Here is a 61474-nt window from a genome sequence, read left to right as displayed (position 1 = left end):
CGGATAACAGGTCCCATACCCGTAGTAGCAGACGAGGACCAACCCTGCAACTGATCTGGTCAGCTTTCCCTTTGATTCAGTTTTGTTGATGAAACCATCTCCGGTTATTATACTTACTCTAATTAATTATTTATCTCTGAATACATTAATTTGACCTTTGAAAGCACAGCAGGTTGGAGCTCTGATGCTCTCGTCACTTATTGTCCACCCAAAGACTGCCCAGACCTTTTATTAACCAGAGTGACTGATAAACCTACGTAAAACTAACTACCAACGTAAACCATTGGGTATAAGGAACTCTGCACAAGGAGGTGATAGGGCAACGTACAAGCCTTTTATATCTGCGCCTCTTTCTTTTCTGTCACCTGGAGGGTCTGTAACATAGACCTGAAGTCTAACTTCCTAACACCGTCCCTAACCTTCTGCTGCAGGTATGGGACCTTTTATCCAGAATGCTCAGGACCTGGGGTTTTCTGGATAATGGATCTTTCCGGAATTTGGATCTTCATACCCTAAAGGGGAAGTAAAGTCTAAGAAATGCTGTGTTTTGTATACTAAACATAAACATGAACTTACTGCACCACAAGCCTAATTTTCTGTTATTTGGAGCTTTCTGGATAACGGGTTTAACGACAACAGATAATTTTTAAAAATGTGGATTATTTGGATAACAGATCCCATACTTGTACTAGTTTATCCCTTATACTGGGTTTCTGCTCCTCCCATACAGCCTATTCCTTTTAAACATGTTATAGGCGTCTATACTTACTGCCCATGTCTCCCTGAATAAATCGTTCTCAGTTTCAGAGGTTTGTAACTGCCATCTCAGTCTTTCCATTGTGAGTTTAGATGGGAACTCCCAGGTACAGGTTTCCATCCTGATCAGACCAGTCAGTACAGGGAGCACATCAGCGTCTCAGTGTTTATGTTGCAGTTCTGCTGAGCAATTTAGCTGAGTGGAAAATTCAAAATGCCAAACAAAAGCCAATTGGTTTAAAGGGGAAATGTCCCTTATCTGTGAAGCTGGCCATACGCTGATATCTGGCTGCTGGTGAGGCCACTCTTGCCGGAGTTGGCAGTTTATTGTATGGATTTTTTTATTCTTGGGATTTAGCCAGATTGGGGTGCCCAAAATGGGCTGCAGCTAGGAGTTGCCACCTCATCCCTTTAAAACCGAACACAAATATAATCCACAGCCTGCATGGCTAATTAGCAATTCATTTAGATGCATGCTGCAGACTGAATATAATGTAAGTAAGAATGTCGGACCTACAAGCTGGATCGATCTGTGGTGCTCACTGGTATAACCCCGGGCCGGTGCAGTTTTCTGCTGACAGGAGCACAGCCCCGGGGTTTCAGGTAAGTCAGTACAATCACTTGGGGTGCCTAACATTGGGGATCACACTTGACCCTTGTGGAGGTTTGGGCTGGAAACATGGGCAGTTCACTCTGATGTCCAAGATTCCAACCATACTGGGCACGCACCAATGTAGGACACACACCTTGAAGGACAGCTGGCTGCAGAAAGGGTGCAATTTTTTTTTTCCCTAAAGAGTTTCCTTATCTAGCAGAAAGGGACCTGGTAAGAACCAGTGACTCCTGTCCCCTCACGGGCTACGATCCCCTTCCCCTCCAGCAACCTGTGATCCCAATTCTTGCCCCTGCCCCATGTTGTTACACTTATTGCTGGTGTGCGGGTCCAGAGTGATGCCACTAGGTAAAAGGTTAGTGATTGTGCTCAATTGTTCCTCTAAGTGATACTCAGTGGTACTCTGGCAGCCCCTGAGGCAGTTTAATGCCCATCCTAGTGGCTGCCCTTTGACATAAATGAAAGAGGAGCAAGAGGGGAATGGAATGCTTTTATTGGCTCTCTGAATTGTGTATATGTATAATGGCCCTTGTGGCTTCATTCCCTAACCGCATACCTTCCCACGTTTTGGAAATAAAAAGAGGGACAAAAAAGTTGTTGTGCGTAGCTTGGTGATTTTTTTTTTTACCATGCCCATTTTTTGGCCACACCCCCTAATTACCATATCCATTTTACAAAATTTGGCAGGTTATTAAAGTTTGAACATATTTATGTGATTATCTTATATTGTTACAATTACTAATTGAATTGTTACAAATGTATCTTATCTTCTGTGGTGGCTGTTCTGGGCTCTCTGCCAAGCCAATTAAATTAGAAACATTTTCCTTTTTATGGCTGTTCAGTACGAGGGACTGCAGGTTGAGCTGTCAAAAGAGGGACTGTCCCTCTAAAAACGGGACATTTGGGAAGTATGCGAACAGTGCCTTGTTGCTGGGTTAAAACCCATGTAATGTTTTGTACCTTATTTGCATAACCATTTCATTGGCCCTAGGTTGATGACCATATCCTGAGTAGGGGATCAGACAAACCCTTATGTTTTTCTGTCTGTGACATCATCCAGCCCAGTTCAGACTGGAGAGCCATCCGATTGGCTGGGCACCCCAGTGCATCCTTGGGAGAAAGGGAGCGCCTGACTTTGGAGCCTTTTGTACAGGGTCTCCAACAGAGTTTAACAGGGGTTGCATGATGAAACATTCAGCCAGAACCAGTTCTTGTGACACTGTCCAAGCTGTTGCATCTGTAGAAGTACAGAGAGAGCCCATGCTCTTCCCTGCCAAACTGCTAGAGACTCAGGAGGAGAAAGGTGCCACTGATGAGATTGATCCTGCTGCAGAGCTGCCTGTAATCTCCAGAGTGACTGCCTCTGAGAGCACCCCGGTGAGTGAGACACCCAAGGGAGGATACTGGCAAGGATACAAACTTGGGCCCCAACTTGAGGACAGGTTTTGTGCATTTACCTGCCACGTGGGAGTTGCTGCTAAGTTCCAAAGGGAAATGTAGTGCTACCTGGGGTATAAGAGCTCTGGGTAAGGGACATTCTATTTGAAATTAACTGTGTGGTTATTAACCACTTCCAGAGGATTGGGACTTTGGTAATAAAAAGGACTGTGTTGGAGAAGCGGTAAGGTACTTAATAGTGAGTTAGGTAGGTCCCACGTGTCCCCAGTGCAGGAGTGTATTGTGTATTAGATTGCCCAAGTTCTTACACTACAGTTTATATATGTTTCATTTGCAAACTGTGTGTTTTATTTTTCCTAGTGGAAATTCCCTGAGGTGAGCTCCTCAGTATTTCCTAAGTGGAGGCACTGCGCTGTAAATCACAGTACTTTTCATACGCAAAAGGGACTCAGGGCCGCTGGATTGCCAAGGGTTAATTGCAAAGAGACAGTAACCAAATTAGGGTTACACCTGCATCACTGTAAAAAAGTGCTTTGCAGGGGAGGTCCTTCCTCTTTGGCTGCAACAGTTGATCTGGGTAGAGGTGTCCATTGAGCCTGGAGTCAACCCAAGGCCCCAGAAGAGTTAGGCCCTAAAGAGACACCCGAGGTACAGGGACCCCGTGAACGAGGTGAAGCGAGTGTGTAGTGTAGCTCCTGTAATAGCGCTCTGTAGAGCGAGTGAGACAGTGAGGCTTAGTTATAAAGAGCAGCTCAAGCTCCAACTAGGAGGATAGAAGGGAGTAGCTCTCCCCCAGGCTTTGCTTTGCCTGTAGTGAAGGGACCACAGTACTGACAAGGGGATCAGGTTATTGTTCTAACCCTGTTCCACGTCTGCTGTAGGGGATCTGGGCCACATGAGGTACTGACAACCTGGTGATACTTTCAATTCCCTGTGCAATTTCTTCAGTGGTGTCTTTCCTTGAAGTGTCTGCTACACCTGCGAATGTACTTGGAGAATGTACTTTGAATACCTCATTGTGAGTATGATTAAAGCCTGTTCTACTGTTTTGCAAAGAATCCCTGGCGTCCAACTCTATTCTTTTACATCTTTGGCAGTAGTGAGTTGTAGTTCAACAACATCAGCCTTGCTCTTTCCATTTAGTAGGGATGCACCGAATCCAGGATTTGTTTCGGGATGCGGCCGAATCCTTCTGCCCGTCTGAACCTAATCTGAATCCTAATTTGTATATGCAAATTAGGGGGGGAGTAAAATCATGTGACTTTTTGTAAAAGTAAAAATGTTTTTCCCTTCCCACCCCTAATTTGCACATGCAAATTTGGCTTTGGTTCAGCCGAATCTTTCACAAAGGATTCGGCCGAATCCAAAATAGTGGATTTGGTGCAACCCTACCGTTTAGCGAAAGCCCATCCTGGCGAAAGAGGGTCGTGTGTAGCCCATTCTCTATCCCAGTAATTGGTATTTGTCTATTTCAGCCACAAAGGGGTTACACACACATATATACTGTATATAGTCAGGATTCTGTTTGAAGATTCCCAGTCAAGGCCATACCCACACGTCACAAAATACAGGCTGGAGAGTACAGTTTATCTACTCAGCCTGGGAAAAGCAGCTTCCCAATATACATTCATTGCTGTGTGTTCCTTTCCATTCTCTCTTGAAAGAAAGTAGCAGCAGTCAGCTGGCTTCAGCTACATTGCTGCAGGAGTCAGAGCCAGCAGTGCAGAGACTGATACTGCTTTTAATAGCAATTACTTTTACAAATAAGCTGCTTAGGGGCTCAGGCTGTTATAAAACTGTCAATGGTCAATGCCTCAGGTAGTTATATGGAAGACTTTATAAGGACAACGAGAATAATTTTCAGGCTCAGGAACACAATTAGTGAAGCTCAATAAAAAGGTGCAGCCGGCTGCTAATAACCATCTGTTCCTGTAATAAAACAAAGAGAAATGCCTGAATGTCACACTCGGTCAACTAAATGTCAACAGGTGGGGCAACTTTTCTGCAGTTCTGAGTATAATGGGGTTGCACTGAGTCAAGCAGTACTGTACTAGTTGTAGGCGGAGAGGGTGGAAAACTATTTTGTTTCCAAATTATTTGACTTTTTTGGCTCCAAATGCAGGATTGCTGCCCTTTAAAGGAGAACTTAAGTCTAACTAAAGAAGTAGCTAGAAATGTTGTACATGATGTTTTGTGCTTCTGTACCAGCCCAAGGCAACCACAGCCCTTTAGCAGTAAAGATCTGTGTCTCCAAAGATGCCCCAGTAGCTCCCCATCTTCTTTTCTGCTGATTCACTGCACATGCTCTGTGCTGCTGTCACTTACTGAGCTTAGGGACCCACTCACAATATACAGTACACATAGAATAGAAATGTCACAATATAAGGCTGATTAGTCATTAATACAGATAATTACTACATGGCAGCACAGAAACCAGTGCAATTAGCATCAGAATTTAATAATCAGCAAACCTGTAGCATCAGCTTATATTACAGCCAGGGAAGCTCATTTTCTGCTGGATAATTAGTGACGAGCCCTAAGCTTAGCTTCTCAACAGCCAATCAGAGCCCACTGAGCATGTGAGTGTCACAGACACTTTCCAAGATGGTGACCCCCTGTGACAAGTTTCAAGTCCTGGATCATTGCTGCTATTGACAAGCTGAAACTTTAGCCTCGTGCAATAAGTTCCCTATATAAAATAGGGCATTTTTAGCCATGTTCATTTTTAGGGTTTAGTTCTCCTTTAAAATCAAATACATAAACAGCAAGTTTAAGTCCACGCTACAGGGCTGCACAGAAGTCACCACAGTCTGCAGCATGCATCTATGATCCGGTCACAGTTCAATCCAATGTTTGCCCACTGCCTAAACACACACCTTGTTTGACTTCGGTAACAATGCTTCTCATGGTGGATGATTTAAATGGACTAGTCCGACTACTGAGTGGGGACAAACAGTGAAGAGTGCAGCCAGGAATATGTACTGTACAAATATATGGGACGATCCATTCATTAGAGGGGGGCACTGAACAGGGATGGACTGGCCAGTCGGGATACCAAGGAATCTCCCCATGGGAACCTCTGTATCCAAAATCCCCACTGGGCAGATCACTTATGATGGGGCTACCCATCTGCCTATTAATGTAGTCACTGATTTGGCTCATCTAGAGATCACCTCTGCTTACTGATACAGTCTAGTGATTGGCAAATTTATTTGCCAGGCATGGATTTGCATCGAATTTCCGCGTTTCACCACCCGCGAATGTTTGTTGCGGCAAAAAACAAAAAAAATTGTAACGCGTTAAAATTTCCACGCGCATAAAGTAGTCGAATAGGTCAGTTTTTGATCGAGGAGGTCCGTATTTGGCCGAATTAGAATAATATGAATCGAAGGAATAGCGCATTCGATTCAAAGTTTTTTCCAAAAAAAAAAAACTTTGATTTTTTTAAAGTCCACCAATTGACTCCAAATAGGTTCTAGGAGGTCCCCCATAGGCTAAACAGCAGTTCGGCAGATTTTAGATGGCGAATGGTCAAAGTCGAATTTTCAAAGAGTACATGATAAATTTAGATATTCGAATTTCTGAATTTTTTTCAAATTCAAATCGAATTTGGACTATACCCTAGTCTAAGTACCAGGGGCGATCCTGGCCCCTCTGCCGCCTGAGGCAGCAGCAGTTGCTGCTGCCCCCTCTCCCCTGGAAATTCGCTCTTAAAGTACCAGGAGCAGCATTTTTGCTGCCCCTGGTACCTAGTGGGGTGCTGCCACCTGAGGCGACAGCCTCAACTTGCCTCATTGGCGAAGCACCCCTGCTAAGTACATAAAAAATAGCTAGAAATTCAAAGCTTTGATAAATCTGCCCCTTACAGCAGCGGCCCCCAACCTTTTTTTGTCCCAGGGACCGGATTAAAGCCAACAATTTTTTGCAAGGACTGGGGGGGCGTCAACTGCACGCGCCGCGTCAAATTCAGTGTGTCCGCGTAAAATCCAGGCTCGGCTCTGCGGCCCAGTTCTCATCGGTTGGGGCCCCCTAATTTAGAGCTTTGAACTGGCTTCCAACATGGCATTAAAAGTGGCTGATGTTCATGGGCAAAACTGGGAGGCAGAGTCTGACAGAACTTTAGCTTCTTTGGCGCAAATTTACTAAAGGGTGAAGTGACTAACGATGGCGCAGGCGTAACTTCACTGGTGAAAGAGACTGACGCTGGCACTCATTCACACTCAATCGACAGGCGAAGTTATGCTCTGGCGAATGGACGTAACTACGCAAATTCACTAAGATGCAGATTTTACTGAACGTTACCTCTTGCGCCAGACTTGCCTTTGCCACCTCAGACCAGGCGAAGTGCAATAGAGTAGATAGGAGTCCCTCAAAATTTAGGAGTTTTTAAAAACGCTGGCGACTTTTTATTTTTTCAGGGTGATAGGCTGCAAAAGAGCGTAAAAATGTTTTGGAGTAACCGGCTTCCCCCCTACATTTCCTAACATATGGCACATAAACTATACACTGGGCTCATGTATAGGACAATATAACAACTCTATTTTATTTATTAAGGTTTCCTGGGCTTGTGTAGTGTAATGTATTTGCTGCAACTTATACGTCCATTGTATTTTAACATCCGCCGTATGCAAATTTGCCAACGCTAATCACCATTTATTTGTAAGCCTTACATTCATTTAGAAGAAACAAGGGCCCAAAAGAGATCAGAGGGCCCTGGCCTCAAGAGCTTACAGTCTAAAGACTTTTATTTTACAGAATTGCAGAGCCACAGTTAATAAAGATAGATGTAGGAAACTCTGGGATCCCAATCTATATGTTAGAGGAGGGGGTTGATTAGATGTAAATGTAGGGGAGTGCAAGCTGTAGGCTGTAGTTGAACTGACACTAGCAGCAGCTGGTTGTGACCCGGGAAGCTGCCAAACTGTCACAATAGGGAGAAGGAGGAGGAGCTGGGGGTGAATGAAGTATAAAAAGTAAGTGGTTTGCTAGTAATGTCACTCGCACCCCTCCCCCTGTCCTGAGGTTAGACTCCTCCCCTCGGTCCGCCCCCAGACTGAGAGGAGCAGGTATGTGATCTGTGTTTGATTTCCTCCCATCCGCATCACAAGGCTCCGACCCGGGGAACCCAAACAGCTCCGCAGCATCAGCTCCCGGTAAGTCCCCGCCCCGCGCGATTAATCGCTCTCTGACTGCTCTGTACTCGCTCCCCGCGATCCTCCCGCTCTAGTCTGAGCCCACGTGGAGCCACCGCTTCCCTCCCCTATAGGAAACTCATCACTTGACTGATACACTTCTCTCCCACCCAGTGTCTCGATATCCTGTAGCTTCCTTGCCTCACAGCTTGCACTCTAAATTCATTTTCAAGCACATTTGACTCCGCAGGGAGGAATAAAGTTAAAGAAACAGTTGTTAGACGAGGTTAAGAGATGAGCAACTTGCAGCTGTTGGACTGAAACAGATACTGACACCAGAAAATAAACTTTTTTTTTTAAATATAGCAAGTATAGTAAATCTAAATATATTAATTCTTATCTATCATAACGTTATCTTTAAATTAGAGGTTGCCACCTTTGCTGATGACTAAACCCCAACACGGGGAGGCGGGGCAGATCCCATTGGGGGTGGGGCAGTGATGTAGGAACAGGCATGATGACATCACAATGATGGAGTTATGACTCCAGGGCAAGGTTATTGCATCACTTAGATGTAACTGGCTGGATTTCTATCCAACGTTTTAAAGTGTTGATGCCCATTTCAAAGCACACAGGTGGCAACCCTATCTCTCACTCTATTCTGCTTCATGAGTAAGCCCAGTGCCGCCATTAGAAATCACCGGCCCCGCCCATCCTGGCTCCCAAGCCCCACCCCTGATCCCGCCCACTCCACACAACAGTTAAAGATCACTCAGACATCAGCGCTAAAAAAGTCACCCCCCCCCCACACACACAAGTTACATACCTCCCAACATTTTGGAAGTAAAAAGAGGGACAAAAAATATTTTTCCGCACGTAGCGCAGCAATTTTTTTGACCACACCCCTTTCTGTGGCCACACCCCCTAATTACCATGTTTGTTTTACAAAATTTGGCAGGTTATGAAAGTTTGAAAATATTTCTCCTTATCTAAACTGTGTTTTTGTGTCTCAAAATTGTTACAAAGTATCTTATTTGCACCTGTTAGCTGTACTGTGCTCTCTGCTAAAAGCCAATTAAGTGAGAAACTTTGTTTCTTTTTCTGGCTGTTCAGTGCAGAGAAAAGAGGGACCTTTCAGTACAAATGAGGGACTGCGGGTTGAGCTGTCAAAAGAGGGACTGTCCCTCCGAAAAAGGGACAGTTGGGAGGTATGAAGTTATAAAAAGCTATTGACGGTCAAGGCGCCCTTATAAGTTTAAAAAAAAAAAACATTAGCGCCAGGGCCCCCCATAAAAGTTTTTTTTTTTTAAAAAAAAGCATTGGTGCCAGGGCCCCCCTTACAAGTAAAAAAAAAATTGGAGCCCCAAAGAATATTTTTTTAAAAAAACATTGGCGCCAGGGCCCCCCTTACAAGTTAAAATAATACATTGGTGGGGTCTTTTTGCCGCTTCGGGACTTTGGCTTCGGCTGTTTTCGTGGCTTCGGGTCTTTTCGCCGCTTCAGGACTTCGGCTGTTTTCGTGGCTTCTGGTCTTTTCGTCGCTTGGGGACTTCGACTTCGGCTGTTTTCGTGACTTGGGTCTTTTCACCACTACTGTCCCCTACTGATGGCGGCCCTGAGTAAGCTCAATCCTTTAATTACAGGTATGAGATCTATTATACAGAATTCAGTTATCCAGAAAGCTCTGAAATACAGAAATGCTAATTTAGAAAAAAAAAATTCTCATTTTTGATCGATTTGCTATTTTTTGTATCTGTAATTATAAGAAATGACTGTACTTGACAGTAACGAAGCCATGTTGATGTGAGTATCTTAGTATTTAAATTCTTTTCATGTACAGTATTGGCCTGATCATTGTTGGGGTTTCATAAGACTGGAAACTGAACACAAAGTTGAGACCCGAAACAAAAACCGAACTGTTTGGGTCAAGACCAAACAGGTGGCAACCCTACTTTGAATGCTATTTATAATTTTACTATAATTGCCTGATGCTTTTACATGACCTTTCTTACCCCCATGTTCCTGTATGAGGGGGCTGCCATATTTGTGCAGCAGGAGTCCGTAAGCATTAGAAACTCTATGTTGAGAAGGGACAGTCCTTTTTAGTGTCAGTATCACTTTAAGGGCCCGGGGAAAGCTGTGATTTCCATTGTTTTGGCTATTGTCTGATTTCCAGCGCAGTGGGCGGGGCTCAAAATACTCGGAATTGCATCTGCCTTTACTAAAATGATATTCGCCTGGACCTTTTGAGTCAGATGATGATTATCAGAGTTAAACGTTCACTGGGCGATTAGTCGCTCTCGTAACAGAGACGCCTGTATTGGGTGGCAGATCTGGGGTCCAGCGTTCAGTTCCTGCAAGGAGTTTGCAAGTTCTGCCCATGTAGTCTTAAATGAGAAGCAAATCCAAAAGTTAAAAAACCCTACCCTACATAGACCCCCAGACTAAGTGTTACCCCAGGCAAATGCCCCAAGTCTTAACTTACCCCTCGGTGCAGATTCTGTCCAGCAGACTTTATGGGCACCATCTTCTTCTCTTCGGAAATCTTCGGAATGAGATCGGCGTAAGCGCAGTTGGAGCAATTTCTGTTTCGCGTCAAACGTGCATGAGCCAAAACTCACGAAAATTGCCGAAGCGCTGGTCTCATTCCGAAGATTACCGAATCGACTGAAGATGGCACCCGTGAACGCCGATGCACTGAGGGGGTAATTAAAAATTTAGAGGCATTTGCCGGGGGAAACACTTAGCTTGGGGGTAGGAGAGAGGTTGTCTATGTAGGGTAGGGTTTTTTAACTTTTGGGTTGGCTTCTCCTTTAAAAACATATAGGCAGGTTAATTTGCTCTTAAAGGGGTTGTTCACCTTTGAGTTAACTTTTAGAGTGATATTCTGAGACCATTTGCAATTGGTTTTCATGTTTCATTATTTGTGGGTTTTGGGTTATTTTTGGATTTTTGGGTTATTAGCAATTTCTGTAATCCGGTTGCTAGGGTCCAAATTCCCCTAGCAACCATGCATTGATTTGAATAAGAGCCTGGAAAATGAATAGGAGAGGGTCTGTATAGGAAGAGGAGTAATAAAAAAGTAGCCATAACAATACATTTGTAGCCTTACAGAGCATTTGTTTGAAAGCTTGACGTCAGAAGAAAAAGGCAATTAATTAAAAAAAAAAAACTATACAAAATAAAAAATGAGGACCAATTGAGAAGTTTCTTAGAACTGACCATTTTATAACATACTAAAAGTGGGCTTAAAGGTGAACCACCCCTATAATAGAAACTGAATGTGATAGGTACCATAGATTGTAATCTCCTGAGAACCAGTGGTATGTGTTAAAGCGCCAACAACAATTACTCGTATAGGACTGAGCTCAGCAGGCAGGTGTTAATCACATGACTCCCTTGCACCCTGTACATTGTTGGCTTAAAGGGCAAGTTGCACGGAGCATGTACAGAGGGAAGTGTGAATAGTAAATACTTGTGATTGTAAATGAGCCCCCACATCCCCTAGGTTTGAGCCATTGTGCTATGGTTCTTGGTAAAATAATTTCCCCACTGCTCTTGTGTAACTACAACACCAGCCTTAGAGAGATCTTGTATTCTCTGCTTTGTTTACAGCACTTTGGTTCTGCTACAGTAAAGCAAATAGTGAGCAGCAGCGTGAATGTTCTGTTCCGATTGGTTGCTCTGCCGCTGACAGATCAGAAGGAAATGGAAGGCGTTCGCTGTTTAACAAAACAAATAAACCCCCAAAAATTAAAAGGTTGGGGTTGGACGCCAGGGTTGCTCCCTTGAGGGGCCCATAGGAGTTGATTAGGGGCCTGACATAAAGTGGGAGAATTAATTTTTTTTCTTGGTGCCTTTAGGGCCCCAAAACAGATCAGTGCCATACCCTGGGCCCCAGTATATTTACCCACCCCCTGTATGTTGTAGAATGGCCAATTCTAAGATACTTTTCAATTGCTCTTCAATTGTTATTTTTTCATAGTTGTTGAATTATTTGCCTTCTTCTTCTGACTCTTTCCTGCTTTCAAATGGCGGGGTCACTGACCCCATCTAAGAAACAAATGTGTTGTTATTACTACTTTTATTACTCATCTTTCCATACAGACCCTCTTCTATTCCTATTCCAGTCTCTTATTCAAATTGTTGCATGGCTGCTAGAGAAATTTGGACCCTAGCAACCAGATTGCTGAAATGGCAAACTGGAGAGCTGCTGAATAAAAAGCTAAATAACTCAAAAACCACATATAATAATAATAATAATAAAAAAATAAATAAAAAAAATCAATTGCAAATTGTCTCAGAATATCCCTCTCTACATCAAATTAGCAGTTAATTTAAAGGCAAACAACCCCTTTAATCTGTGGAATCAGGTACGTCTGTTAGGGCAGAGACACACACTCAGCTTTGGGGAGATTAGTCGCCCGGCGACAAATGTCCTCTTCTTCGGGCGACTAATATAAGCGCTCCAAGTTCCATCCCGCCGGCTTTTTACATTAATCGCCCGAAGAAGAGGACATTTGTCGCCGCGTGACTAATCTCCCCAAAGCTGAGTGTGTGTCTCTGCCCTTATATTCACTTCTGTAGGTCCAGACTGTTCCATTTTTACATAAGTCCAACTGAATAAGCTCATGTTTAAAAGGGGGGGGATACATTTTCCCTTTACTTGTGATTCTGTGTATTTGCCCCATAGCTGATTCAGTACAGGATTAGGCAGGTTTTGTTTAATTCTAATGTGCATGTGATTTCTTTATCCCATAATGCAAATGAGCAGAATCATGTGGGTTTTAATGGGATATTATCTCTGCAGCACAGTCAGTCATGTGGTACCAGAAGCTGCTAAAGGCTCAGACTGAACTTTCAGAGGATCCTTCCAACTGCCCAGTCGCTCCATTATCATTCACTATAGGGTTATTTAGTTAAAGGGAACACTACACCCCTCCCCACATGCCTTTTTAACTATTTGGGCCCCTGTAAGGTCTTCCTTTCCTAAGCCAAAATCACTTGTGAAGATGGAGCAGCTCCCCAGTACCCCAGTATCCCTGGGTAGCAGGCATAGTAGCTGCCATATTGGACTCTTTGGACGCATATTTACTAACATTGGAGATGATTATCTGGAGATGATGCCCATGGCAACCAATCAGCAATTAGATTTTAACAGTCACCTTTAAGTTAGAAAACAAAAGCAAAGCTCTGATTCGTTGCTATGGGCAACATCTCCGGAAATTTCTCCAGATATTTTTCTCCAATGTTAGTAAACATGCCCCATATCACTATGTATAACTCAGCCTGCAGCCTTGTGTCTTTATATGATCATAGAACCCCTCAGTGACTTCTAATATCCTTATTTACAGTAGGGGGTACATTATCCTTATAATATATGAATGATACTCCGTGTTCCCTGTATAAATCAGCCTGCAGCCTTGTGCCTTTATATGGTCACAGAACAACCCCTCAGTGACTTCTAATATCCTTATCATTTACAGTAGGGGGTACATTATCCCTTAAAATACATGAGTGATACTCAGAGCTCCTTGTATATTTCAGCCTGCAGCCTTGTGTCTTTATATGGTCACAGAACAACCCCTCATTGACTTCTAATATCCTTATCATTTACAGTAGGAGGTACATTATCCCTTATAATACATGAGTGATACTCAGAGTTCCCTGTATAACTGAGTCTGCAGCCTTGTGCCTTTATATGGTCACAGAACAACCCCTCAGTGACTTCTAATATCCTTATCAATTACAGTAGGGGGTACATTATCCCTTATAATACACAAGTGATACTCAGCGTTCCCTGTATAACTCAGCCTGCAGCCTTGTGTCTTTATATGGTCACAGAACAACCCCTCAGTGACTTCTAATATCCTTATCATTTACAGTAGGGGGTACATTATCCCTTATAATACATGAGTGATACTCAGAGTTCCCTGTATAACTCAGCCTGCAGCCTTGTGTCTTTATATGGTCACACAGCTTCCTAACTGCGATCCTATTAACCCTTCTCTGTTTGCCTTGCAGGCCTATGAGTGGAGCATAGTTAGAAGACATGGCACCATTGTCTAACAACGTGATGGGTTTCACTCCACCGGATGGAGGCTGGGGGTGGATGGTTGTCTTGGGAGCTTTCATCTCAATGGGATTCTCCTATGCCTTTTCAAAAGCTATCACCGTATTCTTCAAAGAAATCCAGGATCATTTTGGAGCTTCATACAGTGAAATTGCTTGGATATCCTCAATATTACTGGCTGCCATGTATGCCGGGGGTGAGAAAAACAACATTTTATTTTCACAGTGCAAAAATTTTAATGTCCTTGTTTTAATGCAATATCTTTGGTAAACCACTGCTTTGGGTATCTGCTATTATGCATATAGATGGGAGATTCTATATTACGTTGGTTGGAGGAATTGAACCTATGGGCAGCATTGTGATAGGTCCATAACCATAAACACTATGAATAAAAGGAAGAGCTGTCACTGCTTTAGATGTATATATGCCATGTAGCATGTGGCTTTTATATGGATCTAATTGTAAAGGTTAAGCTTTTGCCCCCCTACAATAAAGCACTTTATAATGCTATTCATTTGAACTGGACCTCAACATTTATTGTGTAGTTCACCCTTGAATTAACTTTTATTATGTTATAGAATGGGTAATTCTAAGCAACTTTTCAATTGGCTTTTTTTATTTTTTATCGTTTTGGAACTATTTTCCTTCTTCTTCTGACTCTTTCCAGCTTTCAAATGGGGGTCACTGACCCCATCTAGAAAAATAAATGTCTTTCTTTCTATTCAGACCCTCTCCTAGTCATATTCCAGTCTGTTATTTAAGTCAATGCATGGTTGCTAGGGGAATTTGGATCATAGCAACCGGATTGGTGAAATTGCAAACTGGAGAGCTGCTGAATAAAAAGCGAAATAACTCCAAAACTACAAATAATTAAAAAAGATGAAAAAAGAATTTTAAATTGTCTCAGAATATCCTTCTCTGCATCATTCTAAAAGTTAACTCAAACTTGAACAACCCCTTGACTGGGTATTTTTAGCGTTGTATCAGTAGGGTAGGCCCATCTTAGGGCCCCATACATGGGTGTATATGTTGCCAAATCAGCAGCTTGAATCTGCCAGTGTATGGTCTAAGGTGAACAACCCCTTTAAAGGAGAACTAAAGTAGCAAGAAATGTTGTACAATATGTTTTGTGCTTCTGTACCAGCCCAAGGCAACCACAGTCCTTTAGCAGTAAAGATCTGTGTCTCCAAAGATGCCCCAGTAGCTCCCCATCTTCTTTTCTGCTGATTCACTGCACATGCTCTGTGCTGCTGTCCCTTACTGAGCTTAGGGAGCCACTCACAATATACAGTACACATAGAATAGAAATGTCACAATATAAGGCTGATTAGTAATTAATACAGATAATTACTACATGGCAGCACAGAAACCAGTGCAATTAGCATCAGAATTTAATAATCATCAAACCTGTAGCATCAGCTTATATTACAGCCAGGGAAGCTCATTTTCTGCTGGATAATTAGTGACGAGCCCTAAGCTTAGCTTCTCAACAGCCAATCAGAGCCCACTGAGCATGTGAGTGTCACAGACACTTTCCAAGATGGTGACCCCCTGTGACAAGTTTGAAGTCCTGGATCATTTCTGCTATTGACAAGCTCAAACTTTAGCCTCGTGCAATAAGTTCACTATATAAAATATGGCATTTTTAACTATATTAAATTTTAGGGTTTAGTTCTCCTTTAATGTGGTTGTGGGAGAGATGAAAGCGATGTCTTAGCCTTCAGCGTCAGTTGAAATAATCTGTATAACATAACATGAACTGGTAGGTTCCTTGTTAGGAAGGCTTCCCCCCCCCCTCAAGGTACAGTATTATTTTCAAGGGGTAACCCCCATGGCACTAAATGGTATAACCTTGAAATTTTGGGTGTTTTTCTTGTGAGCAATTAATTGATAGCCAGCAGCTATCATTTACTCATTGGCTGTACCACCCGGTGTAATTGATATGCAGCGCTGATAAGGGGCCGTCTGCCGAATATGCTCAGCTGGCAGTTTGCAGCCATAGCAGGTCCCTACCGAGCAGTATCAGAAGTGTCCAGCCTTAGGGTCAGGGCACACGCTCAGATTTGGGGAGATTAGGCGCCCGGCAGGATGGCACTCGGATCCCTTCGCCTGAAGTTTCCTCGTGATGCGACATTGGAAAACGAATTGTGCCAAGTACCATCCTGATGGCGATTTACATTTTAGCCATAGGGGAAGGCAGTTCAGGGAGATTAGTCGCCCAGAAGAAGAGGAGATTTGTCGCCAGGCGATCTAATTACACTTTAGCACCTTGGCATTGGTTGGGTTGGCACACGTGCGTCTACAGCAACTCCGACTTGCACAAAATATGACATGAAGTAGATGCTGTAACAAAAGCTTGAATTTACTGTATCTAATGTAAAGGCGGGATTATACAATACTGGAACCTTATCTTGTTGTCTAGCGGCCAGGCAATGATTACTATGAAGTCTCGCTCAAACACTCCAAAGAGTTCAATCCACAGTCCTTAAAATTTTCCTGCAGCTTAGAAGCCTTCATTAGAAGGTGCAACTGTCTCTACTTGAGCTCTCTGTAAGGTGCCAAGCTTAACTAAGCCTTCAGCCTATCTTGGGTGGAACATCTCTGTAGGGCAGATATCACATGGGGAAGTTTGATCAAAATAATTTTTTATTATAAAAATTATATTTTATTATGTTGCCATCCAGGTACTAGGTGTCCACAGCCAAGAACTTTCCCAAGAAGTTTATTACAGGTATGGAACCTGTTAGCCAGAATGCTCGGGACCGGGGGTTTTCCGAATTATGGATCTTTCTGTAAATTTGGATCTTCATACCTTAAAGGGATCCTGTCATCACATGACTTGGGGTAGCTGGGAAATTGACAAAATGTCTAGCCCCATGTCAGATTTCAAAATTGAATATAAAAAAATCTGTTTGCTCTTTTGAGAAATGGTTTTCAGTGCAGAATTCTGCTGGAGCAGCACTATTAACTGATTCATTTTGAAACATTTTTTTTTCCCATGACAGTATCCCTTTAAGTCTACCAGAAAATCATTTAAACATTAAATAAACCCAATAGGCTGGTTTTGCCTCCAATAAGGATTAATTATATCTTAGTTTGGATCAAGTACAAGCTACTGTTTTATTATTAGAGAAAAAGGAAATTATTTTTAAAAATTTGGATTATTAGTGGGAGACGGCCTTTCCGTAATTTCGAGCTTTCTGGATAACAGATCCTGTACCAATTTACACCTAAACTCTGGAGCCTAGTGAGGATTAGTGATGTACGGGTTGACTCATGACCTGTGGGTTGACCACCAGTTGGGTAGGTTCGGGTGAACTTTGGCCAACTATTGGGGGTTAGGGTTGAGTTTGGATCAAACTGAGGAAGAACACGCCTTCAATGCTCCCAAAGATTCCGTGTCTTGGAACCAGAGTCATGCACAGAAGTAGTGTAAAGAACGAGATGACGTGGGTAAACGTGGGGTGCGGGTCCTACAATAGCAACATTTTGTTGTTTAGGGTCGAGTGCAGGTTGTTTTTTCTGACCCACCCATCACTAGCGAAGCTATAGGTCTGCAGAGAGCCACCCCAATGTTAAGCTTAACCATGTGCTATTCACTGCACAACATAATCATTGAATAAAACACAACCATCAGGTCTGACCCTTCCTCAGTTCGTTCCTATATAGATTTTAGTTGATGCAGTGAAAGGTAAAGAAACTTATCAGTTATTGTAATGTCAGCACTTTAATGTATTTAAGTCTTGCAGCATATTGACTGTGAAATTTTGTTTGCTGATTAATGAATTCTGTTGAACTTTGTATTTAGGGATGTGCACCCCCCTCTCTTCTTACTTAATAGTAACTTCTTTTAACTTCTAGTAAAAGAAGTACAAATATGGGACCTGTTACCCAGAATGCTCGGGACCTGGTGTGTTTCGGATAAGGTCTTTCCATAATACGTATCCAAACCTTAAGTCTACTAAAAGTATAATATAAACATTTAATAAACCCAATAGGACTTGTTTTTCCTCCAAAAAGGATCAATTGTAACTAGATCCAGTGGGATAGAGGACAAGATACTGTTTTATTATTACAGAGAAAAATACATTTTAAAAATCTGAAGTAGTCTATGGGAGATAATTCAGAGCTTTCTGGGGGACAACGGATTCCATTCCTGTACAGCTTCACTAAGAATTAGCCTAGAAATGCTGTAACCAATGTTTAGCCTTCTTTTTTAACTCATGGTCTCCAGCGTTTGTTCTCCTTTGAAATCTCATCTTGTTCGTTCCAGTGTGGGCTTCAGTATAGTTCATCCTCAGTAGAACTTTTCTATTAAGTCCAGTCTTTATCCTCTGGGGAGCATGATTATTTTCTATCTATCACAGCTGCAAGATTGCACCAGCCAATGACCAGAAAGTTTAATAGGTTTAATGGAAGTTAGACAAGGCAACATCATGCCTGATTGGTTGCAATAGGTCAGGGGATCCCCAACTCTTTTTAAACATGAGCACATTCAAATGTAAAAAGAGTTGTGGAGCAACACAGGCATGAATAAGGTCCTGGGGTGCCAAATAAGGGCTGATTGTATTGACTTACCTGAAACCCCAGGCCGGTGCTCCTATCAGCAGAAAACTGCACTGGCCCGTGGTTATACCATTGAGCACCACGGAGCCATCCTCTTCTATCTTCCTCTTTCCTTTGCGTGGCTGCACATGCTCAGTAGAACAAAATAGCCAAACTTTAACTTAAAAGTCATCTATTTCATTCAACTGTGCATGTGTTTCCCCCGGGAAATTTGAAGAAAGAGAAAGACGGAAGAGGATCGCTCCGTGGTGCTCACTGGTATAAGCCCGGGACCAGGTCCGGACTGAGAATTAAAATAGGCCCTGGCATTTCAGGTACACAGAGGCCCAATCAACCCACACATAGGCCCAAACAGCTCCCACCAGCCCACTAAATACTGACTTTCTATGGGACCTTATAGCAGCCCCTCTGGCATTTGCCAGAACCCACAGATTGCCAGTCCGGGCCTGCCCGGGACGGTGCAGTTTTCTGCTGATAGGAGCACCAGCCGGGGGTTTTAGGTAAGTCAATGCAATCACTTGGGTGTGCCTAACATTTTGGCACCACCAAGTGCATCAAGTCTTTCCTTCTCCTTTAAGGTTACAGTGTTTAGGGAAGCCCTCTTCCGGTGTCCTCAACAACGTTCCTGATGAATTTAATTGACCTGCAAAGGGTCCTAACCTCAACCGCAGTAAATTGTAATAGCAAGCCAGGCCTGAGCTCCAACATCAATGTTCAGCCTCACATATACTCTTGTACCTGAAGGGAAGCAAATACCTTCAAAAACATTTCAAAATCTAGATCAAAGCCTTCCCAGAGGAACAGAGGCTCCTGTAGCTGCAGCAGGAGAAACTCTATATTAATACTCTAGTTTTGGGAATGCCTTGTTGGGCAGGCAGGTGTCCAGATACTTTTGCTCATGTCGTGTATAGTGATATTGTAAATGGATCTTACCCTTTCAGATTAAACCGTTTTTATGGTTCTGTATCAGTCCAAACAACCACAGATTAACATCCAACTGCCCCACCCACGTTATCTCATTATAACTCTAACAAAACATTTTTGTGTCTTAAGAAAACAGAAGACACTGACCTGAGTTATTTTTGTTCCAGTCGGGATGGGCAATCGTAACCCAACACCCTCGCCTTTAAAAAAAAAAAAAATACTTGAAAAGTTTATTTAGAAAATATGGCCTATATCAGCAGGTGATCATTCACCATAAACCTTGATTTTTCAAAGGTTTCTTTGTTGTTGACTTATGTCATTTTATTGAAGTTCAATTAAAATGAAAGGTTACAGTTGACACAGAGGGTAATAAAAGGGCAGTGCTCGTAACTGGTGTCATTGCCCTGTATTTTTTAATTTTATTGGAATAACGTACAGCCTTTCACGGAGTTTTAGTGCATATTAGCTCAGACACCTTGGATCTGCAGAGAAGCTTAAAATAGAGAAGCTCTGAAGGACATCCGTTATTTGTATTTAAACAAAGCGTCGAGTCTTATGGAGAAAAAAAAAACGGTTTTACTATCAGCCGACATTCCCATACTGCATCCTGATTTTGTATTTCCCACAATGCTTTAGGCTGGAGTCTCCTCCAATAAAAAAGGTAATGTGTTTCCATTAGTCCTTTTGGAAAAATCTGCAACAGAATGAAGTCAAAGCCTGTAGGGCTTATTTATGAACACAGGAGCAAGTACAGTTGTGCATAAATGGACACTAATGTACACTTTGTGCACTTCCATGTAGCTGGCACTTAAAGGAGAACTAAACCCCTGAACCAAAAAAGCCCCCCATAACTGCCTGGCATTGCCCCCCTTTCCCTCCCCGTTCTGTGCACCATCTTCCGCTACTTCTTTCGGGGTTCAACGGCAACACAAGCCTGTGGGAACATGCACAGTTGGGCCAAGTCAGGAAGCGTCTTAAACTGCGCAAATCGGTGTTGAGAGAATACGAAGCGGAGGAAGATGGTGCCCTGGAGCTATATATATATATATATATAGAACAACAAAAACTGCACACATAGGACTTGTAAAGTGCAAAAAAATAACAGATTTATTGCAACGTTTCGGCTCCTGTACTCGAGAAGGCTCGAGTAAAGGAGCCGAAACGTTGCAATAAATCTATTTTTTTGCACTTTACAAGTCCTATGTGTGCGGTTTTTGTTGTTCTATGCATTTTTCATGATAACCTGCACCTGGGCAATTACCTGAAGATTAGAGTGCTCCAGTCGCATGCATGACTATATATATATATATATATATATATATATATATATATATATATATATATATATATATATATATATATATATATATATATATATATATATATATATAGTGAATAAAGTACCATTGTAAATTATAAGGATATTATAAGTTACCGAGGAGTTTCATGACGATATAAATACACGAGGCCGAAGGCTAGGTCATGGAACTCCGAGGTGACTTCTAATATCCTCATATTTTGCAACGGTGGGTACTTTATTTATTATAATACACACGATTCAGTGAGTCATGTGACAGAAATGACATCAGAACTCACCGTTTATAACTGATGACATCAGAACTCATCATTTATAAGGAGTCTCCTCCAATAAAAGAAGTTCCGCTTCTTCAGTTGAACTGAAGAAGCTGCTCGGATGAGTAGTGAAACGTCTTCAGTGATTACTCAGCAAGTCCAGTTGTTTTTAGATTGACCTATACTAGATACATTTATAAGGATATAATTTACAAGCAAGATATTCATGGCTTTTGTGTATTTTATATATATATAGATATATATATATAGATAGCGCTATATAAATAAATGTTGATGATATATATATATATATATATATATATATATATATATATATATATATATATATATATATATATATATATATACAATATCAAAACAGGGGGGTTGTGGGAGCACTCTAAAGGCTTTAAAGTATATATATATATAAGTATAATAAATGCTATTGCATATGTACCCAAAGCAGGGGTTATTTTGTTACAAAGTTATGATCATAAAATTGATAAGCCACCATACCACGTCAAGGTAAACCCCGAATGGCGGTCCCTAACTTGTTTTATATTTTATGTGCATTTTAGCATTACCTGTAATCAATGTCCGTTGAACGCTGTTTTTTCACTGAGGGCTAAATCCTCCCCAGCCAGCAATCAGGCTTTTAAAGGAGAGATATTCCCCAAACAAACGCCCAATTTTAAAAGCATAGGATCACCACTAGTTAAAAGGGGGGGTATGGGGTGCTACAACCACTGAAGCTATGCCACAGCTTCCGGCTAAATATACAATATCAAAACAGGGGGGTTGTGGGAGCACTCTAAAGGCTTTAAAGTATATATATATAAGTATAATAAATGCTATTGCATATGTACCCAAAGCAGGGGTTATTTTGTTACAAAGTTGTGATCATAAAATTGATAAGCCACCATACCACGTCAAGGTAAACCCCGAATGGCGGTCCCTAACTTGTTTTATATTTTATGTGCATTTTAGCATTACCTGTAATCAATGTCCGTTGAACGCTGTTTTTTCACTGAGGGCTAAATATATATATATAACCCCAGCACTCCAATATATAGCCCCCTAGAAAAAACTATTTTGCATAGCTGAACTATAACTCTGGTAAAAAAAGACACTTTTAGTTACAAAGTTTGTACAACGTATGCATAAGCTGACGCACCCGTCAAGGCCGTGTCCAAGCTTCAGTCCTAACTAAGTGAAAAAAAAGTGTGTTTTCATTGTGGGGAGAAAGACCATACCTGCTTTTTTCTTTATTTAGCATGATCTCTTCCAAAGACACCATTAAGTGGGGGTTGGGAGAGCAGGCATTGAGAGGAGAGCCACCTCCCCATAATATAAAATACAAAGTGAAAGGCCGCTCGTCCCTTTTTATTGGGTGCACATGGGACAGGCTTATTAACAAAATCCAAAATGGGAAACTCCTGTGACAACTTTGAAGGCCTGAATTATTACTACTATAGAGACGTTGAACTTTAAGGCCCCGGACACACTTGCGTTTTTACTGCGCGGAAATGTGACGCGATTTAAAAAAAAAAAAGCCAACTACTGGGTTAATATTCTAAACGGTTTCAAGCTTAGGTAATGGCACACTACGATCGCATATTTACACGGCTGTCAGCTTCTTTAAAAACCGTGGCGCAGACTGTGCGGTCAAAACACAGGCGTGACTGGGGTCTTAGTCTGCTTCAATAAGTTCAGTAAATAAAATATGCCATTTCTAGTCATATTCGTATTTAAGGTTTAGTTCTCCTTTAACAGGTCAGTTGTACTATTTCATAAATAAATATACATTCAGCACTTACAGCTTTCTGCAGTTCCTCAGGGTCAACATTGATCTAGGTCAGGGTGTAACTTGTGGCCTTTGTATGGGTCCATATGATCACGTCATCCTGATTCAGCCAAACACCTTGTTGGCTTCTGTCGTGACCTTCCCAGGATGGGTGGATCTTCCTCGCGTTAGTGTTCAGTGTCTGCATCGTGGAGCTCTTTATTTACACATTTGAAAATATTTACCCTAATGAAGACAAGTCTGCCTTAAATTTGGCCTCCACTAGTAAATGATTAAAATAACTACCAATGGTTTTAGAATGAAAATCCCGCAGTTAAAGGACAAGGAAAGCCTAAAAACAATATGTAGTGCAGGAAAATATTCACCTCAATACTGGCTAATAGAGCTGTAAATTTGCAGAAGGATGCATTCATTTAGAAGATCTGCAGCCGTTGATTCCTCCAAATCGCCAAGTACAGAAATAGCTACGAAAAGCTACCAAAGCAGTTTATTGCCAATAGATTAGCCACAATAGTGCGAGCTATAACACGGTATTTATTCTGTAGAATGCTTTACCATACCTGAGTAAACAGCTCTAGAAGCGCTGCCATATTAGCTTGGTGTGACATCACTTCCTGCCTGATTCTCTCCCTGCTCACTCATAGCTCTGGGCTCAGATTACAGCTGGGAGGGGGAAAGAGGAGCAAACTGAGCATGCTCAAGCCCTAGCCCTGGAGGTTTAAGATGAAAACAGGAAGTCTGATACAGAAGCCCATGAGTACACAATAGAAGGAAAGAAATGTGGTGTTTCTTTTGTCAGAGGACTCAGAGCAACATTACTTTGAGGGTTTACTGATGTATTTATATAGAGCTTTCTGATAAAGCTTACTTAATTTTAGCCTTTCCTTTAACCCAGAATGCATCTCTTTCCTCCAAGACTGTATCACATGCGCAATAGGTAGGCTTTGGGTTCAGCGCATGTGCACGTTATTTGAGTGCTCTCTCTTTCCCGGGAGCAGTTTTTCTCTTCATAACCAGTGCAGCGACGTTTGCACATGCGCAGATCGCTGGGAATGACGCGCGTGGTGACAAAATCTTGTTTAAGATGGCGGACGCGATCGGTTACAAAAGGGCAAAATTATTCTGTTTAGTAAAGGTATTTCCACATTCAAAGTTAGTGATCTGGGAGAGCAGGAGGTGACTATTAAATGATGCAGGAAGTTAAAAATGGCTTTCCTTGTCCTTTAAGGAGCCATTAGTTAGGCTTTAAATAACATCATGAAGGGTATTTACATCTTCAAATGTTTAAAGGGACCTTTGCCATTGACTCCTTTGTGAACTTGACAGGTTTTAGATGTTGTATTTTCTTATTCAAGCTATTTCCTGGGTCGGGGTATAATAAATCTGAAGACATTCGAGTTTTGACCAAAAAAACACCTTGAAAACTCTAATTTTCATAGAAAACACAACTTGAACCTTAATGAATAATCTACTAGAAAATCTTATAAACATTAAATAAACCCAATAGGCTGGTTTTGCCTCCGATAAGGATTAATTATATCTTAGTTGGGATCAAGTACAGGGTAATGTTTTATTATTATAAAATTATTTTATATATATCTATATATATCTATATATATATATCTATATATCTATATATATCTATATATATATATATATATATATATATCTCTCTCTCTCTCTCTCTCTCTCTCTCTCTCTCTCTCTCTCTCTCTCTCTCTATATATATATATCTCTATATATATATCTATATATCTCTATATATCTATCTATATATATATATCTATATATATATATATATATCTATCTATATATATATATATCTATCTATATATATATATATCTATTTATATATATATATATATCTATTTATATATATCTATATATATCTATATATATCTATATATCTATATATATCTATATATATATATATATATATATATATATATATATACAGGTTTATCGGGAACCTGTTATCCAGAAAGCCTTCTCCCATAGACTTCATTTTATCCAAATAAATCAAATTTGTTTTTACAAATGATTTCCTTTTTCTGTGTAATAATAAAACAGTAGCTTGTACTTGATCCCAACTAAGATATAATTAATCCTTATTGGAAGCAAAACCAACCTATTGGGTTTATTTAATGTTTACATGATTTTCTAGTAGACTTAATGTATGAAGAGCCAAATTACAGAAAGATCTGTTATCTGGAAAAACACTGAGCATTCTGGATACAGGTCCTATACCATATATATATATATATATATATATATTTATATTTATATTTATCTATAACGTTTTGTAATAATAATATCACCGGCAACAACATTTTAAGATTAGGATTTGTTATTCTGTAAAATGAGAGAATTGTTCAAGGGTCTTTCCCCATAACAACATAACTGAAAATGATATCAAATTGCTTATTTTGTCATAAATAAAGAGATTTCACCTGGTCTGATCTGAAGAACAAGTCAATGTTTTCATTTTCCTGCTTCTAATCTTAATGAATACGACCAGTACAACCCTAAGGCATAGGCATGTGTGATAAATGTGTCCCTAATCGCACCCTCTCGTCACACTGCCTTTAATTCCATGAAAATGATTATGACTAGAATTGATTTTTTTGATGATTGCCATTGATTTTGATTAGCCATTAAATCAATATGAGCAGCTTCGTATCTTAGTGTGGTTACACTTTTTCTTAAGGTTATTTATGTAAAGATTTAAACTCATTAAAAGGTAAGTAATACCTTAAGCCTTGTGTTATTACAGGTATGGGACCCATTATCCAGAAAGCTCCAAATTATGGAAAGGCCGTCTCCCATAGACTCCATTTTATCCAAATAATCCAAATATTTAAAAAATGATTTCCTTTTTCTGTGTAATAATAAAACAGTAGCTTGTACTTGATCCCAACTAAGATATAATTAATCCTTATTGGAAGCAAAACCAGCCTATTGGGTTTATTTAATCTTTATATGATTTTCTAGTAGACTTAAGGTATGAAGATCCATTACCCGGAAAACCGCAGGTCCCTAGCATTCTGGATAACAGGTCTCATGGCTGTAATATTATGCAGATAATTTCTTAGTCAGCTGTGGGTCTGGGTTCTTGCAACTCCCCAGCAATGTGTTGGGTTGGAGGAAGTAACTTAGGGTTGGTATGCATTAGGTGAAGGTCATCTGATTACTATGAGTAGCCATGAGTAGTGATTGGCAAATTTATTTGCCAGGGTGCGAATTTGCGGCGAATTTCCGCTACCGGCAAAAAAAAATGTGAAATTGCAGCGAAAATTCGCCAGCAAATTTTCGCCTGCATCAAAGTTTTTTGACGCCGGCAACAATTCTGACGCTGTCGACAATTCAATGAACGCCCATTGACTTTAATGAGCGTCAAATTGTCGCCAGCGTTGGAAATTGTTGCCGGCATCAAAATTCGCAGTTCGCAAATTTTTCCACTGTTTTGCTGTAAATTCTCTAATTTTTTGGCGAAACTGGACAAATTCGCCCATCACTAATATAGAGCTCAGGGTGGCAGACAGGGACATGAGGAGCCACTATATTTGTATAATTTGTATACAGGACTTGGAAGGAGTGGTGATGGTCTGGGCACAATAGGGTGTCTGGGATTTGGACAAACCTCTCCAAGAAATATGCCTTTGGGAGGTTGACATCTCTCATATCCACATGTTATCAGTATTAATTAAGTATATACGTACAGATATGGGACCTGTAATCCAGAATGCTCAGGAACTGGATCTTTCCGTAATTTGAATCTTCATACTTTAAGGGCAGAGACACACGTTGCTATTCCGGGAGATTAGACGCCCAGCGACAAATCGCTTCATCTTCGGGCGACTAATCTCCCTGAACTGCCTTCCTGACGATTAGAATGTAAATCGCTGGCAGGTTGGCACGCGGGTCGCTTCTGTTTTCCAAAGTTTCCTCGTGAAGCGACTTTGGCGTTCCTAGTGCCATCCCGCCGGGATTTACAGTCTAACCGGCTAGAAGGCAGTTCGGGCAGATTAGTCGCCAGAAGAAGAAGTGATTTGTCGTTGGGCGACTAATCTCACAAATAGCAGCGTGTGTCTCTGCCCGAAGTCTACTAGAAAATCATATAAACGTTAAAGAAACTCAATAGGCTGGTTTTGCTTCCAATAAGGATTAATTATATCTTAGTTGGGATCAAGTACAAGCTACTGTTTTATTATTACAGAGAAAATTGAAATCATTTTTAAAAATTTGGATAAAATGGCGTCTATGGGAGATGGACTTTCCGTAATTTGGAGCTTTCTGGATTTCCGGATAACGGATCTCATACCTGTAGTTTACACTGTCCAGAAGGTCATAATATTCATTTTCATTTTTTTTTTTAACCTTTTTTCTTTTTTTTTCCTTTAAAATATGGAATCTTAACTGCTATTTGATTGCTTTGGCCACTGACTGCCCTGGTTCTATATAAAACACTAATCACCTGAATATATGCTGCTTGGCCAAGATACATTAGTAGATGCAGAAATCTATATGCAAGTTAGAGAGCCAAATGTTTGAATATTTTTCTTTTCACCTTTTAGGTCCGGTAAGCAGTATTTTGGTTAATCGCTATGGCAGCAGGCCAGTGGTTATGTTTGGAGGACTGTTAAGCGGAGCCGGTATGATTATTTCAACATTCAGTTCAAGTATAATGCAGCTGTACATCTTTATCGGAGTCATCGCAGGTAAAATCATTATTTCATCATTTTAAAGGGATTCTGTCATGATTTTTATGGTGTAGTTTTCTTCTAAATTACACTGTTTACACTGCAAATAATTCACTCTACAATATAAAATTTCATTCCTGAACCAGCAAGTGTATTTGTATTTAGTTGTAATATTGGTGTGTAGGTGCATCTCAGGTCATTTTGTCTGGTCATGTGATTTCAGAAAGAGCCAGCACTTTAGGATGGAACTGCTTTCTGGCAGGCTGTTGTTTCTCCTACTCAATGTAACTGAATGTGTCTCAGTGGGACCTAGATTTTACTATTGAGTGTTGTTCTTATATCTACCAGGCAGCTGTTATCTTGTGTTAGGCAGCTGTTATCTGGTTACCTTCCCATTGTTCTATTGTTAGGCTGCTGGTTGGGGGAAGGGAGGTGATATCACTCCAACTTGCAGTACAGCAGTAAAGAGTGACTGAAGTTTATCAGAGCACAAGTCACATGACTGGGGGCATCTAGGAAACTGACAATATATCTAGCCCCATGTCAGATTTCAAAATTAAATCTAAAATGCTCTTTTTAAAAATGGATTTCAGTGCAGAATTCTGCTGGAGCAGCACTATTAACTGATGTGTTTTGATAAAAACATGTTTTCCTATGACAGTAACCCTTAAACTAACATAGACAATAAACTATTTTTGTATTTTCTGGACTGACTCAGTGGACTCTTCCATTCCCCGCTCTCTGCTTCTGATCCCACATTACAAAACACCCTGTCCCTAAACTCTTTAAAGGGGTGGTTCACCTCTAAGTTAACGTTTCATATGTTATAGAATTGCTAATTCTAAGCAACTTTTCAGTTGGCCTTCATTTTTTCAACTTTTGACTTCTTTCAAATGGGGAACACTGACCCCATTTTAAAACAAATGTTCTCTCCGGCTGCAATTTATTTGTTATTGCTACTTTTTACTATTCATCTTTCTATCCAGGCCTCTCCTATTCATATTCCAGTCTCTTATTCAAATCAATACATGGTTGCTGGGGGAATTTGTTACCTAGCAACCAGATTGCTGAAATTGCAAACTGGAGAGCTGCTAAATAAAAAGCTAAATAACTCAAAAACCACAAATGATAAAAAAACGAAAACCAGTTGCAAATTGTCTCGGAATATCAATCTCTACATCATACTAAAAGTTAATTGCTAGGTGAACAACCCCTTTAACAAGACCCTATTTCTTAGGATGTGCGAGCAGGTGTTGTTACTAGAGCCCAGTAATAATAAATGCAGGTCAGGGTATTTCTTACATATACATTTTAAAACATTTGTCAGTGGAAAAATAGCCTGCTATAATATATATATGGCTAAAGGTATTTCCTCCCGTTGCTGCTGTAAAAGCCCCGTCTCTTCTGGTTAGGTTCCTACTAGGTGTTGGGGGGATTTGTTTCAATTCAGCCATAAAAGCATTAGGGATGCACCGAATCCACTATTTTGGATTCTGCGGAACCCCTGAATCCTTCGCAAAAGATTTGGCGGAATACCGAACCAACAGGGGCGTAACTACAGAGGAAGCAGACCCTGCGGCTGCAGGGGGGCCCAGGAGGTACAGGGGGCCCCAGGAGGCTCTTATTGATGAGCAATTTCAACATATATTGGTAAAACAGGACAAACACTGGATATGTTGGAGGCCCTAAAATTAATTTGCTGTAGGGCCCAGCAACATCTAGTTACGCCACTGCGAACTAAATCTTCATATGCGAATTAGGATTCAGTTCGGCCGGGCAGAAGGATTTGGCTGAATTAGAATCCTGCTGAAAAAAAGGCCGAATCCCGAACCAAATCCTGGATTTGGTGCATCCCTATGTAAGAAATGTCCAGTTTGGGAATGCCGTTATGTTACATATGAATTTGTGAATTTATGCAGTGTCTGCAAAGTTAGTCTTCCAGGAAGCTTACATTCCATGTCACACCCTTACACAAATTTCAATATCAAAGGGTTGTCTTGGAATTGTAGCTGGTTTCTACAGGAGCAATAAAACTGATTTCATCCTGGGCTCTCACCTGCCCCACAGAAACCCTCCCAACTGCCAAGATGCTGTGATAACCCCCCAACTTGCCTACATTCTTTTGAGCAAGTTTTTGCACAGAAAATCAGTTTTATAGCTCCTGTAGAAACCAGCTTCAATTCCAAGACAACCCTTTGATATTGAAATTTGTGTAAGGGTGTGAAGAGGAAAGTTAGTCTTCCAGGAAGCTTACATTCCACGTCACAGAGATGCTGAACTTTATTCCCCTGCCTTTTTGGTAACAACAATGTAGACTTGTGTAATGTGTAACTGTTAATATTGTAATTATTGTTTAGTCCGAGTGTAATCATTTATGTATAACAATCCATTGATTTATTTCACAATATATCACTTTAATATACGCTTATTGGTGTGGATTCATTGTCTGCTTGCTCAAAAGAACCAAAACCCTAGTAAGTGGGTTGAGGAATATTATTAACATTGATATATTATTATTAATATTGATATATACTATATAAACTTACACCTAGAAAGCATTAGTGAAGTCGGGCACTAATGTTCGGTGGTCAGGCCTTCCTTTCAGTCTCTTTCAGTCTCTATTCAGTCTCCTTTCACGTCATAGCTCTGTTCAGTTAAGGCCCCCATTCATGGGCCAATAAAAGCTGCAGATAGACCGAGTCGGCAGCTAATTGGCCTGTGTGTGGGGCCATCCGATGGGCATCCCCGATCAATATCTGGGCATAAGCCGGTCAGATGCCGATCGGACAGGGTAAAAAATCCTATTGGATCGCAGCCGCAACTGTTCGTTGATGCGGTCCCACGATCCGACCGCCGTATCGCCTCCATTCTGATTCGATCATTGGCCCTAGGGCCCACGATCAGATCACCCACCTCAATGTGGACATATTGGGGAGAGATCCCTGTGTTTGGCCAACTGCCATCTCAGCAAAACCATTCTGTATTGATCTGACTGAATACCGATTCATAGTGTCTGAAGTAGTGTGCCGATACCCGCGAGACCCGTGGGTCGGGCGGGTTCGGGCCAACTTCCCATTCCTCTTCACAGGTGGTGGGAGGGGAGAGCAGGAGAAGAGCTCAACCTGCATCCTCCACCTTTAATTGGCGACTCCCAGATTCCTCTTTTATGGACGCTGCGCCTGCTCGCCCAGCGCCTTTTGTGACGTGCTCGGCGGGTCTATAAAAGGAACCCGGAAATCGGGCTTACGCGCATGCAGGTTGGGGAAATCCCGACCCACACATCACTAGTCCGAAGGGTTCGCAGTCGTTTTCCAGGCAGATAGTAACAAGCTCAAAGTTGAAGCAGAAGGTCAAGAATCAGTAGATCAAGTCAAATTAGCATTTTAGAACATCCAGGAACTCTTAGCAAGAAGGACCTATATTCGGGTATTGAACCCGGATCCCTGTGTACTTTTATTTTGAATGTTGCGTTCTGAAATGACGCACAATGACGTCCGGCGCCATCACACCATTGCGAGATGATGTCCCATGGGTGCCACCATCTTGGATCTGGAGCGGAGCGCTCCTGACACAAATGTGGCTGTGATTGGCATTTGTATCACCCTATGTGGACTGGTAGCCTACAGGAGACTCTGTTTGGCAGTACACCTGAGCCACTGGTTGGCGACCATTGCTTTAGATGCGGTGTGTTGATACTTTTGCCCATATATTTAGTTTGTGCAGAGAGATCCCAACACAAAGCAGAAGTATAGTGGCATTCCGGGTACAAAAAAAACTCATGGAATTATTATATCCATTGGTTCCAATGCCAGTTATGTATAAAATGAAAAGCGATAGTTATTAATCATTCTTTCTTTTGTCCCAGTTTCCCACCAATATTCTCTCTCTTTGCAGTTTATTTTTGTCTGTGCCAACTATTTTTTTTTTTTTGTTTGCTCCTGTTTCTTAATTTTTTTTTTTTTTTTTTTTTTAGCATTGTTCTTACTCTACACTTTGTTCTTTGGGGATCTATTTTTGTTAAATATGCATTGCAGGCTTAAGCTTGGTGAATACATTTAGCAGGTGCCTTAATCCTCCTAATGACAAGCCAGAGAGAGAGAGAAGTGCTGAGTAAGAAGCCGTTGCATACTAATTAACGCTGTTAAATGAGATTATAATAAATTAGATTAGTGTCACCGAAAAAAATTAATGATGAGGTAATAGGGAGTTTTAATTGATTATTACCTAAATGGCTAGTTGACATTCAACCTAATTGTCTTTCTTATTAACGACTCCAGTAAAAAGTGTTGCCCGCTGCTTCTCATGAACGAGGCACAGCCAGCTTCCCAAAAATAGAAAATTATATAATAGAACTTTTTAAAATGTTTATACATAAGGGTAAAGCATTTAATCTAAGAATATTTATTTATGAAACGCTACGACTCTTGTCAACTGCCAGTTACGGTGGGTAGAACCACAACATTTTAGATATGCCTGTTTTATGGAGAACTTAACCCCCCCTAATAAGAAAAGCCCTACCTACTACCCTAGATAGCCCCCCACCATGCTTCCCCTCCTCTGCATAGGTCATTATCCCTGAAAGTGTCCTGAATACATTACTTACATGCAGAGAAAGTGGAGCTCACGGGCGCCATCTTCCGGATCTTTGGTCTTCTTCGTTCCCTTCGGCAATTCACTGCAGTTTTGACTGCTCCTACTGCACATGCACAAATACGGCGTTCCTTTCAGATGAAGACCAAAGATCCGGAAGATGGCGCCCATGAGTTCTGATGCGCTTACTCTGCAGAGATACGTGAGCAATGTATTTGGGACACTTTCAAGTGTAATGAACTGCGCAACGGAGAAGCAGGGAGGGGGACTATCTAGGGTAGTAGGTAGGGGGTTTTCTTATTGGGGGGTTTAGTTCTCCTTTTATCTTCCTATACAGGTATAGCATCTGTCATCCAGGAAAGCCATCTCATATACAGTCCATTTTAAAGGGCACCAAAAATATTTGCCCCCACTAAAGGTGCTGGCTTATTGAGCCCACACTCCAGTTGGGAGTAACAGTAGTTTTTTTCTCCCAGTTCAAAGACCATGTTGGGGCACACGCATGCGCATAATCAGCTAATGCCGCAACCTGCTCATTATGCGATTGACATCCGCCGATCATTATGCGCAGGTGCTTTGCACGACATGGCTGCTCACTCTGGGAACTCTCTCCGGGTCTGAGTGCCCTAGCACTGGCGGTTTCAATTTTAAAAAAAAAACTTCTATTACCCCCAACCAGAGTGCGCTCTCTATTAGCCCACACCTTTGGTAGGGCAAATTTATTTTTGGCCAACAGATGCCCTTTAAACAAACTCACATTTTTTCAAAAAATTATTTCCTTTTTCTTTGATAATCCTAACTACGATATACAGTAATTAATCATTATTGGAGGTAAAACAATCCTATTGGGTTTAATTAATGTTACATTATTTTTTAGCACACACATTGTGATCCAAAGAATCTTTGCGTCTATGGAGAGGTTAAGGATAGGCAAACAAGACCAGACCCTCTGGTGCAGTGTCATTAGATGCACATTCCATTTATGCACCATTATATATGAGGACTCTGCTCCCTACTCATATATAGGAAAGTACCTGTGAAGAGCCACATTCGTGCAACTTCTCCCTAGTATTGAGCTTGCCCTGCTTTTTTTCTATACTGGTATTGGTAAAAGCCAGAAGAGAATTTAATAGTTTTATTGCAGGAGAGCTTTTTTGCCATGTTGGGGGGAATAGCCAAGACAAATAACAGTAGTATAATATCCAGTAGAGAAAGAAAACAGTTTTTTTTTCCAGTTCTTCCCATATGGTAGTCTCTTCTCCTTTCCACTAACTTCGTGTTCCAGAGATTTGGATACAGAGAGAAGAGACTGGCACAAGGGCAAAGTGGGAAGAAGATTCTGTGCATAGTTGGCAGGTAGGAGCTGCCCTGTGCTTGGTATGCGTAAGGTTCCAAAACATAGGCTCTGCCTCTGTGAACCATTATGTTCACAGAAGAAACTTCTCAGAATAGTATAGCCTAAATGGACCCCTCTGTCCTAGGTCCTCCTAGTTTTAGACATAACAGTGCGTGCCATATGATCCACACTGGAGATGACTAGCAACAAATAAATTTTAACTGGTTGTGCCAGTATAGAATAGTACTGCTTCTGCCAGCCACTCTACTATGTCCATTTGGTTTAATTCATCCCCTCTATAATCCTTCAAGGTCTCTTGTTGGGTGATTTCAAAAGGAAGGGTGATGCTATGCCATTTCTTCAGCAGAGGCACTCCTTAAAAACTTCCATGAATTATATTCTAGTCAACATTCATTTAGTTATTCTCCCACTACTTTAAGAGCACCAGAAGACTTCTCTTATAAATGTAAACAATGCAATTAACAAAATCATTTAATTCACCTTCACAGTTGATTTAATGTACAAATAATACACTTTTTTTTTCTTCCAGGTTTTGGTTTTTCTTTGAATCTTCAGCCATCTGTGATCGTGGTTGGGAAGTATTTTCTTAAAAGAAGACCGATTGCCAATGGTCTTGCCATGGCTGGAAGTCCAGTTGTACTTTCCACGCTTGCACCGCTCAACCAGTTCCTGTTCGATAAATTTGGCTGGAGGGGCAGTTTCTTCATACTGGGTGCATTGTTGCTAAACTGCTGTGTAGCCGGTGCTCTCTTTCGACCGCTAGGGCCAATGACCGCTTCCGAGAAAAAAAAGAAAAATCCATCGCAAGATCTTGCTGAAAAAGGCACGGATGAAACCTTACTGTCTGCCAACAAGCTTCAGCCTTCCTATGGGACCAAAATGGAAGAGAACACGGAAGAAACCTGCATGGAAAAGTTTAACAAAGTCCTCGATCTAACACTTTTTAAGCACAGAGGTTTCATGATTTACCTAGTTGGCAATGTGGTGATGTTTTTTGCATTTTATGCCCCTATTGTATTTTTAACTCCATATGCTAAACATCTTGGAGTTGATGAGTACTCATCTGCATTCCTCTTATCAATTCTTGCCATTGTAGATATGTTTGCTCGGCCAGGCACGGGTTTGATTGCCAACACTAAGTGGGTACGCCCCAGAATCCAATATTTCTTTAGTTTTTCAATTGCCTTTAATGGGTTTTGCCATCTCATGTGCCCATTGGCCACAGACTATTTTGGTTTGGTTGTCTACTCTGTATTTTTTGGTTTGGCTTTTGGAATGGTTTGTGCTTTGCTCTTTGAAACACTTATGGATCTTGTTGGCGTCAAGAGATTTTCAAGTGCTGTGGGACTTGTTACAATTGTGGAGTGTGTTCCTCTTCTCCTAGGACCCCCAATTGGAGGTAAGAACCACGATCACTGATTTTAATATCCTGAAATCCTGAGATAGTAGCACTGGACCAGAGGTTTTCATAATTCTTGAGCCCTATTTGTAATCCAGGCCAGGCCAGGCTCCCTTTATTAAAATTCCTTTGATTAAAATTTAAAAAACAGCAAAAAAAAACCTCCAGAAATTCAAATAATTTTGAATTTGAGTTTTTTTTTCAAACTTTACATTTTTGAGATTTCCAGAATTTGAAATGAAGAAGATTCAGCAGCTAAAACCTGGAAATCTTCTTTTGAGGTTATTGAGAGTTGTATTATCAACATTCAAGTTATTTTTAACTAGTCACATTTTTTAAAATGAATGAATTAACATGTTTCGTGGCAATCAAGTTTTCGTTTCAAGGATTAACACACGTCAAATTGTTCCGTTAGAAGTTTTATCATAAATCTTCTAGCAGTTAAAACAAAAATGCGACAAAAACTCAATCATGTTGCGTAAAATACTTTAATTTAAAAATTAGTAAAATGTCCCCTTGACTTCATATTACACCAGTATCACATCAATACAATGCGCTCAACCCCTTACATGTATTTTGCCCCCCTAACCAGCATTTGCTGCTCCCTAATAAGAAAGTCATGATACATGGCTGATTAGTAATTAATTGTCTCTTAACATGGCAGCTTACAATCCAGTGCAATTCACATCAGAATTTAATAATCAGCCCTAAGGCTAAGGCCACACACAGTCTGAAATCAACTGGCTTGTCACAGACTCAAACTGCAGAGACTCGCGGTTCTCCACCGAAACTTGCCGATTCAATGTGAAAGAAAGAGGAGACTACTAGTGACGGGCGAATTTGTCCCATTTTGCTGGAAAATTCACAAATTTCCCACGAAACGCAAATTTTGATGCCCCCGTCAATTCTGACGCCGGCGTTAAAGTCAATGGGCATCCGAATAATGTTGACCCCCCCGGTTTTGACGCAAGCAACTTTTCTAACTCGCGTCAAAAAGTTTTTGAATTTTCATGACAGCTTTGCGAATATATTCGCCGGCGGCGAAACGCGTAAAAAATTTGCCCCAAATTCGCCTGGCGAATTAATTTGCCCATTACTGGAGACTACTGCCCACATAGGGCAGAAATCAGCCAGTGGTTTTTGGCCCTAGCCTAAAGCATCAGCTTCTATTATTTTCTGCTTGTTGATTAGGAACAACCCCTAAGCTTCGTTCCAGTGCACACTGGGCATGTGCAGTGTCACAGACACTCATGCAATGGCCTAACAAATCCAAAATGGCAAGCTCCTGTGCACAACGGTGAAGGCCTAAATCATTACTATTACAGAGATGCTGAAAATACAGCCATATGGGTTTTTATGGTTTAGGTTTCCTTTAAGGTGAACATTTCTTAAAGGCCCCCATACACAGGCCGATAAAAACGGCAGCTTATTGACCCTTGTGTGTGGCCATCTGACGGGCATCCCCGATTGATATTGGCCGAAAATCAGCCAGATGCCAATTAGGAATAGATTAAAATATCGCAAATAAAAAATATCTTTTCGTTGATGCGGTTCTGTGATCTGACCGCCCGTTTGGACTCCATTCTGATCCGATCGTTGGGCCCTAGGGATCAGCCCGATATCAAACTTTGGGTGGTGTTTTTACTTGAATTTGCTTTGGAAGAAAATAATATCTAATAAATCTGCCCCTTAGGCTCTTTTAGATGAAATTGAAATAAAATCACATGCCTGGGAAAAGTCAGGTCCGTGTGTACCAGGAAATATGCAAAGTGGCTTTAACTTGTTTCAAAATGAAAGTAAATACATTTTCCAGTGTCGTTCTCACAACACCACTTACCTTGTTTTTCATGTAAAACAAGGTATGACGGCTGTGTATATGACATCAGGTTATTGACATTCAGTCATGTGGCACCAGAGGGTTTGCCTAGTATAGAAACTATATGTGATCTGAGAGATAAATGCAACACAAACTGTAGGGAAGTCTTAGTTCTCTTTCATTTGCCATAAAGTAAAAAAACTTATTTACTTCAGTTATTGGATGGTGGATTTGAAAACTATGGTTAGACATTTTCAGAATGGACCACATCTGTGTTGCAGGTGAAGTGAAAGCAGTGGCATAACAAGAACTGGCCGGGCCCCCCTGCAAACAAATCTTTGGAGGGGCCCATTGTGTGCTGTTCCCTATCCACCACCCACCACTTTTTTCGTTAGGAAACGGCGGCTATGGAGGATGTGGACCTGATGGCCAGGGACCTCTGTGACTGCTTCTTCTATAGTTTTGCCACTGGGGGAAAGTGTGCTCTTACATTTACAAAAAAAACTTGAGTTTATTGTGTCTTTAGCATTGAGCCAGCCTATGGGAATTTAAAAATATGACATACCTTAAAGGAGAACTGAACCCTAAGAATGAACATGGCCAAAAATACCATGTTTTATATACTGCACTTATTACACCAGTCTAAAGTTTCAGCTTGTCAATAGCAGCAATGATCCAGGACTTCAAACTTGTCACAGGGGGTCACCATCTTGGAAAGTGTCTGTGACACTCACATGCTCAGTGGGCTCTGATTGGCTGTTGAGAAGCTAAGCTTAGGGCTCGTCACTAATTATCCAGCAGAAAATGAGCTTCCCCTGTAATATAAGCTGATGCTACAGGTTTGCTGATTATTAAATTCTGATGCTAATTGCACTGTTTTCTGTGCTGCCATGTAGTAATTATGTGTATTAATTACTAATCAGCCTTATATTGTGACATTTCTATTCTATGTGTACTGTATATTGTGAGTGGGTCCCTAAGCTCAGTAAGTGACAGCAGCACAGAGCATGTGCAGTGAATCAGCAGAAAAGAAGATGGGGAGCTACTGGGGCATCTTTGGAGACACAGATCTTTACTGCTAAAGGGCTGTGGTTACCTCTGGCTGGTACAGAAGCCCAAAAAATAATGTAAAACATTTCTTTGGTTAAGCTTTACTTCTCTTTTAAGTTAAATTAAATGCAAATCTAAGCACCCTATCATCCCAAGGGCCAAACAGAGATTGTATGTTGGGTCGCAACAGTATGGCCACCTTCTGATTGTTCATGTAGAGTATTTAAAGGACATGTAAAGGTTAAAAAATAAAATCCCATTTTTACTTTCTTTAATGAAAAAGAAACCTATCGCCAATATACTTTAATTAAAAAATGTGTACCGTTATTATAAGAAACCTGACTGTATGCAGTGAAATTCCCCCTTCATTTACTGCTGTGGATAGGAATTGTCAGACAATCATACTTATGAACAGCAGGGGGAGCCCCCGCCTTACTTCCCAGCCATGCAGAACTAAAGCTGCTTTGTTTATGACGATCCCTAAGCAGCCCAGACCACACTGAGCATGTGCACAGTCTTAGTCTTGCAAAGATGTATAACAAAGTTACAAGATGGTGACCCCCTGTAGCCAACTTTGAAAGCATAAATTATTTGTTTGATTAGGCTTGTGGTGCAGTAAGTTCATGTTTATATTTAGTATACAAAATACAGCATTTCTAGCCTTATTCTATTTTAGACTTTACATGCCCTTTAAATGATTGAAACAGGCTACATTTTGCAGATGAAATGTTCTTCCCTAGATGATTCCATAACTGACCAACACCCATAATACATGATTATCCATTGGCTTGGCAGGACACCGTACATGGATACTATTGGTACATGTATGACCAGCATTAGTGTTGCTCAAGTCTTCCTTGTCCTATACATCAAGGTCTTACAATTCATTGGCCAATTCAGGACTATTTAAATTATTTAGAGGTAAACTATTCTTTATGTACAGGTTCTCATTGTAGGGCTGCTATATTGGTTGGTAAGTTGCTTGTTCAGTTTTAATACATCGTTTCTTCTTCTTCGCCCCCTGCAGGTGCCATTGTTGATGCCTTTGGAGACTACAAGTACATGTACTTTGAATGTGGAGCAATCATGGTAGCGGCGGGACTTTTTCTTTTTGTCATGAACTACTATAACTACCGCATGCTCGAGAAAGAGGAAAAAGAAAGGCAAACGAAAGAGATAGAAATGAAAGAAAACGCAGGTAGTAAGAAAGACGAGATGTCGCCCAATGAAGACAAAATCCAAAATGGCTCTGAATCGGCAAAGCCCGATACAGAAAAAGCTTGGAAAGAGAACTAGTGTGGTCGAAGATATCGTATAGGGCAATACACTTGAAGACAAACCCCACCAAAATCGTCTGCATAATGTTTGACCACTTACAAAAAATTGACAAAATGGTTACATTGTTATAAGGGATGTCCAACCTGTAGATGTTTCATTATTAACTTCATATTAAAGAGGTGTGATCATCGATTTCAATGAACTGATAGGGGACAAGTGAGAAAGCTGGAATAAATATCTAAATACAGATTTTATTTTTGTAGTAGTTCAACGTCGGCCAAAGAGACACAGCTTGGACATCCCTCGTAAGAAATAATGCGTTACTGTAGCATCACTCATTTCTGCTCTTACCGAGCATTATTTTTAGTATATTCTTTAATAAATTTTAAGTATCCAATATGGTTGTGCAGTTCCTGAGGCAGTTTGGGCAGAATGTCTTGTAATCCCACCAGAGCACAGACATTCTGTCCTAGTTTCATCCACGGAAAGCTCTTCTTGATGGGGGTTTGGATCATCATCTTCAGATCAAGAAGAAAGATGGACCAGAGCATCATTCACTTCCTTTCAGACCAGTTCTAATTCGTAATCAATATGAATCCCACCATTTGTCCCATGGACTGATCGGTTGAAAAACTGCCTCTTTTTAGGGGTTGGGTTTACTCTGCTAATCAAAACTCAAGAGAAACGCGCTTCTCCTCTGTGACTTCAATTGTTCGTACGTCTACAAACAAGAATAGAAAAAAAAATTCGAGTTGAAATAAGATTGAGCCTCACGTATTGACTTTTATATCACTGTGTGCCAAAATGAATATGTGCTGCTAGGATCAGCATTTTCTGAGCCAAAGATAGAACAGGGAAATAACTATTCTAACAAGCTTGAAGCCCGGGGAAGATGAAGAACCTAATTATATTCGCTAAGGATATTTACAGGCATCGTAAGGCTAAATGGTGCTTAGGAACTAAACAAATTCTTTGTAAATGTATTGTTTCCCTTGTTTGAATATTTTAATTCCTTTTGTAGTTCATAAAATATTTTTAAAAGGGTCTTGTTTTCATTTTTCATAGGGAAACGCAAATATTTTTTGAACATGGTGGATTAAATGAGATGGTGCTAGCAAATACGGAATTTAAGACATTGTTTCTGGTGCTTTGAGAATACCCATAGAGTTGTCTCTTGTTTAGTGTACTATGGTTTATCTGACTGTGCCCTCAACTAGAGTCCTGCACCGGGTCGGGTACCCGCGGAATACCCGCAAAGCATCGTTGTGGGTGGAAAATCCCTGATTCCTTGACCATGTGGGTAGTCTGCTGGTACCCAGCAAATGTACGGGACTGGTCCCTCCCATGCTCCCTGGTGCTGCAAGGAATTTTTTTTTTTACCTTTCCAGATGACTGGGCAGTAGTGACGTCTAGGGATGGGCAAATTTTTTGGCCTTTTTTCGCGCGAAAATGCCACTCATAGACCTGTATGGCGCTGTGCGTCAAAAAAAAAGTGACGCACGTCAAAAGTTTTTTTGCTGGTGCCGAATATTTTGAGAAGCAAAATATTTGCCCAAGCCTAGTGACGTCACATCCGGTCTCAGATGATGTCACTTCGGGTTGAGTGGTAAGTTTGACTTATAGGGTCAGGGTAGGGGAAAGTGTTGGTTGTAGGGTTGCCACCTTTTCTGGGAAAAAATACTGGCCTTCCTATATATTTATCTTTTTTCTCTATTAATAACATTGGGATCAACCATCATTTTTACCGGCCAGGCCTGTAATATACCGGCCAGGAGACAACCCTCTTGGTCAGGTTAGGGGTCAATGTGTTTGTGTCAGGCACACAGGGTCGGATTTCCGTGCTTGGTGCCCCTAGGCCACCAGGTCCTAGCGACTACTGCTTTTACACGCGACACGCTCCAATTGCGAGTGTGCATGCGGCTCCCCAGTGCTAAGAAGAATGCGGCTGGGCGGCATTCCGCCCCTGAAAATTTGCTCCTCTAGGCCCGGGCCTTTGTGGCCTCACCACATATCTGGGCCTGCAGCACGGGTCCTTCCAATTGGACCCGTGCATGACTTTTCCCTTAACACCAGACCACAAGCCCTGGGCCACTATGCACTTGCCCAGGGAGTTGTAGTGGATGTCTCTGATAAAGGAATGCAACCCTCCCCCAAATTTGACACAGTGACCCCCCCCCCCAGCATTAAAGGGCACAGTGAGGCCCAGCATTAAACATTTTAAGCCTTGTAAACCCAGATCTAAGGAGAGCATATTGAGCAGCAGTTTAACAAAAAAAAGAGCCTCTTTCTCAGTTACACTTCCAGGTGACATAACACGTGCCTCCCTTTTTTAAAAATAAAATAAAAATAGAGAACTCTGCACACCTCAGTGTTTATCGGCAGTGTTGAAAAGTCCTGATTTTGTGATTGTTTAACCAAGTTTTTTTTTTTTACATGCTGGCCTTATCAACAAAATCTTTGATCAGATGTAGAATGCGGTGACTTTTTACACTATTTCCCATAAAATGTCAGGCGCAATAGATCAGGGTAAGAATGAACACGTTAAAGCCGGTCTGAAAACACATTATTCAGTTTGAGACGGAATGTGGCAGGGCTACAGTTGGACTTGCGTATAGGAGGAGCCAAAAACCTCTCCGTTGTATCATAGTAAGAAGAACAATGAGCTAAATGTAGAAATTTAGATAGAACAGAAGTATCGCTTGGTCCTCAAGCTGTGGGTCTGGTTTCCCTGGTGGGACCTGGAGCTTTAACTTGGGTGTCAGCCTTAAAGGCCAATTAGAGAAATCTTATTTGTCCTTAATTGAGTGGGAATTATAGCTATATATTGTTGGGTCTATGGCTAAATGGCAAATATACAGCACTTCTTTCATCTATACCTGTAGCCTTGTTATAAGAAGAGAGGTTTGAGGTTTGAAAAATGTTGCCAACCAACCATTGCCATAGAGGAATGATACCTTCTGGGTTATGTAATTAAAAGCATTAAGTTTGCCCATGAGTGATAACCTATAGCAACCAATCAGCAGAATATAGAATGAAAGGAGCTCACCACATCATTAGATCAGACCTGTCCACGGGTATCCTGTGTCCGATAACCCAAATCAATATGTAGAACTGTAGTATGGATGTGGAACAGATCCAAAGCGGCAGTCAAACTGCAAAAAATCCGTTTATTGGGGAGTGTACAACATGTTTCGGGACAAGCCCTTTATCAAGTGTATAGGAACAAACAAAACATTCAACATTTAAATCCTATGTGACCAATCACACCTTCTGTGGGTTGTTACTTCATTTAACCCTTGTGTTAACCCTAGTCATGTGACATCTGAATACAACCAATGCTGCTTAACGCAATAAAATTTTTTCATTCATAAAAACTGTGATAAGTTAAAAACTATTCTAACATAGTTAACATTTAGTGTAAACAGAAAAAACGGTGAATAAATATTTCTTATATTTAAATATATTTAAATATAACAGCCATTCAGCCCAATTGATAAAATGATATTTACTTGATTCTCCTTTTTTGGATAATTCAAAAATGTCCAAATCCGTATATAAGTGCATTAGTGCCAAAAGTGTGAATAATACAATAAAACGTGGTGTCAATAAAAAATTTATAAACAGCTTAAAATACAGGGAATTGCTCCATTCGGCCTAACCTGTAAAGATAAAGAGAAAATGCTGAACCAATCAGCAGGTAACATTATTGGTTGCTATGGGTTACTGCTCCTGGGCAAACTTAGTGCCTTTTATTACACATGGGGGTATATCCTCACCTCTTCTTAATCTTTTATGGTCTTATCCCTGCATTTTTATTGTCACCTTTTCTCTTCTACTTGACAGGTTTTATGGCGGTGCTACAGAACCATGCCATGCATTCCATAAAGCTGTGCAAACCTTTCCCCGAATACCGCTGACTGTTTTACATTTTTGTTATTACTGATGGCAGAAATGCGCATGACATATCCAAGGAGTTGGAAAATTAACCCAATGATAGTACCGGTATGGGATCCGGAATCCCGTTATCCCTAAAGCCATTATTTCCTTTTTCTCTGTAATAATAAAACAGTACCTTGTACTTGATCCCAACTAAGATATAATTAATCCTTATTGGAAGCAAAACCAGCCTATTGGGTTTATTTAATATTGACATGATTTTCTAGTAGACGTAAGGGGGCAGATTTACCAAAGGGCGAAGTGACTAACGCTAGCATCAATTCGCTAGCGTTATCGCCCGCAGGGACATTGCCAATTTACTAATGGGCGCATGTGCCAATTCACTAGCGAAAGAGACCGGCGCTAGCAGTCATTCGCATTCAACGCCAGGTGACAATTCGCTCTGGTGAATAGACGCTACTTTGCAAAGTCACAAAATTGCGGATTTTACTGAACGTTACCTATTTCACCAGAGTTGCCTTCTCCACCTCAGACCAGGCGAAGTGCATTAAAGTAGCTTGATCTTCCTCAATCTTCTGTCACTTACATTAAATTCTGGGAGCTGAATATGCATCAAAGTCCAAAAAAACGCTGCCGACTTTTCCTTTTTTCAGCCTGCCTGCAAAAGAACTAACAAACTTTTTTGGTTATTTGGTTTTCCCCATACACTTGCAAACATATGTAATATTCATTTTACAGTGGGCTCATGTGTAGGGCATTAGAATAACTCTATTGTCTTTATTAAGGTTCCCTGGACATTTGTTTTGAAAAGTGTAATTTGTAAGTATTATTAACAACATTTAACATAAAGGCGTCCCTACAACTTTAAATTTCCCGCCCTATGCAAATTGACCTGAGCGCAAGATCACTAGCGAAGTTTCGCTAGGCAGAAATGAACTCTAGCACCGAATAACTCTTCACTGAATGCTCACATTGCCGAAGTAATGCTAGCAAAAAGTCACCAGCGTTCGGCACCCACGATGAAACTCTGCATTTTAATGAATTACCGTCGTCTGAGCAAATTTTTCGGCAGGCGAAGTGGACGCTGGCGAATTCTTGCCGGTTAGTAAATCTGCCCCAAGGTATGAACATCCAGATTAAGGAAAGATCCTTTATCAGCATTCTGGAGACATATTTTCAGCAGGTGGAGTTTGGCAACCCCAAGCTGAAAGGGGAATTTAGTGCCCAATATAATTTAAAATGTAGCACAAATGAATTGAGTACATTTGCTCCATGCTGATAAGGTGGTGGTGATACAGGTGTATCCTTATGTTCCCAGGCATGAGTAGCACACAACAAAACTACATTTCCCAGTAAAATCCACAATAACCAGAGATCTCTTACAAGTGGCTCTACTATATATGTTGCATGGTAATGTTTGGAGCTATTTTTTTCTTATCCGTCCCATTATACTGAAACCTTTTCTAGTTTATTTGTAGATCGGTTCAAGTATTATTGTAAGAAGCAGGACAAAACCAGAGCAGTAGCTATGTCTGCAAAGTGCTTTTATTGGGGAAAATTGCACCACAACGTGTTTCAGGCTAGGCCCTTTATCAAGTGTGGGGGGTACACAGTCATAGCTACTGCTCTGGATTTGTCCTGCTTCTTACAATAATACTTGAACGTGTCATTTTGGGGTGTAATAAAAAGTAGCAATAACAACACATTGTAGCCTTACAGAGCATTTGTTTTATTAGATGGGGTCAGTGACCCCCATTTGAAAGCTGGAAAGAGTCAGAAGAAGAAGGAAAATAATGCAAAAAGTATAAAACTGAAGTTTCTTAGAATTAGATATTCTAGAACAGGGTTCCCCAACCTTTAGAACCTGTGAGCAACATTCAGAAGTAAAAGGAGTTGGGGGAAACAGCTGGGTGCCAAATAAGGGCTGTGATTGGCTATTGGTAGCCCCTATGTGGACTGGCAGCCTACACTGAGACTCTGTTTGGCAGTACATCTGGTTTTTTATACAACCAAAACTTGCCTCCAAGCCTGGAATTCAAAAATAAGCACCTGCTTTGATGCTACTGTGAGCAACATCCAAGAGGACATGTTGCTCATGAGCCACTGGTTGGGGATCACTGGTCTAGAAGACACTAAGGGGCCGATTCACTAACTTCGAGTGAAGGATTCGAAGTTAAAAAACTTTTTTTTTTGGGCTACTTCAACCATCGAATGGGCTACTTCGACCTTCGACTACGACTTCGAATCGAAGGATTCGAAGTAAAAACCGTTCGACCATTTGATAGTCGAAGTACTGTCTCTTTAAAAAATACTTCGACCCCCTAGTTCACCATCTAAAAGCTACCGAAGTCAATGTTAGCCTATGGGGAAGGTCCCCATAGGCTTGGCTAACTTATTTTGATCGAAGGATATTCCTTCGATCGTTGGATTAAAATCCTTCGAATCGTTCAATTTGAAGGATTTAATCGTTCGATTCGAAGGATTTAATCGTTCGATCGAAGGAATAATCCTTCGATCGTTCGATCAAATTATCTGCGCTAAATCCTTCGACTTCGATATTCGAAGTCGAAGGATTTTAATTCCTAGTCGAATATCGAGGGTTAATTAACCCTCGATATTCTACCCATAGTGAATCGGCCCCTAAAAGTTAACTTAAAGGTGAACCACCCCTTTAATTAGGGGGCCCATTCATTAGTTCGAGTGAAGGAATAGGAAAAAAAACTTCGAATTTCGAAGTGTTTTTTTGGCTACTTCGACCATCGAATGGGCTACTTCGACCTTCGACTTCGAATCGAAGGATTCGAACTAAAAATCGTTCGACTATTCGACCATTCGATAGTCAAAGTACTGTCTCTTTAAGAAAAAACTTCGACCCCCTAGTTCGCCACCTAAAAGCTACCGAACTCAATGTTAGCCTATGGGGAAGGTCCCCATATGCTTGCCTAACTTTTTTTGGTCGAAGGATAATCCTTCGATCGTTGGATTATTCGTTCGATCTAAGTATTTGCGCAAAATACTTCGATATTCAAAGTCGAAGGATTTTCATTCCCCAGTCGAACATCGAGGGTTAATTAATTATTCGACCCTTGATGAATCTGCCCCTAAATGTCATTTGTTGATGGTTTCACGTTATGAAAACAAAAACACTACTAATCGTGTAACTTTCCTGCTCTGGACAATGGATTTGATTACAGATGATGCTTTTTTATCTGTATCCGGTTGAAATATGCAAATTAAGGAGTCACATTAGGTTTAGTATATGACATAATCCAGAAATGATGTTTTAGCTTCATCCCTACGCCAAGTTCCATCTTCTATGTGGCTCTGTGGATGAATGGGTCAGCTGAAGACTAGGGAGCAAATTTACTAAAGGGCGAAGTGACATGCTGGTGAAAATTCGCCAGTGTGACGTCATTTCGGTAGCGATAGACTATAGCGGTACTTTGCTCCCTAACGATTGGCGAATTTGCTCTCTGGCGAAGGGACGTAACTACGCAAATTCGCCAAGATGCAGATATTACTGAACGTTACCTCTTGCGCCAGACTTGCCTTCGCCACCTCAGACCAGGCAAAGTGCAATAGAGTAGATAGGAGTTCCTCAAAATTTCGTTGAAAATTTTTATAAGTTCCAAAAAACGCTGGCGACTTTTCCTTTTTCAGGGTGATAGGCTGCAAAAGATCGTAATTTTTTTTGGGGATTACCGGCTTCCCCCCTACATTTCCTAACATATGACACATAAACTATACACTGGGCTCATGTGTAGGGCAATATAACAACTTTATTTATTAAGGTTTCCCGGGCTTGTGTAATGTAATGTATTTGCTGCAACAAATGTACGTCCATTTAACTTCCCGCCATATGCAAATTAGGCAACGCTATCGCAACTTAAATTCGCGCAGTAACGGTAGTGCAACCTCGGCACCCTCGACGCAACTTCGGATTTTAGTGAATCGCTGGTGATTTTCGGAGGTTAGTGAATTTGCCACTAAGGGTGAAGACACAGCTACTAGTAGCAGCTACTTGTCACAGCTACAAAATAGACAATAGTGATAACTGGCTTTGCTAAGACACTTCGGGGCAGATTAAGGGTCAAATTGAAAATTCTATTTTCAATTTTCAATTCTTTTTTATGGTCCAAACTGTCAAATTCGACTAGGCAATTATCCAAACTGGAGTCGAGTTTTTTTTTAAAAAAATTCAAATTCGATTTTCGAGATTTATCATACTTTGGGCCTTTAAGAATTCAAGCCTAAAACCTGCCAAATTACTGTTTAAGTCAATGGGAGAGGGATCAGTTTGGAGATGTTTTCAGCCTTCCTTACATCCGAGTTTTTTTCAGATCGATCGAATTCGATTCGAGTCGTTTAAATTTGTCCGAGTTTTAATAAGTCGATCTTATAAATTTCGCCAAATCAAATTTCGAATTCATTCGAAATTAAGGGAGTTTAAAAAAACTCATGTGAATTCGAAATTCGACCATTGATAAATTTGCCTCCCCGTGTGTTTTAGCAGAGACAATTCTCAGTATTGTCTATTGCAGGGTATCTGTAAAATTTCATATATCGGTAATATTATTTTGCGTAAATACTATGGTCAAATTACCACTCGGCATAAAAAAATATCTTTATTGGGTAGAATTGTTGCACATAATATACAAATTAAGGGTCGAGTTGAAAATTTGAATTTGATTTTTTGAAATTTTTCATGGTCAAAATTGTCAAATTTGACTAAGGAATTATCCAAACTCAATTCGAGTTTTTTTTAAAAATTTAAATTAGATTTTTGAGATTCATCATACTCTGGGCCTTTAAGAATTCAAATTCGACTATTTGCTGCCTAAAACCTGCCAAATTACTGTTAAAATCAGTGGGAGAGGGATCAGTTTGGAGATGTTTGCAGCCTTCCTGACATTTGAGTTTTTCGAGGGTAGTTTCATTAAAAAAAAGTGAATTTTTCGGGATAAAAAAACTTGAATTTTTTGAGATTTATTATGCCCTAAAGCTACAAAAAGCTTGAGTCTGAAAATACTTCAGCTAAAACATGTCAAGGTCATGTAGATGTTTTCAGCCCTTGTGATTTTTTTTTTTTAGTGGTTTGAGCTTGAAAAATCAATCAGTGTTCAAGCTATTCAAGTTTTTTTTCACCAATAACTCAATCAATTTGAGCTTTTAACATTCAAGTTTTTTCACAAATAAGCAAGCATTCGAGTTGTGAGTTAACAAACTCGACCTCGATCAATAACCCCCTAAGTGTATATGTGTGTGTCCATCTCTCAGGGAGACTTCTGTCTATCTCTCCAGGGAAGAGAGAGAAAGACTTAATAACTTCCGAATTAATAACTCGTAATTCGGAAAAAACAAGCAATTGAAAATCAAGTGAATAGGATCCGATTGAATTTGAATTGGATTTGATTCGATTTTTTTGACAAAAAAAATTTCAAAAGTCCACCAAATTACCAAAATTGAGGTAGGAGGTCCCCCATAGGCTAAAACACCAATTCGGCAGGTTTTAGATGGCGAATAGTTGAATTTGAATTCTTAAAGGGACAATACATGATAAATTTTGAATTTTTTTAAACTCGATTAGAATGTGGACTATTCCCTAGTCAAATGACACTAAAATAATTTCGAATTCAAAAATTTAAATTTTCAATTCGGTCCTTGATAAATCTGCCCCTAGGGGCAGATTTATCAAAGGCGGAGGTGAATTTTCGAATGAAAAAAATTAGAATTTCGAGCTATTTGTTGTGTACTTCGGCCAAGGAATAGTCCAAATTCGATTCAAATTTGAAAAAATTTGAATATTGAAATTTATCATGTACTGTCTCTTTAAAAATTCGCCATTCAGCCAAATTGCTGTTTTAGCCTATAGGGGACCTCCTAGAACAATTGGTGAAAAGTCAAATTTTTTGGGGGAAAACTTTGAATCAAATGCAATATTACTTCGATTCGGAATTTGATCGAAAACTGACCTATTCGGCAAAAAAAAAAACTAAATTTTTTTAAAAACATTTTGGGTTTTTGTAATTCGATTTTCAAATTTTTTTAAATTCGACCCTTGACAAATCTGCCCCTAAATGTGGTTTTTTATAGTGTAAAAATACACTAAAATCCATTTGCTACTTACAAGGAATCCGTTACTTTTTATTTTGCAATAATAATGGAATTTATTTGGTTTTCCCTGCTAAATATCTGCTGAGCATACAGACTAAAGTTGCTTTTCAGCACAGATTGAACGGTCCTTGATGGATTGTGACAGAAAGCAATCCTCACTTCTATTACTCATACCTACCTTAGGGCAAGGTACTTATCTTAGTCATTAACCTTCCCCATTAAGATTCATATTATCTCATTTGCCTCTGTAGAGACCTGTTATTTATAGTGATTAGAAGACGTCATTTGTCAACATAATCCGATTCTGCCAGTTGGGGTTTTTCTCTGCATCTGTGTTCCTAGGGCTCGTATGGAACTCGCAAGATATGATAAATAATCATTACGCTGTCGTCCGCGGCATATTGTGCGTTCATTGCCCGCAGTTAAGAAATCCAAGAGTAACACTTTGTTTTTACTTGTGACACTATAAACTGTCTATTAAAAATATATTTTTGATTAAAATGATGGGGCCTTCATCCTTTCCAATTATGAGTAAAGCAGGAAAAGAATTTGTTCTTGTAATTGATAGCCAGGGAATTCTTGGTAGTCAGGGGACCTTCTTGTCAGGAACGCAACAGGGATGCAATAATTAAATAGGGGGAAACTTAAAAATCATCATCAGTTTAGAACTTTTTAAATTCTATTCTACTTTCCTTGGACTTACTCTGAACTTTGATGGTTGTAAGACATTAGCTGGGACCGGTTTGTAGGTCAATGTGTAGTTTCTCCAACGTTCTTCAGACTTTTTGAGTTCAGGCCCCACCTTTGTGGACAACAATTTGGACAGGCCTGCCCCCCTTGCAAAACTTATAACATGATCTTAACAGTCATGTCCTATAGTTTCAAGGCTTTCCAATACAATAAATAAGCAATCATTGTGGCCTGGCTCTTATCTCGGCTGCATTGGGGTCTTCTTCTAGGGCCATACCCATCGTTTTGCAACCATTGCATTACCAAAATGCTCACACTTTCCAGCAACACCTGAAGCTTTCTGAGAAGAAGACTTCCTGCCTCATATCTTCTCCCTGTTGATACAAAACATGAAGTCATAATCCAGGGGCTACCAAATAGCCTTTTATGCTTTTGGCCAATACAAGAACTTGACCTTTTAACATACCTAGTATATTTAGGTCCTAGCAGCTGTTGAGGTGGCACTTTTTATTTGTACAGGTATGGGATCTGTTATCCAGAAACCCTCTATCCAGAAAGCTCCCAATTATGGGAAGACCATCTCCCACAGACTCCATTATAATCAAATAATTACAATTTTTAAAACTGATTTCTTTCTTCCCTGTAATTACACAACAGTACCTTGTACTTGATCAAGATATAATTCAATCTTATTGAAGGTAAAACAATCCTAATGGTTTTAAGTAATGTTTAAATGATTTTATTGGACTTACCGAAATGTATTTAAAAATGTAAAAAGTTTTTTTTTCCGGGTGGCCGTGTTCCTTTGAATTCGAATGGTACGAATCGAAGTAACATCATATTCGATCAAATTTGATTCGAAGTTTTCCCTAAAAAAAAAACTTTGATTTTTCCACCAATTGACTCCAAATAGGAGGTCCCCCATAGGCTAAAACAGCCATTCAGCAGGTTTAAGATGGTGAATGGTTGAAGTCGAATTTTTAAAGAGACAGTACATGATAAATTTCTATTTTTGAATTTTTTGCAAATTCATATTGAATTTGGCAGGGGCGCTCCGCCAATGAGGCGAGCTGAGCCGCTCGCCTCAGGCGGCAGCGCCAGAGAGGATTCCAGGGGCGGCAAAAAGCCGCTCCTGCACCTTTAAGAGCCAAATTACAGAAAGACCTTTTATCTGGAAATACCCCAGGTCCTGGGTATTCTGCATAACAGGTCCCATACCTGTATATTGATTTCTTAGACAAAACTAAGACAGAACAATACATTAATAGAACATAATAAATGCATATATGATACTGTATATATAGTAATTACATTCATAGTCATGTTCTGAGGAGACAAGGATGGAGGTTCTTCCCCAGTAGAGCTATCAATGTAATTGTGATTGTTGGACTCTTAGGGGGAATTCACGAAAGTGTCAGGAACGTAAAAAATTTCTTTATAGGGGCCGATTCACTAACTTCGAGTGAAGGATTCGAAGGTAAAAAACTTTGAATTTCGAAGTATTATTTGGGCTACTTCGACCATCGAATGGGCTACTACGACCTTCGACTATGACTTCGAATCGAAGGATTCGTAGTAAAAATCGTTCGACTATTCGACCATTCGATAGTCGAAGTACTGTCTCTTTAAAAAAAACTTTGACCCCCTAGTTCGCCATCTAAAAGCTACTGAACTCAATGTTAGCCTATGGGGAAGGTCCCCATAGGCTTGGCTAACTTTTTTTGATCGAAGGATATTCCTTCTATCGTTGGATTAAATTCCTTCGAATCGTTCGGTTCGAAGGATTTTATCGTTCGTTCGAAGGAGTTATCCTTCGATCGTTCGATCGAACTATCTGCGCTAAATCCTTCGACTTCGATATTCGAAGTCGAAGGATTTTAATTCCTAGTCGAATATCGAGGGTTAATTAACCCTCTATATTCGACCCTTAGTGAATCGGCCCCTAAATGTCGTAAAAAGTGTCGTAGTAACAGCCGACAAATTCACAGGGCATTTACCCGCCAATTTTCCGACTTGTACAACACTTTTGAAATAGTGTTGTTAAACGTGGGCGTGGTTTTTTCGCCGCCACTATTCCCGGCATTTTTATGAATTGCTCTTAAACTCATTCGTTTTGCGGGCAATTTTTCCGACACATTAGGCTCAAAATTGTCTTTTGAAAACGCTCGGTAAAATGTAGTCTGTCCGATGAAAAGATATACAACATTTTCTGAAAATTGTCCGACTTACGAGACATTCAGAGACGGTAACATCTGCCTTTGTGGATTTGCCATTCGTACGACATTTTTACAAATTTGTCGCCCGCCTTTTCTGGGTTACTTATTTTACTGACACTTTTGTGAATTCCCCTCTTTGAGTCTTATATGAGACTCTATATCAGAAGTCCAACCTTTTTTTTACCCGTTAGCTACATTGTAATTGTGAAAAAAGTTGGGGAGCTAAACAAGCTTGAAAAAAGTTCCTGGAGGGACCAAATAAAGGCTGTGATTGGCTATTTGGTAGCCCCTATGTGGGCTGGCAGCCTATAGGAGGCTTTGTTTGGCAGTACACCTGTTTTTTACACAACCAAAACGTTCCTCCAAGTCTGGAATTCAAAAATAAGCACTTTTCTTGAGGCCACTGGGAGCAACGAGGGTTTGGTGAGCAACATATTGCTCATGAACCACTGGTTGGGGATCACGGCTCGAGATTATAAATACAGAACTTAACTAAGACTTAAACAACTGTCCATGACATGCCGCTTTCCAATCTTTTTTTAAAACTCCCAACAGCCCCAAATCGCTTACTGTTGACTGTCCTAGTTTCTGTTCCTCTACTTGAGTGGCTTATTACTGTATATTTCCAATCACATGTGCTTTGATCTATATCTCTTGTTTGGCATATAATTAGACCAGATGCAAAACCCCAGTAGGCTTACACATGAGCCTACTGACCCTCTATCTCCACTATTAAATTGTGAAGTGAAAGGGGGCACGTTTATTCAAGTGTGACCTGTGGAGTCCTAAAGGGACCACCTTTACCTTCTACATGTTTGCCAGATGTATCCTTGATCAACGCCTTAAGAAAAAGCCAACAATGTTACTCATCATGTCACTTTCTCTTGCTCCGTTACTCAGTAACCCAACTTCTGTACGATACTCATTGTAATTCTGCGTTATACGCTGTGATTGAAGACTAAGGCTGGGAAAAAACAAATCAGCTCGAAAGCCTATTGAATTTAACCTTAGAAGATCCTCAGAGGAACAGTCGGAGAGCAGAGCTCTAGAAGAAGAATAATGAAGGTCTCTTCTGAGCAGTCTTTCAATGTTCGGCTTTTAATTTTGTGCTAACAATTTGATTATCGTCATTTGGTTTCACAAGCAGGGCAAGAATGTAATCATCCAACAATAACTCAAGTGCCTTGAGAGCCCAGTATGGTTCTTGCCTTTAGTTTCCTATAAAATATATTTCATCCATCATGTAGAATCCATTGTCTTTATTAAACAGATGCATGCCGTACAGATGGCTGATTCCTTCTCAGTAGGCTCATTTAAATTTAAATTCCAATGAAAAACACAGCCCTCTAATACTGCATGACATAGCCACAATATCTGGGGATTTATTTCGTCTTGCTAATTATCTATGGTTAAGTCTCGAGAAAATCAAGAAGCCAATGATTATTGGCTGTCAGCAAAGCAATTTGAAAATGATTAGGGTAATGTAATGAAAAGGGCAAAGTTTGCACCCGTCTAGTAATCCATAGCACCCAATGAACCAGTACATTTACAAACAGTTACCTGTTTGAAAGTAAATACCTGTTTTTTGGTTAATAGACCTAGTACAAAGTGAAGGGCACAAAAGTAGACAGAAGCAGCCAGCTGATATTCATGGGGGGGGGCAGACACAGGTCTTTTTGCTTGGTTTTGGAGTACAGAGGCAGCAGCATGCAGGGCAGGGTGCAAAGATGGCAGATTGCACCCTTTTTTTGCACCTTGTCTTTCACATAGTAAACTACCCCCTTTGACCTATTCAAATGGTGGTCAATGGTGTTCTTTCTGAATGCATCTTATGGGGGACAGGGTTAGAACACTTTGATGGCAGCTTATGAAGAACGAGTAGGGCAGGAACCTTTCAAGTAGTTCTGTAACAGCAGAAAAAAGCAAGTTAAATGTCCAATCCCACCCATCCAAATAATATTTTGACCCATAAACTCAAGAGACCTCCTTTCAGTTGTTGCTTTTTTGTGGAAGACAGACCACTACCAACTAACCATTTCATTGGTGGAACCTATCAGCATTCCAATACCCAGTGGATACAGCATTGGAGGGGGTTATAGTGGGATGTTGAGGTTGGGTTGAGTTTATAATGATCTAGGCCCCACCACAAATAACAATGAGCCCACAAGGGAATTCAAGTGCTAAATATGACAAAATAAATACTAGCCACACAGTAAAATAAATAATTGTGTGGTTTTCTTAAAAGAACAGTAACACCAAGCAATGAAAATATCATGTACGGTTGCCCTGCACTAGTAAAACTGATGTGTTTGCTTCAGAAACACAACTATAGTTTATATAAACAAGCTGCTGTGTAGGCATGGGGGCAGCCATTCAAGCACAGGATACACAGTAGATAACAGATAAGTACTACTATAGTTTATATAAACAAGCTGCTGTGTAGCCATGAGGCCAGCCATTCAAGCACAGGATACACAGTAGATAACAGATAAGTACTACTATAGTTTATATAAACAAGCTGCTGTGTAGCCATGGGCGCAGCCATTCAAGCACAGGATACACAGTAGATAACAGATAAGTACTACTATAGTTTATATAAACAAGCTGCTGTGTAGCAATGGCGGAAATTGAAAAAAAGGCTATATGGCACAGGTTAAATAGTGGATAACAGATAACACCATTATGTTCTACAGAACTTATCTGCTGTGTAACTTGAGCCTTTTCTCCTTTGAATGGCTGCCCCCATTGCTACATAGCAGCTTGTTTATATAAACTATAGTAGTGTGTTCTGAAGCAAACACATCAGTTTTACTAATGCAGGGCAACAGTACATTATATTTGTATTACTTATAACATTTTTTTAATTGAGAAGACTTTGGGGGGTTTTGTGGATAACTGACTGTTCAACCCTAGGCAGTGTCTGTCATTGCAGTTGTTGGGCATATTGACAGCATTCATTAAACATACTTGTATCTGAAGACACGCCAGTGGTTGACAATGTTGTTGCACTTGCGATGGTGCATCTGCCCTGCCTCCTGTTCTGAATTGTGCACAAGTGCACCTGTTGATGCAGGGGAAGCCTGGAGCTACCATCATCTTCAAACTAGTGGTAAATCCAAAATGGGTCAAAAAATGCACTTGTGTTTCTAAATATCTACTATAATCTACTATAACCCTGTCACCTAAATATCATCATCCTCGACATGAAGCCACCCCATCCAACTTTTGGAGGCTACATATTATGAGAGAGAACAAGATCTCTTCATTGGCTGATAATGGGTCACATGACATGTGATGCTTTACACCAGGGGTCCCCAACTTTTTTTTTTATCTGTGAGCCATATACAAATGTAAAAAGAGTTGGGGAGCAACACAAGCACGAATAAAGGCCGGGGGATGCCAAATAAGGGCTGTGATTGGCTATTTGGTAGATCCTATGTGGACTGACAGCCTACAGGAGCTTCTGTTTGGCAGTACGCATGGTTTTAATACAACCAAAACTTGCATCCAAGAAATTCAAAAATAAACACCTGCTTTGAGGCCACTGGGAGCAACATCCAAGGGGTTGGTGAGAAACATGTTGCCTGTGAGCCACTGGTTGGGGATCACTGCTGTAGACACATCTAATAGAATTTGCAGCTCTTGGAACAATATTACATGTAGGAGTTAAAGTAGAAATCAGAGCATACTCGGATTATTATGGAGAAATATCTGCCTCGCTATAACCCACCTCCTGGTCTGGAGTAATATCCCTGATCCGAGGAAACTCACCACAGGACTCCATACATTGACCCCAGATAAAAAGATATAAAAAGTAAAATGAAGCACTTGCAGCCTGGAAAGCTGCTTTTCTGGTTCAATATACTGATTTTCTTGCTTTCCCTAAGCAGCCGTGGCCAATGGGAGGCATTGATTTAAGGTACTGAAACAGCTTAAATAACTATTTTATAAATCACACTGGGACCCAGGTTTCCATTCGCGGAGAATACCATTAGCTTTCTGATACAGAGAAAATAACTTCAATGAGAAAATGCGCCGCATTCAAGATGAACAGTTAAAGGGCCAGCGCAAATACTCCATATCCATTGGTAAATGATTTCTAAGTTTGGGTGTGAGTTTTAGAATGGGTTCAATTCTATACAACGCTGTTTCTATGCCAGGAGCCGCCTGAGGATGCAATGCTGCCCCCTCGCTAGGGTTGCCACCTACCTGGTCTCCTAAATTAGGAAAACCGGGCAGGATTCCCTATGATTGATGCAGCGATCGGTAAGATCAATGCCCTGCCCCTGACGTCACAACTCTGCCCCATCACGTAAAGCCCAGAGGGGGTCTGGGGGGAGCACATCAATAGCTCAGAGAGTGGTTTATAAACTTTTTAGGCTTTTTTGCCACCCCTGCTTCTACCTCCAGGCACTATATGTTAATTTTTTAGGAAACATAAGGGATTATATAGGAACAATGGCAGCACAAGTGCAAGAGTGTGTCCTTTAATGCTCACTTACTGAGCACTACATTTATGAAAGGGATCCCGTCATCAGAAAACATGTTTTTTTTCAAAACACATCAGTTAATAGTACTACTCCAGCAGACTTCTGCACTGAAATCCATTTCTCAAAAGACCAAACAGATTTTTTTATATTCAATTTTGAAATCTGACATGGGGCTAGACATTTTGTCAATTTCCCAGCTGCCCCAGGTCATGTGACTTGTGCCTGCACTTTAGGAGAGAAATGCTTTATGGCAGGCTGCTGTTTTTCCTTCTCAATGTAACTGAATGTGTCTCAGTGGGACATGGGATTTTACTATTGAGTGTTGTTCTTAGATCTACCAGGCAGCTGTTATCTTGTGTTAGGGAGCTGCTATCTGGTTACCTTCCCATTGTTTTTTTGTTTGGCTGCTAGGGATGTAGCGAACGGCGGAAAAAATGTTCGCAACATATATTCGCGAACTTGTGTCAAAAATGCGAACGGTTCGCGAACGTCGCGAACCCCATAGACTTCAATGGGAAGGCGAATTTTAAAAGCTAGAAAAGACATTTCTGGCCAGAAAAATGATTTTAAAGTTGTTTAAAGGGTGCAACGACCTGGACAGTGGCATGCCAGAGGGGGATCAAGGGCAAAAATGTATCTGAAAAATACATTGTTGACACAGCGCTGCGTTTTGTGCTGTAAAGGGCAGAAATCACACTACGTCACTCAGGTGATGTTTCTGGACACGGAATGTGAAAAAGCTCACACAGCTAGGTGGCACTTGGTTAAAGACTGGGCAAACAATGCCTGCAAGGGCAACGTATACAGTAGTGGATACGGAATATATTATTGCTGCTGTAAAAACATCACTCAGGTGATGTTTACGGACACGGAATTATTATTGTTATTTAGACAGAATGTGAAAAAGCTCACACAGCTAGGTGGCACTTGCATACCTCCCAACTGTCCCTCTTTTGACCACTCAAACCCCTGTCCCTCTTTTGTACTGGAAAGTCCCTCTTTTCTCTGAACTGAACAGCCAGAAAAAAAAACAGTTTCTAACTTAATTAGCTTTTGGCAGAGAGCTCAGAACAGCTAACAGGTGCAAATAAGATACTTTATAACAATTTTGACTCTGGTTGGTGCTGGTAGTGGTGAACTACTAGGAGGAGCAGCACACCAGTCCCTCTTTTCTCTGAACTGAACAGCCAGAAAAAAACCAGTTTCTAACTTAATTAGCTTTTGGCAGAGAGCTTAGAACAGCTAACAGGTGCAAATAAGATACTTTGTAACAATTTTGACTCTGGTTGGTGCTGGTAGTGGTGAACTACTAGGAGGAGCAGCACACCAGTCCCTCTTTTCTCTGAACTGAACAGCCAGAAAAAAAACAGTTTCTAACTTAATTAGCTTTTGGCAGAGAGCTCAGAACAGCTAACAGGTGCAAATAAGATACTTTGTAACAATTTTGACTCTGGTTGGTGCTGGTAGTGGTGAACTACTAGGAGGAGCAGCACACCAGTCCCTCTTTTCTCTGAACTGAACAGCCAGAAAAAAAACAGTTTCTAACTTAATTAGCTTTTGGCAGAGAGCTCAGAACAGCTAACAGGTGCAAATAAGATACTTTGTAACAATTTTGACTCTGGTTGGTGCTGGTAGTGGTGAACTACTAGGAGGAGCAGCACACCAGTCCCTCTTTTCTCTGAACTGAACAGCCAGAAAAAAACCAGTTTCTAACTTAATTAGCTTTTGGCAGAGAGCTCAGAACAGCTAACAGGTGCAAATAAGATACTTTGTAACAATTTTGACTCTGGTTGGTGCTGGTAGTGGTGAACTACTAGGAGGAGCAGCACACCAGTCCCACTCCCCAACACAGCTAGACTGATAGCACTGGGCTCTTACAGTAGCAAAGTAAAAAAACAAAAAAGAAAATAAAAGCAGTCCTTACAAGGACTATTGGGTTACAGGCAGCAGTCAGCAGATGAGAGATCAGCAGCAGGACAGCTGCCCACAACAGCTACATACAGAGCACTGCAGTAGAAGGTAGATTACTAGCCAGCAAAGCTACCTAACCTAAAATGTCCCTCAAATCCCTGCAGAGTTCTGTCCCTACAATACAGAGCAGTATCAAGTAGATTACTAGCCAGCAAAGTTACTATCAACTGTCCCTCAAATCACTAACAGCTCTCTCCCTACACTAGCTCTTCCAAGCACACACAGGCAGAATGAAAAAACGCTGCAGGGCTTCAGTTTATATATGGAAGGGGAGTGGTCCAGGGGGTGTGGGGGTGGTCCAGGAGGGAGAGCTTCCTGATTGGCTGCCATGTATCTGCTGGTCTGGGGTGAGAGGTCAAAAATAAGCGCCAGCTAAGGCGAACCCAAATTGGCGAACGTCGCGCGACGTTCGCGAACATTCGGCGGACGCGAACAGTCGATGTTCGCGCGAATTAGTTCGCGGGCGAACAGTCCGCGACATCCCTATTGGCTGCTGAGGGGGAAAGGGAGGGGGGTGATATCACTCCAACTTGCAGTACAGCAGTAAAGAGTGATTGAAGTTTTTCAGAGCACAAGTCACATGACTTGGGGCAGCTGGGAAATTAACAATATGTCTAGTCCCATGCCAGATTTCAAAATTGAATATAAAAAAATCTGTTTGCTCTTTTGAGAAATAGATTTCAGTGCAGAATTCTGCTGGAGCAGCACTAATAACTAATTCATTTAAAAAAAAATTTTTTTCCCATGACAGTATCCCTTGAAAGTAATTCTGGTTTAGGTGGCAGTCTGAGTCTCGCTGATCATCTCCCATGGCCCTCCTATTGTGTTGTAATCCCCAATAATCAGGGCTTTATTTGGGTCCTGTGCTGCCTCCTTACCTTGACCCACCCCATTCCCTTGATGATTGGTACATGCACAGACCTGCTGTACTGCACATGCACCAATTGCAGATGAACTAGGTAACCCACCCTCCCTCTCAGAACAGCTGCATACTTTAAAGTGATACTAACACTAAAAAACAACTTTTCAAACGGCACAAAAAATTACCTATGGGTCATGTTGACCGTTTTTCACTAATATGTCTCCTTTTGTAATTATTTATTACTTGAAGTTACCTGACTGTTTTGCCAACCTGACTGTCCCTTTTCAACTGTCAGTTAGAGTTTCTAATGATAACGGACTCCTGCTGCACAAACATGGCAGCCCCCTCACAGAAAAACATGGGGGTGAGATAGGTAACAGAAAATCATCAGTAAATACTTTTATAGCAAATTATAAAGACAATGTTATGATAGATGTTTAATTTCAGGTGTCAGTATCTCTTTAACCACAAGTGTCCGGTGGGGGGCCCAAGGGCCTTTCCCCTTAAAAGGACGGTTCACCTTCAAGTAAACTTTTAATATGTTATAGAATAGCCAATTCTAAGCAACTATTCAATTGGCATCATTTTTATAGTTTTTGAATTGTTTGCCTTCTCCTTCTGACTCTTCCTAGCTTTCAAATGGGGGTCACTGACCCCATCTGAAAAACAAATGCTTTATACAAAACTACAAATTGTATTGTTATTGCTACTTTTTATTAATCATCTTTCTCATCTCCTATTCATATTCCAGTCTCTTATTCAAATCAGTGCATGGTTGCTAGGGGAATTTGGACCCGAGCAACCAGATTGCTAAAATTACAAACTTGACATCTGCCGAATAAAAAGCTAAATAACTCAAAAACCACAAATAATAAAAAAAAGAAAACCAATTGCAAATTGTTTTAGAATATCACCCTTTACATCAGGGATCCCCCACATTCCGAAGTAAAAGGAGTTGGGGAGCAACACAAGCATGAAAAATGTTCTTTGGCTGCTAAATAAGGGCTGTGATTGGCCATTTAGTAGCCCCTATGTGGATTGTTAACCTACAGGAGACTCTGTTTGGCAGTGCACCTGGTTTTTATACAACCAAAACTACTTCAAGCCTGGAATTTAAAAATAATCACCTGCTTTGAGGCCACTGGGAGCAACATCCAAGGGGTTGGAGAGCAACATGTTGCTAACAAGCTATTGGTTGGGGATCACTGCTCTACATCATACTAACAGTTAATTTAAAGTTGAACAAACCCTTTAAGCTGTTGCCCTTGGCACTGGCACTTGAGTGCAAATATGGTGAATACGGCCCTGCCAAAAATCCCCTGACAGGGGTGCATCAGTCTCCCTACATAACCTCTATAATTATTGACCAGATAAAGGCGTCTGATTCCTCCAAAAATATTTATGTTATAATCAGTATATTTTGCATATGAGAAGAAGAAACTGAACGAAGGGCATTTTCAGTGCAAACCCGCATCACCCCATCCATCGGAACTGGTTCTAGACACAGACTCTGAATTACAGAGAGTTTGGCCACTGGCACGACAATATATAAAGGTTCCCTTTCATCATTCATTCCGCTCACATGGATACACGCCAGAAGGGAATCGAATAATGAAGGTAATTAAGCATCCATCTATAATTAATTTCACACACTTCTGTGCTTCTGACAGGCAGTAAAAAAAAAATAAAGTTTGGTGCTGGATCTAAACGCGTTGAGCGACTGCAAAACTCCTACAAGTCGTAACCCAACAACAGCGTGAATATTTTATGAGAATAAACATATTAAAGCAGGGCCTTGTTTACTTTTTCGGGTAAGGAAATAATGAACGTGAACATTGCCGCTCAGCTGGAGCTTAAAATCGAATTTCCCAGTTACTCAGAAAGATCATTCGATCAGAAGTATTTAAAGCGCCGGCGGTAGGGTTCAGTTTCATAGCTAAGACACTTCCCCTTTAAACAGGTAAAACTGTTATTTGTTATGTAACTAGAGAAGCAGCGATCACGCCTTGGTCTCTTGGCAAATATTTTTATTTACGTTTCTTTTTTATCTCCCTATCTGTCATATTTCAATTAAGCTATAAAGGAGATAACCGACCTTTGCCTATATCATACGACGGAGGAAAGGGACTTGGCACCCGCTCTGGTGGAATGGGTGCCCACGAGAGAAACGTTGGGGAAATACTAATTCTCAGCAGTGCACTTACCC

General features: G+C 40.7%; 1 protein-coding gene across 2 annotated transcripts; it reads left to right on the top strand.

Annotated features, from left to right (window-relative positions):
- Positions 1-7758: 7758 nt before the first annotated feature.
- On the top strand, positions 7759-40072 carry LOC108714726 (monocarboxylate transporter 2). Of its 2 annotated transcripts, none has more exons than XM_018259203.2 (5): positions 7759-7920; positions 13924-14168; positions 27413-27556; positions 34015-34884; positions 38778-40072. In XM_018259203.2, exons 2-5 carry the CDS (start codon positions 13952-13954, stop codon positions 39044-39046), a joined length of 1500 nt encoding a protein of 499 aa, XP_018114692.1. In that variant the 5' UTR covers positions 7759-7920; positions 13924-13951; the 3' UTR covers positions 39047-40072. The 2 variants fall into 2 exon arrangements, with proteins under 2 accessions (XP_018114692.1, XP_018114693.1); XM_018259204.2 differs by lacking the exon at positions 7759-7920 and adding an exon at positions 9480-9542.
- Positions 40073-61474: the final 21402 nt, after the last annotated feature.

Source organism: Xenopus laevis, chromosome 4L, assembly GCF_017654675.1.
Source record: "Xenopus laevis strain J_2021 chromosome 4L, Xenopus_laevis_v10.1, whole genome shotgun sequence".
NCBI lineage: Eukaryota > Metazoa > Chordata > Amphibia > Anura > Pipidae > Xenopus > Xenopus laevis.
This window is presented reverse-complemented; position numbering and strand designations above follow the sequence as displayed.

Coding starts and splice junctions, on each gene's coding strand:
- LOC108714726 (XM_018259203.2), top strand. CDS start 13,952: ATGGCACCATTGTCTAACAACGTGATGGGTTTCACTCCACCGGATGGA. Junction 14,169..27,412: donor GGCTGCCATGTATGCCGGGG/GTGAGAAAAACA, acceptor TTCACCTTTTAG/GTCCGGTAAGCAGTATTTTG. Junction 34,885..38,777: donor CCTAGGACCCCCAATTGGAG/GTAAGAACCACG, acceptor CGCCCCCTGCAG/GTGCCATTGTTGATGCCTTT.